We start from the raw sequence: 70,096 nt of genomic DNA, 5'->3' as shown, positions 1-70,096 counted from the left end.
CCGTCCTTCAGAGAAGAGTCGAGTTCCCGGAAGTTCTAACAAGACCGCATGTCGCAGTCTTTGTAGCCCTAAGCTGAAATTCCTCACTCAGGCTCACTGTCTTCCCTTCAGCGAAGCCTCGTGTGCTTGCGTGGTCGCAAGTCTATATGGCTTCGTACGCTATCTGACAGTTTCAGCACTGGCAAATGGTTCAGCTCCTTCTAATCTTTGCTGTTTTCGTCCACAGGCAGTTCATCACCATACCAATCATCGAGGAGGACAGCTATGAGAAGGATGTGCTATTCTATGTTGAGTTGCAGGAGCCTCGCTACCTGTCAGGTCAGAGCACACTTACCTAGCTTTTCTGGATTATGCTATACAAACTGGTGTACGGTGTGTTGTGAAAATCAGTGAAAATTGAACAGGCCATGACGTTCTTACGGAACGGCCTAAGATTTATAGTACAGATATTGCGTTGTTTATCAAGGATGATGGTCTGGGCTTAGAAGGCAGGGTTTTTCGTTTGGTTATCGGCCGAGCGATTATCTCGGAGAGGGATTGTTTATCATGACGTTGCCTGCTCGATGCACAACACCCCTCACAGTCCCCAAACAGCAGAATGATAGGCTGGTAGCGTTGCACACCCACGCCTCGCAGGAACACAGCCGATGCTGAGTATTACTGTCAGCCAGCATCGACGCCCATCGGTCTGAAATTGAAGCCGACTCAAAGTTGATTTAGTGGTCGGCGTTAATCAGGCTGAGCGCCGATGAGAGCGGTCGCTGCCAGCTGCCCACTGGCATGGCCGCTTTGGGCTATTTAGCAGCGCCTCAACCACCCTTCGACAAGGCCGCTTTGGCTCCCTCACCAGCGCCCCCAACCGCCCTCCGGCACGGCCGCTCTGAGCCGCTCAGTAGCGCCCCGAGTGATCTCCGCCATGACTGCTCTGGGTCATTTACCAGCGCCCCAACTGCCCTCCAGCACGTCTGCTCTGGGCCGTTTAGTAGCGCCCAAACAGCCCCCTGGCACGGCCGTACTGGGCCGTTCAGTAGCGCCCCAAATGCCTTCTGGCACGGCCGCTCTGAGTCGTTCAGTAGCGCCCCAACTGCTTAAAATCGCAACCGACACCCTCGGACAGAACGCTCGTCCCTCGAGTCCTCCAAGCACGGCCCGCACCCCACTAGCTGATTTGCAGCTATCGGGTGGAGTCCGCCGAGCCAGGCAGGATTTGTGTAAACAGGACCGGCCGAGGCTGGCGTAACAAGCCCAGCTCGAGGCAAACACACTGTGTTACTCTCGGTCAGGTTGACAGTGACTCACTGATTGCCAAACAAAACCCCGTGCTGCCTGCGAGTCGGGACGGAGTAATAGAAGACTAGATAGTGCATGTAATAGTGACAAGCGATGGGCAGAGGTACTTTTGGTATAACTGGTATAGCCTGTCGGTCCTCCCGAAAGAGTCAACGCTGCTTCAAACTGGTTCAACTGATGCGGTGAACTTACAGCGAACATAAAGTTGCAGTAGAAATGGACTCCCGTTTTGTATATTGTATGACATGCACACTCATGAGCTTTATGTTGCCAATCTTCCCAACATAGTGGATCTAATCGTTCACGGTATGTTTGAAATTTACCTTGTTTGACATAAGTGTGGTTCATGTACGTAGCATCCATGCAGCCTGCTTTACATTTCTGTGTCTCAGTGTTCCCATCTTCCTCACCTAAGGTCCGGACTTATCACACTTGAGTGCGATTCTCGTGCCCGCGTGGCGTGGAATGCACATTTTGCCGTACGTCTCCTTGCGCTTTCACTACTTCTGCCGCAAAGAAAGGCCGCGGAAATGCCCTGAACATTTCTTCACTTCACTGTCATTGAGTCTATCAGTCCATTTCTTGAAACAGTCTATTGATTTGGTGCCAGCGCTTCGGCTTGTTTTTAACCATTGTTATTGAGCCTGTGTCCCGGCGATGGAAGGCAGATCTGACGTACACAACAGCTCTTTATACAGCGGCTCTGTTTACGACCAGACGGCTGATTCAGCAGCATTTTGTGGCTCTCGGACCCGTGCGTTCTATCCACGCTCACATGTACATACCAGCTGTCAATAGAAGCTTCCAGTATGGTCAATGCATGTGTATTGTGTAAGGGAAGATGTTCACTATTTTGTTTCAGACATGTTTGTTGGGAGGCTCGAACTGTTTGAAGTTGCGCTTTGTTTGTAGTTCAGCTGTAACAGCCATTTTCCATTCACACTGAGTGCTCTTTTTGCTCTGGCGTTTGTTGTTTTGATGTCTAATTTTCGTGTGTGTTCTCTTGCTCTGCTGTTGTCGCCGGCTCCTTGTCGTGCCATGGAACAACACTATTCTGTCTCCGTGTAAGTGGATGATTTTCCAACGAGCTGGTAGAGCTGCCTCCCTACACTTATATCTAACAGCATTTCCAATGACCCTTCATGGCTGACATTGCCTGCTTGCGTATGCCTGTGTGCCCAATGTGTGTACTAGGGCGGGCACAAACTCACGTGCTCGAGGTATACACTACTGTCTTATCTCTCACATTCATGTTGCTAGATACTACGGTGTGCTTTAAGCAGCTAACATAAACAACACAGCGCTTGCATGATGAACAATCACGCCGCCAAAACTCGGCGCTTCTTAAACTCCACAAAACATGTGCATACACCACGCATTAAGCTATACCGGCTCACCATAACCGCACACACACATACACATACACGCACACACATATACACACACACACACACACACACACACACACACACACACACACACACACACACACACACACACACACACACACACACACACACACACACATATATATATATATATATATATATATATATATATATATATATATATATATATATCTATATATATACATACGTACATACAGAAACATGCACACCTACGCGTGCAAGAACTCACGTCGCGCATGCTGTTGCCGGGCGGCGCTGGGTGCGCAGGCACCAGTGTCGGCCGCGTGTTGCCGCTTTCAACGCCGCCAGAGGCAGGTGTCCAGCCGGGACACGGCCGGTCCCAGACAGCATGCGACGTGTGCTGGCAGTGCTGTGCCCCTCCCCCGGCCTCAGCTGCGCGCCTGCTGCATGCTGCCCGCCCGCCGAGCCAGCCCCGCACGGCCAGGGGCCGGTCCGGCGCCGGTACGTGCAGGGTTTGCACGTGCCGGCGGCCAGCGCGTGCACGTGTACGGCCCTGCCGGGCGTGCTGGCACGAGTGTTGAGATTGCACGTAACAGCCTTCAGCTGTGCGTGAGTTCGTCAGCTAACACCGCAAAACGGATGTCGTATGCGCGATCGTGTTGTGAAAGTGCAGGGGTCTGGGGTATGTGGCGGTGCTGGTGGTGGTCATGGCAGCGTGTGTTTGTGTGTGTGTGTGTGTGTGTGTGCACGTGTGTGTGTGTGTGTGTGTGTGTGTGTGTGTGTGTGTGTGTGTGTGTGTGTGTGTGTGTGTGTGTGTGTGTGCACGTGTGTGTGTGTGGGGGGGGCGTTTGTGTGTGCGTCTGCGTGTGTGTACCGTGAAGAGCATAATGGCGATTCCCCCTCTGACGCCCCGCTTCTACCGCTATGACTCAGCTGGTCATCCCTCACCTAACTTGTCTACCCGTCACCAGCGCCACGGTCCGTCACCATCCGGCGTCATTTGCCAAATTTCCTGCTGTCAGGCACGGCGGTTATCGTCCGGCACCATCCGTGCTACGCCCATTCCGTCAATTTCTCTGGTTATTGTGAGAAGTCCTTCCGTACCGCATCCTGGAGATGTACTGCGTCTGGTGTTCTTGTCTTCGTTTTCCTGGTAGCCACAGTGCACCACCATTTGATGGGCAACTGAATTTGCACTTATAGCGGGCTGTGGTGGCTGTTAATGATCTCGTTATGCATAAGGTCGATGGGGTATTGCGGTGCTGAATGATGGAATGATGTGTGGAATAAGAGCTTAGGCACCCTTGCCTCATATGTCCATTTTTCAACGAACGGCCAGTGTTATGTCGTCCTTCGGCAGGTGAATTATGTCAGCTTGAGCCGCATGACCTTCCGCCTGTTTCGCCTGCCATCGTTCCGTTCCGCCTGCTGACCTTTGTAAGGCGGCACGAAAGTGGGGGTGGGTTGGTCAGGCGGTCCGGTGGCGGACTTAGTGCTCCCGGTCATGCAGCCTGTAGCCATGACGGACTGCCCACGGACCGTTGAGTTGTGCGCGGGGTGTCTCGGGTGGCCTTCAAGTCGTTCCTCCCACCTCACTTACTGTCGGCGGGAGGGAGGTCCGGCTAGTGACCACCGCCGTAACCGTTTGTGCACGTGACAGCGTGACAGATGAGCAGCGTCAGCACGGCCTCGCGGTCACCAGTTGAAATCAGTCAGGGCTGGAATATGAGCTCGCACAGAAGGCCATGACCCGACACCCTCTCCACCGCTGCGTTTGCCAGAATGCAGCGCTTCCCTGTATTAAGTCATAAGCAGAGTCAGACGGGCACGCGAAGAGCAAGTTTGTGCTGAATAAATGTACCTAATTAAAGCCCCCAGTGATCACAACCAGTGCAAGCGTTGGGGAACGCTGGCTGACCGGTCACGCGCCGTAAAACCATCCGGGAGGGGGGGGGGGGGCGCTAAAATTCAGGGAGCGCCAATCACCATCCAGAGCCGACTAGGGTCGCGACGGGAGACTCTGGGAGTGACGCTCTCCAATCATAGCCTCCGGGACCGCGCGGGAAGACTCTGGGAGCGACACTTGCCGCTCATAGCCGTCAGGGGCCGTGTAGGAAGACTCTGGGAGCGTCACTTGCCTCTCGCATCCTCCGCATTGGGCTGCCCGAGCAGGGAATCTGGCTCGGTGTCAGACCCATTCTTGGCAGCCAATTCAGAAACGCTTTAGAAATTCCGGGAAGAATCTCTGGCCATCTGATAAGAAAACTAATGCCGCTCTGTCATTGGGCGATGCCGAAGCTTTGGCTGGCAAGTGCTTGATTTTAAAGATTATTCAAACCCTTAAACTTTTACTTTCTGTGCCAGCAAAGTCATGGCGACTCTAATTTTTTATATTTTTCGGTGTTATATCTTCATGCGAAGACGGCTGCCTCAAGTACATAATATTTGCTACACAGTTCAGGATAGTCTGGCTGTCGAAGACTGGCACACCGTGACCGTCTGTCCTCGTGCGTTCGTGCGGGTGGGCTTGCCGTTGCTCGCGCAGAAATGAACGTAGGTAAGGTCACATTCGTTCGGGCGTGGTGAAGTGTGGACGGGAAAGGTAGTGCGCTGCATCAAGTAGAATCTCCTTCGTCCATGCACAATGTTTTTGAGATACTAAGCCGACTTCAGCCGACCGCGACGACTTCAGCACATTTGACATTAGGGCTCCCGAGTCATCTCAGATTGTCTGCGTGCAATGCTTAGGTGCTGGGCCCTGGAGGGATGACGGTTTTGCGAGGAAAGTGGCTGCCGTCTGCAAGCTAAGAAAACCTTAATACTCCATGCCATGACGCCATCAATTTCGTATTGGTCTGTGCCATTTGCGAACGCATCCTTCATGTCCATGCCGGAGAGTTGGTGCGTCCGTGCTCGTGAGTCAGTGTTGTATATGACCGCTTTTGTGGTGCCGACGCCGACTTGTCCGTCCTCGCCTGCGCGGCGGTAGGTCGGGACCAGCTCGACTCAGGGTGTCAGGCGGGCGGGATCGACTGAGTGTGCTGCTCGACTCAGAGTGTCGGGTGGGTGGGATCGACTGAGTGTGCTGCTCGACTCAGGGTGTCAGGCGGGCGGAATCGGCTGAGTGTGCTGCTCGACTCAGAGTGTCGGGTGGGTGGGATCGACTGAGTGTGCTGCTCGACTCAGGGTGTCAGGCGGGCGGAATCGGCTGAGTGTGCTGCTCGACTCAGGGTGTCAGGCGGGCGGAATCGGCTGAGTGTGCTGCTCGACTCAGAGCGTCGGGTGGGTGGGATCGGCTGACAGTTTCCGCTGCTCGGCAGTCAACGGCGACTCAGGCGCCACGCTAGACTTCCAAGATAAAAACCTCAACGACCTTTCGGAGGAGGAAAAGATTGCTCTTCTAGGAAAGCCCAAGCTCGGTGACTCCACTCGAGCACAAATTAGAATAAAGGAGAGCAAAGAGTTCAAGGTGGGTACGAACAAGCGCGGCGGCCAGGCTGCTCAATCAGAGGTAGCTGGACACTCCTCCTCGATTGTTCTTGTCAACATGGGCGTGCCTGGTCATTTTGGTTGTGCAAGTTATCTTTTGGTCTAAGTGCGACTGCAACAACTAACAAACTCAGTAATTTAACTTCCGTTGAGTTGTTGATATTATTAATGGTGTATAACAGACTAATAGCTGTTAATTTTGATCACATGCCGGTAAAGATCATCAGACTCGGCGGTTTATTCATGACTCCTGTGATTAATTATATCCACTGTGCTGAGCAATGCTCTTCAGGCGTGCTGCAGCCTCATCAGCAGCAATGCGTCCATTTCAGCGAACCGCGACGGTGCATTGTGCCTTGTGGCAGGAGAACTCTGATTTCCCGCAGCTGCGTGATGTTCTGCGTTGCGTTGTTTGACCTTGATTGTGTGCAGCGCCAGGCGTCATCGCTGGCATCTACCTCGATTCGTGCAGCTCACAGAGGCCACCCTTTGTCTACAGAACACTGTCGACAAATTGGTACAGCGTGCCAACGCTTCGTTTGTGGTCGGCACGTCATCTTGGAAGGAGCAGTTCATTGAGGCCATCACTGTGTCGGCAGGTTGGTTGGTCTTTTGTTTTGTTGGCTGGGCTGTTGGATGGCCAGTATTATTAAGGGGAATGTTGCACGGTTGAAGATAATGAAGCAATCTTGCAAACTTGTCCTTGTAACTTTGCCATTAAGCTTGTAATGTTATTGAAGATGAATGAAGCTCACTTGTAGCCATACCACAGGTAACCATTTGTAACCAGGTAGCGTATGTAATCAAACATAACAATGGGTATGCTTTTAAGTGCAAAAACTGGCTTAGCAGCAAATTTTCATTTGGATTGTAAATGCTTTTCTTGATGCGTTATCCCTTAAATGCGTCATGGAACATTAATATGACGTCGGAGTGGCAGTCAAACTGACCGTGCAGAATTGCCACCGTAGCGGACGACTGACTCACTTGCAGCACCTCGACTTGTCGGAAGGTGTCGTGCTAATCGGTGCGTTGTTTGTATAACACAAATATTCCTGTATGATATAGCACAAAACGTGATGCAACATACGCCCTACTATCCTCTTTCTCACTTAATCCGGCATCTTTGCGACGTCCGCCTTGTCTGAGGTAGGCTGCAGGCACCAGCCACAAGTGAGCCGAAGGCTCCCTCCATACTAGGGACCGCCGCCTGAGCGCCAAGCGCACACTCCGCGGGGGGAGGGGGGTGTCATGGTGCGTGCTTAGTCTCGACGGCTAGGTTCCCAGGTGCATGTTGCTCTGCCCCACCGTTATTCGTTATCCTTCATAGCATAGCCCTGAAATGGCCATTACTGGCCGAAAAGGCTGTAATCCAAATAATCAACTTGTGTTCGAAGGTTGTACTGGACCCATTACACTGGTTGAGGGCCAACTAAAGCCTGCTAATGCCAGAAATTATGTTGACGTAGCCCAGTCACGATTAATCCGATCATCATATTTGTCTTAGCTTAAGCTAAATGGCCAATCAGGTGGCAGAATTCGCGTGACGTTTCAGTGGCGTCATGCATACCTGGGTGATATGCATTCCGCACGAAATAGTCTGTAGCAGTTTGCGGGCGTCAAGCTAAAAAACTAGAGGGTTTTAAATCTTAAAAAGGCAAGGCTGTGAACTGTACTGAACTATCTTTAAAATGGCTATCTCATTTCAAATCCCCATACAAATGTGAAGCACTCCCTTTGGAATGTAGATTACATCCTCCGGCAGGAAAATCATAAGTCCAAGAGGTGAAATGTGATTCCCTCTTGCATTTCGATTAATTATTTTGACACCACGTGCCGCGCATTTAACACACTGTGAAATGTGAACGGTCATGATCTTGCTCAAAGTAGCATGCTAGTATAATTATTGTGCTATTCTCGATGAAATACAATACAATCTAGCATATTTTTAGACCGGTTAACGTGCTATATGTGCGTAACGAAGAACAACAGGAGTCGCCAAGGAAGCCGCGATGACCTTAGATACCACTCGCCTGAATTGAGGTACTAACCACGCCCAGGCGATGATGGTGACGAGGATGACGAGGAGAAGGAGGACGGCGAGGGCAGCGAGGATGAGAAGCTGCCCAGCTGCGGCGACTACCTGATGCACTTCATTACCGTCTTCTGGAAGCTGCTGTTTGCCTTCGTGCCGCCAACAGGTGCGTGCCTAACCGCCATCTGTGCTGTGATACGAGCGCGCCATATGTGGGGCACCGCTGCGTCGGACCGGCCGTGTGTCCACTCGATACCACCTGTGTTGGAGGATGCTTCAGATCTTTCTGACTGTGATATGCTGGCTTTTTACCAATGATGAGTTCAACGTCGATGAGTGCCTTGACCTTTCTAGAAGCGTATGTGGTGACCGTTAGGGGCCATTTTTATATGACCTTTGTCGGCATCATGTCTAGTGACCAGAAAACGAAACAAATGTGTTTTGTTTGATCATTTATATCATCCCAGGCGAGATCCAGAGCCAGTGTAAGCTCATTGACTTCCTCAAGAGCCTGTTTGCTACAAATCCAGTCCCCTGAAAATAGGCCAAAGCCTGGTGAAGCCAGATGGGAAGACTTCCATGTTTAATCTAATGCTTAACATATTTGAGAAAAATAGATATCTTGAGGATTGTCCATTTCTTTTACAACTGATAATGCTGCCAGTGATGAATATGAACGTAGGTCAGCTGACATAATTTTACCTGTCTTATCACGTGTGCCCAAAATACTTCATTGGTTCTCAAACTTTCCACTTGCGAAACCTATCCAAGATGCGGTGAAATAGCCTGAAAGATTCTGAAGCCGACATCTCAGGTTGTTTCGATCTTATTAGGATGCTGAAAGGCATCGTGCAGTGTCAGCACCAGAGGGCAATTAATAAGAATGATGATGAAAGTCGGCATCATAAGACAGAAATTGAGTACACAAGTTGACTTGGACAGAAAAGTTATAAACATGTGCCAATATTGATGGCTGGAGAGCAGAACAGCTCAAACTTGTTCACGCTTACTCACGAGCTGACCTTAGGTATTCAGGCCTTTTTTCCCTCGTCGTTGATGCCCTTAGTTTTATCGTCATTTAGCATCTTTGACCAGAGCATTAAAGGATTTCACGCGGCTAATAAACAAAAAGGCGAATGAAAGTAGTCAGCAGAAACAAGCACAGCAAAAACATTCGAAACGAATAAAAGCCGACAGAGATAGCAGGCAAATCGAATCAGAAAAAATCATAATGCAAAAAGTCAATGGGAATAGAAGTTGACACAGAAATATATTCGGAAAACATGAGTGAGATGAAAGTCAACGGTGGTAAAAGGTAGCAAAAACACTGCAGAAAGCAAACAATCCACAGGGATAAAACCCTAATCGGTAAAAGTTGCAAGGTATATGGATGCAGGTTAGATTGGAAAACGATTTAGGGGACAAAAACTCGGCATGGCTAAACGTGGGTTGGGATAGCAGTAAACAAGCAAGCAGCGAAGAGGATTTAAGACAGGAGGATCTTAACGATTTGACGCCTGTCATGAAAGGAACGCATGCCTGACCTGGCATGGCAAGTGATGACAGCGCTCAGCTGTTCCCGTGGATTCAATGGGTATCACTCTCCTTGGCGTGCCTTGGCTTAATCGACAGTCGCTCCTGGCAGGAAGCCAACCTTGAAGCCTTCACGACCAACTCATACGGAAGGCACCCTGAGGCTATCAGGTGGCCGTTTGGCAATGGATGCTCTGCTGGCCTATTTCTCTTCCGCTGGAAATTTCCTCTAGTTTTGTTGTGGGATGGTCGCGAGCAACAGAGGCTCCCACGGCGGGAGATGGCGCATGGTGACGACACCCCCCGCGAATGCCGGTTTTTCGTTAGCCCTGTTCCTGGACAGACACGTGCCTGGTTCCATAGATTATGTCCCGGCTCCCACTTTCTTTCTGAAGACGAGACCTTCGATCAATGGTTCCGGCTGGTTATTTCATAAAGCTCGAACTTGGGATCCTAGGTCCTGTTGGTTGTTTTGTAGACACGGCATCCTAGTTCCTGGTCATCACTATTTGTTTCGCGAACAACAATATGAATTCCTGGCTTCCATTGGTTGTTTTGCGGACACAAAAGACACAATGAGGGGGGGGGGGGGAATGACTGATGTAATGATCATCCTCCAAAAGCGTCCAACTGCACCTGTACTCTTTGGGTCAATTCGTGACCACGAGGTCAAGCATAATCGTTAGGGTCACGCAAGCTTTGCATTGCTGTAGGTGCAATGCAAATATTTGTGCTACGATCATCGGGTAAACACACTTCGAATATTCTGACATTTTCCCGTTGGGAACCGATTTCGTTGTATGCATTTGAAATTTAGCCAGTCAAGGTCAGACTTGCTTCTAAGCCATATATCACCTTTATCATATTTTGTTCACCCACGCCAACTTGATGACATGAAAGACATCTTACGCAATATGCCAAACTTTTTCAGATGACCGATTTTTTAAAAACATGTCAAAGACCTGTGCGATTTCAAACGAGAGCACAAAGCCTGATGCTATGTCGCAGCAATGATTATAACGTACATGTTACTCAATGCGGGATAGACCTGAACATGCACAATCAAGTTCTATGAGACGCACATTGCAGCTGTAATGATAATTTATGGGCGATGTCACGGCAGCTCAGATGTAGCAAGGGTATACTAATAACTCAACGTCGCTACCTTGCTTCGCATTTCAACGATTAGCACTACTCGTTTGCGAATACCCATGAGCAAAGCTGGTTGAAAAATGAAGGAGCAGCAATAACGCACCTTCACGCCAACCACGGCGCAAACAATGCGCGGCGGTGTTTACCTGCTTTACAATAATATTTCCGAGTGTTACAATGGCCCAAGACGTTCATTACAGTTGATATCACGACATTGAAAAGCTGGCGTTGATGCGGTAGCTCTGCAAATGGCTACTTTTTTAGACGTGACAATGATCTTCCAAAGATCAAGCAAGGTCATGACCTTGACTTGTGCCTTCAGTGTCCGCATGCGGCATGTTAGGTGCCCCGCCATCACCAGTAAATTGTGATTGCAGTTGCAATATGTGTCCAGCACAGCATGGGTCTGCTTGTTCAGCATTGTTCTCAGTGCGAAGCATCTACATTATGATGTATATTAAGACATATTGTAGAAATGTGTGACCTCATTTGACCTGACACAAGTCTTTCACGTGTTAGCAAATATTAGCCACTCTAAAAATTTGTGATATTGCGCCGATTTTCACTCATTGAATCATCGTAACGTGGGCGATCATCATAGGACCATGAATATTTGGCTTTATTAGCAAGTTTGACCTTGACCTGTTAGGGGTTAGCTGCATGCAATCCAAGCTATACCCAAATGAAATAGTTTCAAAACAATTCAAACTGCGTATCTCCGGCGAACGTGGCGCAAACATCCACGTTGTTTAGCAATTCAAAGCATACGCAGCCCGAGCAATTTACATTCAACTCAGAGGTTATACATTTTCCCAAAACGGAAACAAGAACAGCTGCGCAACTGAAATGGCGATCATTCGCTACATCAGTCGTTCTCTCGTCACCTCAACCTGTTGTGTGGCAGCTGCCGGTAGTGGGACCATCCACCACGCACACTAAGGAAATCTCCGGCAGTGGTGATAATTCCGCGAGCTGAGGGGTCCCTCCATGACCCAGACCCGAAGCTAAGAGGTCACTCAATGACCCAGACCCGAAGCTTAGAGGCCACGCAATGACCCAGACCCAGAGTTAAGAGGTCGCGCAATGACCCAAGACCAGAGCTGGCAGGTCACTAAATGTCTCAGACCCAGAGCTGAGAGGTCATCAGTGACACAGACCCAAAATCTGCACATTCCCAGACCGTAAGACAGCAAGGAAGACGCTAGTTTATATCGCACGATTTTTGGTTATGGACAGTTTAGGTAAGTGACTGGCGACGTAAAAGTTTACCCATTGACCTGCAACTAAGAAACAAGTATAGTTAGGTAGTTAAGGTAACGAGCGATACGCCTGTTTTTTTATCCCTATCCTTGGTGTGCCTTAGTTAAAAAAGTTGGTAGTGCGGGTGGGGCGGGGGAGGGGGGGGGGGTGGGCGCCAGGCCTGCGCTTCTTCGGGCGAGGGTGTAGAAATTGCACCGTTGAGCGAGAGTCATTATAGTCTAGTTCAGCTTAAACCACAACAGAGTAAAAGCTTCAATTCGAATCCTGATTCAAATTCTTACATTAGAGAAATATGCCAATCCGAACCGCGTCGGATCCGTAGGATTACCTTGGTTTATCAGATTCGGATTAACCCAGTCCGTATCGTACTCTGTGGTCACTGTTGGTGCAATGCTCTAGACTATCCTAGAGCGTTACGACTCCGTTGATGGGATTTTCGGGTGACGTTTCTCAGCGCTATCTTATCTGTACAGTTTGATGGAAGTGACGAAACCGATCAGCGTGTATTGATTGAGAACCGCTGTACATTGCAGTGTATGCTCATCGCTGGTTAGCCGTTCACCGTTCCATGCAATGTTTAATCTGTGATGTGTTTATACGCCAGGCGATTGTGTGTACCCCACCCACCTGAAGTTTTGCAGGGTCGCCTGAAGACCGCCAGATGACCCCGTCCCTCCAGCAGGTCGCCCAGTTCCTCTCGCTCCCTCCGCCTGCCAGGGCCGTCCATATCTTGATGATTCGTCCCTGCCAGCCTCGCTGCGCAGAACAGTGCGTCGGATTTCAGTGAATTGCAGGTGCCACGAATCTGTTTCTCCATTGCCTTTTTGCATTTCCCATTGCTGCCAATTTACAGAAACCAAAGCCTAAAATACCGTCAGATGGCAATTGTTTAGAGCAACTAAGTAACCCAAGTAAACCAAGTGTTCGGGCATTAAAAGCGCCTTCCTCGCGTGTGTGCGCTTACCACAAGTTGCATTGCGCTTTGAACTAATTCTTTGTAAAAAGTTGTAGGCTGCATGTGTATTTAAATTCAAATGGCCGGGAAAAAAGGCAGTGGAGTTGAATGCTGGTGGAACGCTTTAGCTCATGCGGTATAGGGTGCGCTTGGTGCGAAGCCTCCGTCGAGTTTTAATGAATCTTCGAAGTTTTCCTGTGGAAACTCATTCGTTTCTGCTTAAGGCACATCCACTGTTTTGTTGCTTTGATGCATAACTTCATAGCCTAAGTCGAATGTCCATTTGCTCGGCCCAACCCCAGAGTAGGGTCTCGAAGGTCTTGACGAAAGCTAGCTCCCGTTCCGTCAATAAATTAGCTCAGTTAGCGGCCTCCTGTGAGGCGCTCGGATAATAGGTCCGACCTCGCCTGAAGCCGTTCCGTCGGAAGACCTGGTCGATCCTGAGTCGATGCCGCTCAGTGCGAGTGAGCACGGCTGCTCGCCGGCGCCCGCGGGTGGGGCTCTTCTCCCGGCGCGTGACCGGTTTGTAAATGGCCGCCGAGAGAGCGAAGAGCTGACGACCTTGCAGACGGCCGAGGCGCAACGCTGCCTGTCGGACCGGGCAGGCACGCGAGGTGCTGCAGGCCTCGGATCTGCCCTGCAGCAGACACCGGGCAGGCGTACTTCTGCAGTCAACTATGTTTGATTTGCGGGGTAACGTCACATTTCGCTCGGCTCCCGTGGGCTGGTTTCGTTTGCGTGAGGCGAAATGGGCTGAGGCTGCCTGGGAAAACATCGTTTCGTGGCGCGGCGTGGCTCGCCGCGTTGATTTGCAGATTGCCCGCCAGGTTGTTTTCAGCACGACGCTGGAAGTGTGTGCGAAGGACGATCCATAAATTGGGTGTCGAGCAAAAATGTGCTGACTTCCACCATATGTGACTGTAGCGGTGTGTTCCCCAGTGTGCTGGCGCCATCGCTCCCCTCAGCAACCTGTCTCCTAATTGCGGAGGTTTTCTTGGCAGTGAAGGTGGCGCCGGCTGGCTCCCGACACGCTGACAAGACCAGACCGGATTCCAGCTACCAGACCCCAGTTTCCAGACCGAACCAGATGGACTGGATCGAACCCTGCTGACCAGACTGGGCTGGCCAAGCTGACCAGCTCAGGCCGCCGCTGACCCGCGCCCGTCATCACAGATTTTTACAGCGGCTACCCGTGCTTTGTTGTCTCGATCCTGGGTATCGGCCTGCTGACGGCCGTGATCGGCGACGCCGCCTCACACTTCGGCTGCACGATCCAGCTGCGCGACACGGTCACGGCCATCTCGATCGTGGCGCTGGGCACCAGCGTGCCAGGTACACCGGCCGCCCGAGACGGTCGCGTGCCACCGCCGACGGCCGTGGTTCAGCTCTGGATGCCGCCCGCAGCTCCCGCAGAAAAACCAGTCGATGCGCTTCGCTGTGCCTCCCTCTCGCTCTCTCTCTCTCTCTCTATCCCTCTTCGCCCTCTTCGCCCTCTTCTCTGCGCCTGCCGCTGGCGGCGCCCGGCTCGCGCCCTGACCCTGCGGTCGGCATAGCCTGGTGTGAAGCCTGCCAGTCGCCACCAGCGCCGCCTGGGCATGCGCGCGTGGTGCCGGCCGGCCGTGACCGCGGCCGGCCGACACTGACCTCTCCAACCCCGCAGACGTCTACTCGGGCTACCCCACCTTCGTGTTCGCCATTCTGGGCATCGCGTTGCTGACGGCGTTCATCGGCGACACCGCCTCCCAGTTCGGCTGCACCATAGGGCTGAGAGACACGATCACGGCCATCTCGTTTGTGGCGCTGGGCACCTCGGTGCCAGGTGGGTGGCGGGGCGGGCGCGGCGTCTGGAGCCACCAGATGGCATGCTCCGTCCGAGCCCTGCGCCGACTCGCAGCGCCTGGGGACGCGCCGGCCGACCGGCGCCGTGCGGCGGCTCCGGCTACCCACTAACGGACGGGCGATATTGGAAACATGGGCTCATCATGCTATCGTTATTGGTACAACGAGGGATGAGCGCGCTGATCCATAATGCTTGCGTTTGGTCCCACTGGGAGGTGTTTTGCTAGAGAGCGTTAGAAACGTTGTGTAGAAGTCGTCCAAAAACTAGAGCGTAAGCGTAGTTGCAGAACTAACACCTGCAGTAGCGGTGTAATTGGTCCAATGCCACTTACTAATGCTAACACGGTGCTGTCGAGGCGAGCACACCGACGGCCATCACCACTCGAGACTCACAGACGGCGGGGAACTGCACATGCAGGTCTACTCAAATACGTCCCCACCCTCTCCGTGTACCATCCGGCGGAAAGCTCGTGCCAGCGGCCTGTGGTGCGCTCCGCAGGGTCTCATAGCAGCCCTTGAACCTGGTGATCCATGAAAACCTCCAAGCTTGCAACACGGTGCCGACGTGCATCGGTGTCAGCACCAGATCTTGAACGGTGCTCCGTCGCCGCGGCACTAAAGCTGAAGCTCTGTAGGGCTACCGCGCTAACGCAATGGGTTCCCGCATCCCATAAGCCCTTTTCCTTTCGCTACCAGAGCAGCACTTATCCCACAACCTGCATTATATTTTAACCAAACCTTACTTGACCTCCTCGCCAGCAGTGGCGTGTGTCTTAACAGTAACACTTGGCTGCCTTTTCTCTTTGCAGCGTCTACTCATCCCTTGTTTGAATGCTGACGCTCCTCAGCCAATAGAACCATCGGCATCACCCTTGCGGCCGGCCAGCCTGTGACCCAGACCATCATAACATGCCCGTTCTGTCTAACATGATATGCTGACCGTTCCGCTATGCCATAATACTGTGTTTCCCCCTAACCGACGCCTTGTCCGTTCTGTGCTAACCCGCTGACATGCTCGTCCTGCCCTAACATGGTATGTAGTTACCATAACCGAGGGCAGCCGGGCAGCCGGGCAGCCGGGCAGTCCGCACAGGGCGCCCTGCCCTCAGGCGGCTGCCGGCGTGCTCGCTGCGCCCTTCCCTCGCGGCTCGCCGCCAGCTGCCGCCCTCGGCGCTGACCTGGCGACACCCCTGACCCTGCAGAGCTGCGCAGCGGCTACCCCTGCTTCATTGTGTCGATCGTGTTGATCGGCGTGCTGACGGCCGTGATCGGCGACGCCGCCTCTCACTTCGGCTGCACGATTCAGCTCAAGGACAGTGTCACGGCCATCTCCGTCGTGGCACTGGGCACCAGCGTGCCAGGTGACGGCTGTGGGAGCGCCGGCCGTCCCAGACAGCATGCCGGAGCACGTGCAGAGCATGGCACAGCACGTCCTCCGCCGTCACAGGGCGGAGCTCGCCAGCCGCGCCTTAACCGGTGCTCGAGCGCGGGGGGCTGAGATGTCAGCTGACTCCGGATATAAACCAATGCTGTTTTAGCTGAGCTGCGGGTCATCTGTCCGGGGCGACGTCCCTGCTGTAGTTCTGTCGCTCGCTGAGACCATCCGCGTCCTGTTGGCCCCATTCTTCCTCAGCCTAGTCAAGTTTGCTTGCTTAGCGTTGCACGCCCATCCGGTCTCGGCGCGCCTACTCCGCCCATGGTCGAGCACGAGGCCTGGCCGCCTCCACCCCCCCCCCTTCCCCCCACCCCCTACCCCCTCCCGGACCGCTGGATGCCACTTAATCTGTCTCTTAGCCTATGTCTGCCGGCTCTTCTGCCCCCTGGCCCCAATCTGCCAACTAACTTGCCCGCCATGGCATTCGTCTGCTAGCCAGCCGACCCCCTGAACCCTGGCTGCCGCCTGAATGACCGTTCACCCGACCTGCTAGCCGCCTGACTGATCGTCCGCCTGGCCTGCTAGCTGCCTGGCTTGCTAGCCGCCTGACGGGTCGTCCGCCTGGCCCGCTAGCCGCCTAACTGATCGTTTGCCTGGCCTGCTAGCTATCGCCTGATCCGCCGTGTACTCCCGCCGGCCGCAGACCGGCTGGGCGGCTGGCCCTGCTTCTTCTCCTCGGTGGTGATGGTCGGCGTGCTTACCGCCTTCATCGGCGACGTGTCCTCCCACTTCGGCTGCACCATCGGCCTGCTCGACTCGGTCACGGCCATCTCGATTGTGGCCTTCGGCACCTCTGTGCCAGGTACCGTGCTGCAGGGTCCCTCCGGATCGCACCGCCCCCTGAGGTGTCATCAGGCCGCGTCAGGTCCTGTCCTGCATCCTTCAGCTCGTCTCCGCAGCAGGGGCAGACACGGATGACGAGAGCATTGGCTGGTGATACACGCCTTAGTTTGGTGCCGCAGGCCGATGTCAGGCCGATGTCAAGGCTCGCCTCCCTTGGTGGTATGCTTTACGATTGATAGGCACATTGCACCCAATTTACGGTGATGTTCGTCGCAGATTAAGAGATGGCGAGGACGAAAACGATTTACAGACTCGTGGTGTGATCCTCATGGCTCATTGATCAATACACACGAGTGAAATTAGGAGGTTATTGAATGCACAATGATTTACACCACTCCATCCTGATCGCTGAGATGTGAGAGATCATCAACCACGAGCACTGGACCAATTCTGTTATCTGATGCGCAGAAACGCGTCAGAAACCGTCACACCGACTTTCTATGCGACATCTCAACTTCGAGGCACCCGTTAGCAAACATTGCAAAATTTGTTATACGCCAAACAAATCATAGCAGGATGGTTGTGACACACCTTAAACTTCCTTAACACACTGGGTGAAACGGATGTCACCGTTTACTCAGTACGCACTGCAACATAGAGATATCTGCTTATTTGCGTTATAGAGATATCTTTTCACGGCATATGAGCACATATAAATTTAGCTAGTAGAGAGCTTGAACGACAGCGTAGCTCTCGGTATTGCTGCCAGATTTCCAAGTCATTATATGCTGTATGCTTGGTGGTCATGGGATACCCAAGATACTTATATTTTGGCAAACGTTAGAGTATAGAGATGTCAATTTGGGCGATTCCATCTTGTGCCATTTTACGCATTTTCGAAATCCTATGGATACCAAGAGGAGTAGCAGAAAGAAGGAGGATGTCATCAGCATACGATAAATGATTAGCGCTACCAAATTGATGACACCTTACACCAACGGGCAATGGCGAGCGACAGGCCATCAGTATACACATTAAAAAGGAAGGACGACAAAAGTCCCACTGGAGGACCCCGATAAAAACGGAAAAATCGCTAGTCAGATGATTTCCCCGTTGCACATCAAATACCTGTACGCTGTACCACGATATGTGTAGGCCTACGAGGTAAAGAGCCATCTCTCTGCATAATAACTTGTCAAATGGTTTTCAGTTATTCACTATCAAGCGCTTGGTGAGGAACGAAGGTCTCCACGGTTTAAGATGTTTCGATTTAAGGTTTCCGAACTGAGGAATGTCTGATCATCACAGTGACAACAACCCTTCTCCACGAATGCGTATGCATCTGTACGTAGGACCACTCAGGTTTACCTCCACGGATGAGCACCGGTGATCAAGAAATTTGATAACGTCTTCGCGGACCGTCTCCGAAGAACAGCAATGCGTCCCTTTCCTCTCGCTGCCGCATCTGCACCTGTCAAAAACTGCAGCATGCTTGATCATGTGCATGTCGCTGTTTTACTCAATGCTAACGCAGTTTGCATGACCAACATAGTACATGTTGCATGGTCGGGTATGACATGCGTCAATCGTCTAACGATTGCAACATTTCAAAGTATTTGCGCATTGAAGCAAAGCGCTGTAAAATACGCGTATCGAATCGATCCACAGAAAGAGGCTGGCAAACTGCGACCAATTTATGTGCAACCAGTGTGACATATTTTTGTATATCGTGCTAGATGCGTTTGAACAGTAAACAAACCTTGTGACGTTCGGTTTAGGCAGCAGCGAGCTGTGGTCTTATGAAAAACGGTCGGGCATCCCGGCGCCACGCCGCTCACACCACGCCCCGTGCCCCAGACACGTTCGCCAGCAAGGTGGCCGCCGTGCAGGACCGCTACGCAGACGCCTCGGTCGGCAATGTCACCGGATCCAACGGCGTGAACGTCTTCCTTGGAATCGGCATCGCCTGGAGCATGGCCGCCATTGTGCATTGGTTCAAGGGCTCCAAGTTTTTGGTCGACCCCGGAAAGTGAGCACCTTTCATCTGTGTCAGGACTCTTATCGCACCATGCAAAAATTATCTGCTTTCTTGAACACCGTTTCTGCAGTACTGACCCTATTTTGTGTTTTTTTTGAAACATGGTCTCTTTTGCTTTGTACACAATTTCCAAAACAGCCTGTTGTTCTCTGAGTTGCCATTTCCGATGAAAGGAGCGGTGTGCCGCTCTCTGTGGGACCAGCTCGAACGCGTTTCCACTATTATGTTGTTCTCCGTGTCGCTGTCCCCACTCCTCCGTTCAAAGACTACTGCTCCCTTGGTAATTGTCCTTATTGCTGTGTCCACAGCCTGGCGTTCTCCGTAACGCTGTTCTGCTGCGAGGCCGTGTTAGCCATCGCGCTCATGCTCCTCCGCCGGCACCCAAAAGTGGGCGGCGAGCTTGGTGGGCCACGCGGGGCCAAGATCGCGTCATCGTTCTTCCTGTTCTTCCTCTGGGTGATCTACATCGCCATGTCAGCACTGGAGGCTTACGGTGTCGTGCCCAGCTTCTGAGCGAGGTCGGCAAACGACCGGTTGGCGTCCCCAGAGGCGCGGGACGGCACGGGATTGATGGGCAGTGTCGCCGTTTGGCGGCGCTGCTGTTGCCACACCAGAGCCCGCCTCCGAGCTGCCCGCGCCGTGCGTCCCGCACGCCCTCGAAGGCAACGGCTCTGTGCAACGCTGATGTCATCTGTGAGGGTTCGGACTCGATCAATTGGCCGCTAGGGCTGTCGACTAAAGCAGACAGCAGCGACCGTGCTCTCCACCCCGTCCCACCCCTCCCCACCTCGAAGTCCGTGTATTAGAAAATGTCCCCTCCCCCGCAAATGGTCTCGGAGTGCCCAAACCTGGATGTGATTCGTACTAGTCATGTTTTTGTTTTTCTGTTTGCATGGAGCATTCCTGTAGGAGAGACTGTGAGTTTCCTGTCCAGTGTTGGCGTGGTCGTCAGTGAACAATCATTACTGTACATATTAACACGCACGCGGCTCATTGCGATTACATTGGTCACGGTTGTTAATCACTTAGTTAGGCAATAGGGGTCTGTCTATCTGTACCAATTTTCGGTGATTTGCGGGTTCTGATGTGCACGCGGCACGTTTTTTTTTCCTTTGTACTATTCCGCCCTTGTCGAAGGGCGTCCTCTTCCGCTGCGCCGGAGACCGCCTCTGGTAGCTCTTCACGCGCAGCGGCGCCCGGCTATTCCGCTCGTCTGTATGCCTGCGACGCTCCGTCTCCACTCCCTCCTTTGCGTTTGTTTTCCCGTCGCGTGCTGACATGGCGTGACTGCATGATGCGGCGGTCGCGCCGCGGCCTGAGGCGTGCGCGTGTACAGTGGACTGCCGTCGGCGCCCCGGGCGGTGGGAGGCTGGTGAGGTGCAACGAAGAGCGGCGCCGCGTGTTTGGACGGCGCCGGCTCACCGCGCTCAGTCGCTTGGCCGGATTTACAGCGGCGGCCGGTCGGTGGCAAGTGTCGGCCGGTCGTGACCGCCCCCGTTTCACAGCGGCGGTCGATCGGTGAAAAGTGGCGGCGGGAATTGGTCGCCTTGTTTGGCCAGGCTTGTTTGCGGAGCGGCGGCCGATCGGTGACAGCTGTCGGCTAGTCACGGTCGCCTCCGATTGGCCAGGCCTGCTCACACGCATGTGCTGACCATCAAGAACCTCGCCGTCCCCATTCGCCCGCCACGACAATCAGAGATGCCGCCGGCTGCTGCCACGTCGCCCTGCGCTGGCGCGCCGCGGACGTTGTGTTGATGCGGGTGTGCTCCGCTGGTGCAATAAGCCGTCGGCTCGGCGTCACGCGCCGCGAGCCGATCCTCAGGGGGCGGGGGTCGCGCCGCTTGTTACATGATGACTCGCGCTGCGCCGGCGGGCCGGCCGCCGCGAGTCGGGGCGCCGGCAGGCCGGCCGCTGCGTGTCCGAGCGCCGCGCGCTGCCGTCGGCGCCGGGCAGCGGCCACGGCCAACGGCCGACCGGCCAGCGCCGGGCGCCAGCCGAGATTACCTGTTTTGAAATGTGCAGTTGTCACTTGGGACTACCGGCACCAGGATGTATCATTTCAATATATTTCAAGTGCCAACGCATTGTGTGACTACCGGAAAGCCGGGATGCGTGAGAAATGACTGACATCACTGACATCATCATCAAATGACATCAGTCGAACATCGGCCTGGTTCATGCCTAAGCTGCAGGCCTGCGGGCCGGCAGTCCCGGTAGCTGGTCCCGCGTCACGCCGACAAGCGCCGCTGCCTGCCCGCACTGCATGCGGGTCAGGCAGCTCTGAGCTCGTGCTCCAATAACTGCGCACATCCAGTTCCCGTCAGTGAGGGCAGGACGTGTCCTGCCTTTGTAAGGGCCTGAAACGGTGCCGCCAGGGGCCCATTGACACTTTCGTTCGGCTGGTATCTCCTTATATAAGCGGTCTTTTGCATTATTTGTGATCTGACGTTTATGATGGCTGACAGATGCATAGGCCTCATCACGACAGACATGGAGGTTGAACAGTATTGCCAGCTCATTGAAGCAATGCCCGCGCAAAAAAAAAACTGAACTGACAAAAGCTCTGATGTGCGAGGGCGCACCCTTAAGTTGGAGGTACAGGATACTGCAGCTTGTGCTAGCATTATTAAAAAGGACCTTAGTTGGTATCAAATCTGAACTGTACAAAGCTTGAAAAAAGCAAAACCTGTGGAATATCGTCGGATCTATCAAAATGACTGGTGGATTTTGCTAAAGCGCGCTTTGGTCTCGTTATCATGCACCAAGTTCTCATTACGCGTTTGCGGTGTTTTTGTTTCACTAGTCCTATGTGATCAAATTCACTAACGTGCAATGATGAATTGCGCATGATATAAAACTTTCCGTACGACAAGTTACTAATTATTTTGCTGGACCTGGTGACAGCCGATAAGTTTCGCTGCTTTTTATCCAGCTTTACGTCCATTTTAGATTTAGTACCAAACAATGTCCAGGGACTTAATTCGGTGCTAAATCACCGCTGTCTAAGAAGGGCCATCTACCTAATATTAGCAGACAGAGCTGTCGGATCATGCTAACGTGAGAGGGATTTTTGTGACAGGGGAAGTGAAGTACTCATGTTTCATAAGAGCTCAAAATTTTTGGAATGATGTTAAGCATTATACTCATAAGCCCAATTATGACTCTATTTTTTTCCAACTACCTTTTATAGACATCCAAATTATTTGGTTGGTGCCTTTGGGGAGGACTGTGTTGGGGAAGAAGGGGGGGGGGTTGGGCTCCGGGCCCCAACTTGGGCTCCACCCCCAGTTTTGAAAAAAAAATCAAATTCGGAAAGAGTCTCGTTTTTTGCGTATCTGGGGCTAGGTTTAACCATATGTAACCGTCATTTATTGTCGGTTTTCTGTTGTTCGCCTAACATGATTCTTTTCGAAACTACTCCCCTGGGCTTAGCATCAGCTTACATGCTAAGCATAGCCTGTTGCGTTTACTTAAGATAATAGGGGGGCTCCTGAGTAGCTCACCCGAGGTAGGACAGTGATCGATGATCAAAAATTATTCCATCTGTGAAAAAGTTTTTCGCTGGATGCATAAATCTTGTATTTATGGAACGGTGCACATCCTGAGCGCGTCAGCCCCCTTCTCGCGCTATTCACGGCAAGACACGTTGTTCATTCAGGAAGACATAAATCTAAAGAACAAAAAACAAACCTCAAAAATCGTTGCCGTCGCTGCATTAGTCGGACGTAGCCCCATAAAATTCCTTTGCCGTCACTGCCAAATGCTCGAGATGTTCATAAGGATGTTGTCTTTATCTACATATATATATATATATATATATATATATATATATATATATGTTGTTTTTAATTCGTTTCCAAAATTTGTTGGAAAATGATTTGAAACCACACGTACACCATACGGCATGCAAGTGTGCTCCCTAAACTTGAACCCCGGAAAGAAGCCGACGACGGGAGACGCAGACTCAGACGGGAACCAGACTTTCCTAGCTTTCGATGGTTCACTAATGAGGCACATCTTTGCTTAGAAGCCTAGGCGAATCAAAGAGCAATGTGTGCTCGCGAGAAACTAAGCTCGATACCGTACTTGAACCCGATCCCTGCACTAAGCGAAGTTTATGACATGGATGGCTATGTCCATGCATGGTTTGATCGGACCATTGCGGTTCGAGGAAAACGGCCGTTCGGCTGCGATGAACGCGCCTCGAGTCACTGAGGTTTCGGGGTAGTTCTGGCAGCATTTAGGAAGAGCACTCGCGTGCAGACGTGCAATTCAGTGGTTTCTACAGGACGAAGCCCCGCCCCATTGTTCCCACGAATAATGAGAGTGGCTCCAGCATCTCTTCGGCGATCGAGAGGCATCGGCTCAACGTGGAGCGGGCGGCTCATTTCATGACCTGGCATTTCTCGATGGAGCGGATGGCTCATTCCATGATCTGGCATTCCTGGATGGAGTGGGCGGTTAATTCCACGACCTGGAATTCATCGACTTCATTCTTTGGTAGTACCTATAGTGCATGTCTGTGAAGACAGCCGCGGACATTTGCTAAGGTCAAGGCAGAAACATAATGCAACATTCAAGCGATTAGTTCCATCGCTCAGTGGGTAGACATCGTCAACAATTGGGTCAAGTGCATTCAAGCGTGTTCGAGTCGTCAGGTGAAAACTTTGAGCATCTAATAATACATTCCTAAATCCACGCGAGACGTGTCATCACTATGAATTTTGATAGGCTTCTGTACCACTTTTCGTGCCAAATATCAAAGAAGCATATGATGATGTTTATAATAACGACCCCCTCCCCTAAGCCCTAGATTCACTTCCGGACTTATGTTGTTATAGTTTTATGGTCAAGCAATGCCTCCTCTAATGACCCGATATCATGACCGCGTGAGACGAAGCGATTTAATGCGTGGTGATGCCCAAGATATGCATTCTTATATGACTGCGCCTAGCCCCGTTCAATCATTGTGTTGTCAGCACGATTGACAGCTGGAATGCGTGACGTCATGCGTGCTGATGGAACGTTCGATGCTTGGACTGAGGGGAAAGTACTTTAATTTTACCTTCCTTTTTAATCTAGGCCCCATCAGCACGACTATCATCTGGAATGCGTGACGTTATGCGTGCTGATGGAGCGTTCGATGTGTGGGCTTAGGGGAAAGTACTTTAACTTTATCTTCCTTTTTTATCTAGGCCCCATCAGTATGACCATCAGCTGGAACGCGCGACGTCATGCGTGCTGACGGAGCGTTCGATGTGTGGGCTTAGGGGAAAGTACTTTAACTTTATCTTCCTTTTTTATCTAGGCCCCATCAGCACGACCATCAGCTGGAATGCATGACGTTGTGCGTGCTGACGGAGCATAACGTCACGGACATTCATACGGAGTTCAGTGTGTGGGCCGAGGGCAAGGTTTTTAACTTTATCTCCTTTTTCTCACTTTACCTGTTAACTTCTTCAGACCACTCACTCACTGACTTACCCCCGACCGTGACACAATATAACGCGGTGTTTGAAAGTGAAGATCTCGCTCTGATATTACCATCATCTATCCCGTCCATAAGTTGAGTTATTCTTCCCATTCCCACCTCATTTGAATTTATTTGCTTCTCATTTTAAGTGTTCATTCATTCTTGTGTGGAAAAGGTCTCTCGATCCTTCCACTTCTACTTATGATGGCATAAACTCCATCCGTTCATTGAACTTCCACTTGCACTGACGAAGCCCATGTTCGAGATCCGTGGCGTCTCGTTCCTGCTCACCATCTTTTGCGATTACTCCAACGCTACTAACTTACTGAGGAACGCAACCATACACCACACCAGTCACTGTCAATTGCCTTTTTTATGGCTACTCTTGGCAGTTAAATTCTCTTATTATGTATCCTACGTTGCATTCACCCAAAATGAGTCAACAAAACAAAAAAGCGCCACCACACCGCTAACATTTTCGCCAACGCAAATGCTTCTGAATCAAACTCCCGCTTTTTTCTCAGTCTTTTTAAGATGGTAGCGCTTTCTTTCCATGCTGAACGGCTGACAAAAATCCTGGGCCGCGCTCGATCTGTCGGCAGCACGTTCGTCAGCACCAATCACGGCCCAGCAGTCGCCCTCCGTCTCGTCACGCAACCACGAAGTCACGTGGCCCGTGATGTCACGCTCGGGCTGGCGATGATGCCAGGATTTTCTGTCGGCCTGTCAGCATGGGGGGAAAGTGCTACCAAATTTTTAAAATCACTGACTGAAGCGGGAGTTTGAATTCAAAGCTCTTGCGTTAGCGAGTACGTTAGGTGGGATGGGGCAACTTTATTATTATGAGGGAAAAGTGGCATAAGGTAGATAAGGGGGGAATTGAAATGCCAAGAGTAGCCGTGAAAAGGTCAGTGACAGTGATTTGTGTAATGTGTGGTTGCGTTCCCCAGCAAATTAATAGCGTTCTGAGAAAGCACCTAGAATGAGAAGAGCAAAGTTGAAATGAATGGGAAATGGGAAGAAGCACCCAACATACGGATGGGAAAAATGTTGGTAATATCAGAACAGAAGCGACACTTGCAAACACAACTTTGCACGCATCGTGTCATGGTATGCAGTAAGCCAGACGTGTACGGACTGAAGTGAAAGGCAAAAGAAGAAGGGAAAGTAAAGTGAAAGCTTTTCTGTCAGCCCACACATCAAACGCCCCGTCAGCACGCGTGACGTCACGCATCCCAGCTGACAATCGTGCTGACAACAGATCGAAAGGGGCCCGGGGTTTTTATTTGATAGCTCTTGCGATGGCGAGTATCTAAGATGGAGTGAGGGCACTTGTTTTGAATTTTGGGGAATGCAGCGTAGGATAGACAAGAAGAAAATTGAACTGCCAAGAGCTATAATGAAAAGGTAGGCGACAGTGTTTGCTGTGGTGTATGGTTGCAGTAAATTAATAGCGTCAGAGTAATCAAAAATGAAGGAGAACATAAACTAAGCGCCACTAGTCTCGAACATGGGCTTTGCTAGTACAAGTGGGGGTTCAATGAAAGGGTGGGCTTCATAGCAGCACAAGGAGCACTAAATGATCGACAGACCTTTTTCACACAACAAGGAGTGGAAACTTACAAGTGAGGAGAGAAGAAATTGAAATGAGATGGAACTGGAAAGAATCACTGATCTTACGGATGGGATAGATGAAAAAAGTAATATCAGAGCTTGGATCCATTGTTCCAAACATCACTTTATAGGTAGTGTGTCCTGGTCGGCAGTAGACCAGACTTAATATATGGTCTGAAGTAGTGACAAGGTTAATGAAGAAAGGGACAAAAAAGCTATAAAAAAAAACACTTTCCCGTCAGCCCGCACATCGAACGCTCCGTCAACACGCACGACGGCACGCCTCCAGCTGATAACCGTGCTAACGACAGATCAAACGGGGCACTGGCACCATCGTCAGCTGGCGCGGGACGTCATCGACCATGTGACTTCAGGGTCACGAGACGTGACGTCTGGACGAGTCAGACAAAAATTCCGTACATCTGACGGTGTTAATATAAAACCATATTATCCTGACATGCTCGTACGATGGGGTAACTGGCAAAAATGCCAAGTACTTGGTTTAGGCCAACAAATTTGTTACCTTAAACCAAATCATCTTGAAAAAGCCGTTTATGCTAACAAAATGTTAGCGTAACCGAAACTTGTCAACCCAGCCTGCGTTGCGCGTGACATTGACATTGTAGCCTGCTTCATTTGCCATCCGAACTGAAGTGAGCTAGAGTCGCTCTCCCTTCAGTGGCACATCAGCTTGGAACGGTGTCTCTCAGAAATACAGTTAGCTCGCAATCCGTGTTTGATGAAGTGAGAGGGGAAATGTATCTTAAGGAAGAAGATATGGCTTAAGCATTTTGGGGAGAGGTTAGGAGTCATTTCCAGAAATTATGCGTGTAGTGGTGGAATGCTTATCATTTGTTTTACATTAACTGAAAGGTATATATATTATTGATTAAAAGTTTGGTATATCGAGAGGCTTCAAATAAACGGGATGCACCGCGATATACATTGCAGACAGTTTCTTCTGAATACATGAATATGTTCAACAAACAAGTACGGGACCACAGAACGGTAATTTGTTCACATATTCCACTTTTCAGTACGCAGGAGAGAGGTCCAACTGCACACCTTCAGCTTAGCAGCACAAGGACGCTTATCCAAAGCTGATGCAAACTGACAGGCTTCCATATGTAATAGCCGGTCGATTTGTCGTGGAATTGGCCGCTTGACAAAATTTCAGAATCTCCATTTTATCCCAGACTAGTAAGAGTGAAATGTGAGAGCCAATTGCAACGTTTGATCGAAATGGTAAATGTAATCGGTGATGATATATTCTGTTGGTATATGCCCCTTCTTTCCTTAGTTACCTTACCTTGGGTTTAACCTTTGCCTATCACGTTACTTTGGGTATTCCAGCTGTTGACCGGCACGCTACCTATAACATTGTCAGCCCTTTCCAGCCGTCTTGTTATTGTACTCATACATGATGACTTTTATGCAAAGACGCGTTAGCATGCAAACGGACTGGGTGCTAACCATACAGGTGTATAACGAAAGGGAAGGCGTGCCAGATAGTAGAATGGAGCAGCAACGACTTCAATATCACTCTGGCCCAGCCACCCAGGTAACAAGTTGTGCCGTCCATTTCAACGGATATTTTTGTCTCCTACCTTTCGCCAGAAAAAGAGTAAGTAGCATTTTAGGTGCCGCACGAGGCTACAGCACGGCCGCGCATGCCTTAGTTGACCCTCGTTACCCAGTTGCCAGATGATATTTATATTTCAATCGTGTTAACAAACAAGGCGTCCCATCTGAGACCCGTTCCCGGTGCCTCCCGATTACGAGTGCTGCTTCTTTCACATAGACGACGGATGCGGTCTCAACGGCTTCGGCACCCTTTCTACAGACCATGAAGACGAACTTGAATGGAGCTGAGCAGCTGTGAGCACGTGATGGTGCTTCGAAGGGAGAGTATTGTCCTGTTTGCCTCATTTTGCGACAGATTTTATTTTCCGTACTAATCGTACGCTGACAGTGTTTTAGGGGTGTTGTCAAATCTCCAACATGACTAATATTTACATCGCTCCTTGGCATTGCTTAGTCAGCTGATTGACGCGTCGCGGTCGTTGGTAGGGGTTGGCGCCGGAGGGCGTCGTAGACTTTGATAATAGATCAGGGTGGGGTGGAAAGAAGTGATTGTTATTATTTCAGGGCACATGCAGGTAAACTGATATGCCAGAGGTACCCATCAGTGTTGCACTGTGCTGCACGATATGTTCGGGTCTGCCTGCACGCGCTGGAATTGTCGCAGTTCATGCTGTACACATGCTCTATGTTATTTGCAAATTTGCCCATTTGTTTTTATGCCATGTTGGGTCATGGTGACATGTGTACTTCAGCTCACTGGATCCATGCTTGCTTGTGTAGATGCATTTTTGTCAGCATTTATGTTTGAATTACTGGATGTGATGGCTTATTAAATTTATTTGAACTGACATTCTAATTTGAAAGTAACTGGGGTCTGATACATTTGTCCTTTGACAGGCTGTAGTCAGACCTGTGTCCTCAGGTCATTTATGTTATTTAACCTTCATCCCTGCCACCATCCAGTCACCATTTGTCACCTGTCTGTCCCTGCAACCACCCACCTGTCAACCACTCAGTCACCAGTGATCAGGATGGGATACTTGCCAGCACAGCATCCCAGGTGATCCCAAATGACCAAATGAGCCCTTATCAAATGGAGATTTCATATAGTAAAGAGTAATGTTGAACAAGGGTACTTAGCTGGATTCAGTCACATGTTGCACTTGCAATCAAATGTGATGTCAGGACAGCTCAGATGCTACAAGCAGGCACCATCAGTTCATTGATTTGGCCTGACATTGCTTGACTGTAGAAAGGGATATTTTCAGAAGTGTCCTTACTTGTGTTGTGCAGGTATGATGTTAATGTTGGAGCATCTTTGGGGTCTGCTCAACTGGTACTTGCGGCCATTTTTCAAGTGGCTCCTGCACAAAACAACTCGTCTATGTGAGATGCAGCGGATATGTTATGGTCAGAAACCTGGAGCAGCACGAACAAGACGAGTTGGTAAGCCATTGTATCTTCTCATTGTGTATGCTGTGCCTATTGTTGTGTTCTAGTGTGAGGTGCAGTGACATAAAAACCAAATGTTTATGTAAGATTTTGATGGATTTCCTTCCTATGCAGCAATAAGCAAGATTTTAATTTCTGTACTTTTCTGGGAACATAGACTTGCATCCTTGATGCTGTTCTATCATTGGGATGGTCATTGTGCCTATAATCAGAACTTGTGTTTGTTGGTATGTTTCTGTGTGTTTGTGTGCCACCATGCAGGCAGGAGCATAGGTGTGTTACCACTTTGATGTGATAAGAAAGTGTCAAAGCTGAACACCAGTGCAACAATAATGCTTGCTTAAGGCTGAACACCAATAGGGCCACTTTTGTTTGCTAAGGATGCATAGGTGCTGTGGCCATTTTACATAATGTTCAGTTTCATCCCCATGGTGTGTAAGTATGACTAATTGCTTTCAAATTTAGAAAAATTAACCCTACCACCACTGCCTTTAAAGTGTCTGAAGTATTTCTTATAGTGGAGAAGGCTTCTTGAAGAAGTGCTCTGGTGTTCTGAAAATGAGCATTATTGAAAATATGTATATAAGTGCTATATGTATAATAAGTGCTGTTGAAAGTGAATGATGGAAAGAAGTGGCTCAGTGTTTGTGCCCCTATTTCCTGAAATGAATGAATAATAACATGTTGTAAAAGCAGGGTTCCAATGCCAGCAAATACCAAATGGCTGAAATGTTGCCACTTTCATGATTTGCTTTCAGCCCTAATGCTGTGAATAAAAATTCTGCCCTGAGGACGCACCTAACACTGTCTTCCACTGGTTCTACCTATCGACCCGTGCTTATTGTGCCATGATCTCCTGGACTGTAAGCAATCGCGAAAGTGTGGAAAAGTGGCTCCCAGCTGCTTTGCATCTTGGAAGGGATGCCGATATGCCTTGCTTGCAATGCTTTTGCTTTTCTACAGAGGAATCGATGATGCGATCTCGCACCAAAACCATCATCGATTTAGTCGCCTACCTAGATCAGAAGTCCAGCAAACGACAGTTTCTCGGGCCGTCCAGGGCGATGGTCATCGACTATTCTGTGTTTGCTATCCTCAAGGTCAAACGAATCAAGCCGGATATACATGCCCAGTAAGTACAGGGTGAGGAGAGGAGTGGTCTTCGTCGTCATTCCGTTATTGGTGCTGCATTGTATGTGTACTTTGCGCGTACCGTTGTCCTATGCCTGATCAGGTGCAGGGACCTGGATCAGCTCCTTGGTGCGCGTTGGGGGTGGAGATGGGCTGGCATCCCTGTGGCTTTGTAATTTAATTGGCATAGCGGCCTTTGGGAGGATGAGGCATGTTTGTGGCTTGACTTCCACGTTTTAACCTAATCAACAATCCGAATACATGAGGGTAGCGTCATGCATGTACGGGGTCATATACACATCAGACCGCCAAATAAAATGCAGTACCGGATGCAGGTGGTGGGAAAATGTTTTGTGTAACAGGAACCCCGAATGGTGGCATGTAGTCCAGAAATCCGCACGCTTGGACTGGTCACGAAATGGCGTGATTTGTTAACACAAAACTAGTGTTGGCAGGTTCCGCCACCGCTGGAATTCTTTTTTCGGATAGAGGCCGAAGTCATGGGTTTGGGCTCATGGGATTTTCTGTTATTGTTCTGACGTTATTTCTACACATATTCGTGGTGAGAATGCCATTAGTCATGGTGACGCCACGGCTTGGTGCAATGACTGCAGACTGCGTGAGTAAGGGAAGTTTTCCTCGAGACGTCTTTAAATTTCCAAAGCCTTGCAAACAACTATGCCAGATATTGTCGGCACTGGTGGTAAGAACTTGTATGACAAATTTCAAGGGCGGCATTCAATGTTAAAGGGAACGTTTCAAATTTAAAGATATGGAAGCAAGCATCAGGTGTGATGAAACAAACTCACTTATGACTATTGGTATACTTTTGAAGTGAAAATACTTCTCTAGACAGCACACCTCTCTTCAGCAAAAAAGCTCTTCATTGAGTCATGGTCTGATTGCGTCACCGTACCTTGCATAACATTGATTGAGAGCCAGTTGACGGCCATTGTGTCTGGAAATCGCACTCACGAACGCCAGATGTGAACGCCGTAACACTAAGGTTTTCCTTGATCGCCGATTTCCTTGAATCGGTGATCGCCGCCTGGCTTATGGAATGGGAGGATTTGAATGACGTAATTATGACCTAAATGCCAAGGTGACTTTATATAATCCCTATTTCTCCCCCAACATACCTTTCCCATTTTTGTGGGCGTATAGCTCAGAAACTAGAGGGGAGTAAGTCAAGGAGGACAGGATCATGAACAGCACTGAATGTTCTGCAAGGTTGTTATTTCGGTTTAGAACCCGATAGAAATGTAGAACACTCTTTAATGCCTTATATGACTCACAGTCAAATCTAAGTGTTGACTCATATACATGTGGGCGGCTGGAGGACGCAAAATAACCATCACAGGCCGACACGCCCTAAAACCCAATCATCATTATCATCAGGCAATTTGGCTTTCACCAGTGTTATGTTGCCGCTATAAGTATTTGCAACGGACTGAGGAAACATAGATATGTGTGGCTTTTCAAACGTTTTTTTTTTTTTATTTAACATACGAGCTAAAGAAACTTGCGTTACATTTCGTGTAAAGTAAGGGAGTAACGAGTTAAATAACTATCTTTCTGAAGCATCGGGGCAAAGGAGGCAGAAATTTTAGTAATGGTGCCCACCTATGCACGAAACCAATGACTATGGCTTATGGATGATGTGAGCACGTGCATATCCCATTGTTACTGGTCTTCACCCCGGGCGCAGGCCCAGGTCTGACCACTGCTGTTTTTGGTACGGGCTGCGTTCCTTTGTAAAGTCCGTCGCTCGGGCCTGCTTGCCACCACTGGGCCTGCCTCTGACAGTACTGACGGTCGGCGCGACGGTCGGCAGGTTCGTCAACTCGATGTCGGTCTGCCTGGACCAGATCTGGGGCTACCGGCAGCTGGCGGCTGAGCTGGAGCACCTGCGCCGCACGCCGTACGACGCTGCGCTGCCCGAGCACGAACACAAGCTGCACCAGCTCTGGACGCTCCTTCAGCCAGATGTGAGTCCGCGATGACCGGGCCCGGCCGCCGTGCGCTACCCAAGATGGTTCTGCACTGCGGCCGTGGCGCTTTTTTAACGGCAACTTACGCCGTGTCGTACCGGCCCCGTGGTTTTGTTTGCAACTACGTTCTGAACAGTCAGGCTGCCAAGCCATTCTGAAGCGGGGTGACATGTTGCAAATACGAGTTCGACGTAGTTTATGAAATGCTGACTGGCATGGTCCCTAAACACCTACGGGAAAGTATTTGGAAGGCATGTGAACAGCAGTCGCTAGCTGTTTATGGTAAACGTGTCTTCTATATTGCATGGACTGTAAGCAGCCATGTTTGACGGTGGTCGGTGATGACGTGGCATATTGGCATCGCGGCTGATCGCATTTGGTCGATGCGGGCATGCGAACTGCCACAGGGGCCGACCCAGAAGCAGTAGGAGGGTGATTGCGAGTTCTTGTTGTCCACGTGAGCCGGGCTAGTTGACCTTAATAATGTGGTCTTGTAAGTGGAGTGCACGCAATGATTCCGGTGGTGACGTACGTTCCGGTTCTGTTCCGGGTTCCTGGCAAATAGGCCGCCATATCTTTGCAAATGCATGCGCAGTGGTGACGATAAGTGAGCTGCCGCTGATTTTTTTTAGATGAGCTGTTCAGCCCAATGATTGTGTTTCCCTTTTCTTTTCTGAGCGCTAGCGTGATACACAATGTCCGTGATAATATTTCAGGGATATATATATATATATATATATATATATATATATATATATATATATATATATATAGATGAATGTATTGGTGTGAACAAGGCTGTGGCCTTTAGTATAGATGAAAAGCATATATGTTGATGCGCTGTTTTTACGACTTTTCTGGTCTCCGTTCCTGAATTTCTCCATCGTCACAATATTCTATTGCTGTACACGGTGGAGCATAAACACATGTCCGGATCTCACTTGCCCATACCATAGCAATGTTGATTCGTATTGCTAAATCTAGCGGAGCACAATGTTCACCGTTTAGGGAGACCTGTGTCTTGCATCGTTCACACTTGGTCATCCCTCGGAACTCTTTGTGCCAGGTGCCAAAGATGACTCCCTCTCCGTTCGAAGGAGGCAGAGATCTACACGCTATGCAGCTTCATCGATAGCGCGTGTCTGGTGTGATCAGACGCACCATCTGGCCGATGGCCGATGACCGATGGCCGATGGCCGATGGCCGATGGCCGATGGCCGATGGCCCCATTTAGGTGACCAAGGTTCGACTATTAGGTCTCTTCTCCTCCTGCAGACTTGGCGTTTCAGGGGCCCCAGGAATTTAGCTAAACATCTAGGAGCTTCGATAGGCAGAGTGAGCTGGTCAGGGTTTTTCGTGCTTCGGCTGGTGGTGCGCTCCCCGAAGGCGCCCTCCCGCCAGGTCAGCACCATCCTGGGCTTAGGGAAGGCGCGTCATCAGGGTGCAGTGAGATGCTCTCCATTCTCCCTCGGGCTGTGGCTCCAGCTGTCTCCAGAGGCACTCCAGTATGCCAACGTACCACTCCTTGTTGAAGGTGACCGTGGAACCGTCTGCACGCTGAAAGAAGATGAGGCCGAAGGAGTTCATGGCGCGCCGCTTTGTCACCGTTGGGCGAGGTGCTAGGGTGTGTCATCAGCTGCAGAACGTGGCGAGTTGGTGATAATTGATGTGACATAGTATGCTTTTAGGCTTCTCAAAATATTTTTCGGAATATTAATAATCCAGCGTGCGTCGGCCGATTACTATATCACGCTCTTTCCAGCGCTGACATCTGGTGGTATAACTCACGGTTTTTTGTGACCGTCACAAAGCACGGTTTCTTTTTCTTGCCCCGCTGCATTGACTTCCGAGCCCCGATCACGCAGCAGTCTGACATATCACAATGTGTAGATTTAGCCATAAACTTCGTGGAGTGGTGAGCAAAGAAAATCGTTTAACCCAAATATGAAGTGCAAACTATGTTCTGCCTGATTCTGACAAATTTTTTATCAAAGTCGGGAGGGGCTGGGGTGTCATTCAGCTGAATAAGAAACTACACCCCTGGTGCCAAATTAAACATATCTATGTCAGTGGAAGTGCAGGTGGATGCATCATTGCCCCAGCACTTGTTCCCCAGGCGAGTAAGATTGTGCTTTGGCTGGAAAGAAGCTGCCCTACTTAGTATGTCCCAGATTTTTGTATGCGTGTTTTGGTGGCTTGCATACATTTCAGGACTAAATTTTTGATAAAGTGCTCTGGGGAATAATGCTACAGATACCCAGCATTTCAAGCATTGTTTTTAGTCAGCCTTAATTGAGACCCATACCTCTAGAATATTGTTGTCAATATAAACAGCTTTCTATCGGCTCCATAGCTTCAAATAGTACGGTAAGTGGGAGCGTACAATTAGGAAGGAAGCATTCCTTAGCAAGCTTGAAGATGTAGAAATTACAAACAGCCAATCTTCAATGGTCTTTGGCAATTCAGTGAGACCAGCCAGTGTATGATGCTTATTGTCATTTGCTGCTAAAAATGTCATACAGTACCAGTTTTGTACACAGCGCAAACTCACATGGACCACTTTGTTCTCGCTACAAACCGTCATTTTGTAATTATTTGTTCTCCCTAAGAGCCCAAACCAAGCCTCAGATACTGCACCCTACCTCCTGCAACTGTCACCTTTGGGCTGTGCAGCGAGCTCTTCAGCAAGACTTCTGGAGGGCTGTGCAGTGAGCTCTTTAGCACGATGTGTGGAGAGCTGTGCAGCGAGCTCTTCAGCACGATGTTTGGAGGGCTGTGCAGCGAGGTCTTCAGCACGATGTCTGGAGGGCCGTGCGGTGGGCTCTTCAGCACGATATTTGGAGGGCTGTGCAGCGAGCTCTTCAGCACAAGGCCTGGAGGGCTGTGCAGCGAGCTCTTCGGCACGAGTCTGGAAGGCTGTGCGGCGAGACCTTCAGCACGATGTTCGGAGTTCCGAGACCTAAATCCTGTAATTTATATGTTAGGTGCCCCATTCAGGTGGATGTGGGCCTCCTGGTCATATAGTTTTGGATCATTTAAGGGAATCTGCTGAACGATTCTGCGACTGGTGCGGTGCCGCCTTTGCCCAATTTTTGGTGGACTTAAACAGTCATTATTTATGATGAACCGGGGTTTTGCGAGGTGTTATGCTCTTCTTTATGACTATCTTCCTCTTCGTACAGGCTCTTTCTATAGGCAGAAAACTGTTGTTTCGTCTGATGTCGTGAACCAGTGCAAATTAGCACCTTTTGACTCCGTGTTTGGCAGCACCGCTGTACGAGGTGCATCTGGGGTTACTAAAACTCAGGTTACTTAAACTCCAGGGCACATGTTATCGAACCAATCAAAAAACACGCACCCGTATGATATTACGTTTCTCTATATGCATATAAAATCACGGCATGCTCTTCGAACTAGTACCTCTTATGACGTGATTGGCTGGGGATCTGACCTCCGAGTGTTTTTCGAAATTAATTTCCGAACCGTGCTAGATTTTGTAAAGCTGTGTACAATTGAATAGCCGATTTTTCGGTACAACAAGATGAGATAAACCTTACAAGATCGCTGACCTGTGACAGGTCAAATTCGGGCCATGGATGTCAGCGAAAGTGATTCGTATGGAATTGTTCAATAGGTTGTGGTAAACAAGTAGTACGCGAGGTCATGCATCATTTGAATGGTTTCTTAGACAATTTTTGAGAGTAGGATTATGATTAATTCCATTAACCTTGGGCACAATTTGAAGGCTAGATGAAGGTCAAAACCCAACCGCTCTATTACTGACGAACGCGCTTTATGCGGTGGTTTTTGACGCGGTAACTTCAATTTCCTGGATCGCAGCGATGTTAAAGGATCACGCGGGTCGTTGACTGTGGTCGGTATTGGCTGCGCTTGGTATTTGTTGTCATCACTAGGCAAGAAAAGCTGAGAACCTGAGAGAAGTTTCAACCAGAAGTGAAATGAGGTCGTCTGTACTTTCCTGCACCCCGAACTTACGCAAATGCAGTATGTGCTATTCGTTTGTGGTGTAATGACTGTTGTGCATGCTTTAGTTAATCATTTTGTGAAGCGTTTTGCTTGATGTATCAAAAACACATGACAACCGTCAGTGTTAATCCCACCCCCTCCCCCCCCCATCCCTGAGTGCATCAGCGGTAAAAATTGCGCAGCTTTTGTGATTTTTAAAGAAGAGTCGACGCAAAATTGAACTTCTGATAACAGTTTGAAGTGTAGAATGACGATCGGTGTGTGCTGATGCGCTTAAACACCACATTGAGCACTGAATAATTGTTGTTATTCCTGTTATGTATCAGCCGCAATAGTGTGCCGGTTTGTGACACTGTCGGGCGGTGTTCCCAGACGAAGCTGGCGGCGCGCATATCGCCGCAGTGGAAGGAGATCGGCTTCCAGGGTGACGACCCCAAGACAGACTTCCGCGGCATGGGAATGCTCGGTCTCGACAACCTGCTGTAAGTGTTATCAATGTACCGGCAGTGTGTGCTGGGTCTGGGGGCGTACGGGTATGCGTCTTCGATGGTAGGACCAGGCGTGCAGCTGTTTGCACGTCCCTCTGTGTCTCGCTTTTATGGGTTTGGGTTCATTTGGTTCATCTATTTGGAAAGGCTCCGATTTCCTTTGCTTAAAAGCGCGCAGAATACAAACGTTGTCTTCAGTAATGTTGGCCATTTACTGGTCTGGCTGCCTTGGCTTGCGTGGTCGTCGTATGCCGCAGTAAATATGCTGCATACTGTAATGAAGCGGTCAGGACCATGGATCCAGGTTCTGCGCAGTTCCAAGATGTTGCATGTTTGCTTCCACGTCGCGCATGTGAGCTCAGCTCTGTGTCTTTAGGTCAGAACCTCTCCGTTTGACGCGGACACCTTGTTAGCTGGCCCACTCCCTTGAACACTGGCGTATTAAATATTCCCTTTTTCACTTTGAAAGGAAAGACATGGTCTCTTTCTCCCGCTCTCGCGCGCGCGTGTGAGCATTCTGATGACAAGAACGTTGCTGAACCAAATTACAGATAACGGTGAGCGATGACAATGTGCAGGTATATGATTTTATTCATATAACGGACAGATATTGACATCTGAAAAACACATAATATTGAGCTTCCGGCAAAAATGGAGCCCTGCATTATGGAAGTCTTCGGTGCATGGGCCAAGATAAGCGCTTGTACACAAACACCGTGGTTGGTCATGACGCATGTGGTAACGGCCAACTGTTTCGATCAAATCGCAGCTCCTCAGAATGACGCTCGTGCAACGTGGAAGCGGGTACAAAGAATGCATCACCCAGGTCGCATCGTCCTAAAGTCGCATCCCCGTGCGTTCTGGGGCTTGAACCCAACGTGCGCTCGCCGCCGATACTCAGTCCGTTGACGTTTCCCACCGTGACCGCTTTGTTGACGGTTCTGTTCCCCGAATGGTGGCTGGGTTACCGGTTACACAGCGACGGCGTGGTCGGTCGGGTACCGTGAACGAAATCGATCGCTAGCGTGAAGAGTACCCAGAACTCGCGCCTGCAGTCGGCGGTAGGCGCTGCCTCTCGTTGCCCCGATTATACGATTTCCCCGAGACCCGCTGTTGTTACAGTGGACCCGCGAGGATCGGCTCTCGAATCAGTTCATGGTGCTGTTGGTTATGACGGCAGGATTTCGGCGCTAATGCACACTTCTTCCCTGTGCAAGATTTTTTACGTGTGTATTTTTTCCAGAATATTGACGTCTATACGTCAGTGACCTGGCGAGTGTAGGGTGATTCGGTGACTCCAAAATAAGTATTCAGTTGAATCCATGCATACGTACAATGCTATATATTTACCATAAATAAGATATCCCAGTTTCTCCAGGAACTGGAATGCTACCTGTTGTTAAAAACCTTCATTTCATTTGTCGTCGTTACAGTCATCTCGTTACACGCTTTTGGTTAGCAGCTTGACAGTGCTGATTACGTGCAGTGACCCGGGCAACAAATAGTTTGTTCAGCAAACATCGCGTGATGTTTCGACCGCTGTGAGGACGAGTTGGCTGCCGACCAGTAACTCGTAGTTTTCTTGCGATCGACAGTATTGAAATGGGCCTGAAATCGTTACCCTGATGGCCGTCTTAAACTAGGCACGTAACAATAGCAATTCTCTCACGAACGGCAAACTTCCGAACATTTGCGAACTACTGACAAGTGCAACGAATGAGGTGCAATCGCAGAAAGAAGCGATCTGACCAAGTGTGCGGCAACTCCGCTTGCACCGGTGGCTTTTAACGTGACCAGACGTCTCGGCTCCTCAAATAGCGCAGGATGGGTCACAGCCTTCACGTGTATTAGGCCCGCACATACGCATGGGGGACGATGGGATGCGGTCATCACCTGCGCTTCAGCCGTGCTAGGCCCCTCAGACGCGACGCCTTTCGGCTGCTCCGCCCACGCCTAGTCAGTCTCACCAGTGGGGCTCGCCTTGGACTCACTGACTTGGCAGATAGTAGTATGATGCCAGTATACGCAGGCATGTTTCCAGCCGACGCTCTTCGGGTTGGTGGATGTTTGTTTCCAACGCGAGCAGTTGACGGTGGCGAGCCGTGTCGGCCGCTGACGACACTCCGCAGCTCACGGTCAGTCCTGCCAGCGGCTCGCATCGTTCGGGTCCTTTCTGGTCCGGATGGGATTCCCGTATTGGTCAGCTGCCTGAGGCCTTTATCTTGATTTGCCCAAGCCAGTGTGCGAACATTCCCCCGAATCAGAAGGTAAAGGCTCATTTGCGGGAAACTGTGCGTTATCATACCTCTTTCGGGGAAGAGGACTGTATAAACGGTTGAGACGTTCAGAGAAGTGTTTTTCACAGCGATTGTGCTTGGGCAACACAAATCAAACCACAGAGTTACACTGCCGTTATCTCGCTTTTGCCTGAACAGTCCACGCCAGTGAATACGTTGACCCTGCCATAACAGGTTGTTCGGCTTAGCGCATGCGCTACAAAATACTGCATATAACATCATCATACTGTATTTGCACAATCTCGTACAAGTAAAGGCTGTGCAAGTAATTGCAGTGGATGTGGCGACGCGTGTAAGTTTTTGAAATAAACATCTTGGCGCGTAGCGGTTATGTCGCTGATTCGTGTAAGGCTTGGCAGGAGAAGTAGTGTCGCGTTTGAGTTAAATGTGTGTACGTTTTTGCAGTAGAATTGATGTCGCGTATAAGTGATGTAGCACGCCTTTCGAAAGGAGTTTTTGCCGAAGCACTTATGTCTTGACACCTTGATTTGTTCTTGATATATCACTCATAAAAAGTCTGATTTATTATTGCATCAGAATCCTGACACTGGCCGATACGCGCCATTTCCGTGGCTGCAGTGGAACGGAGCCACGTTTTGAACCCAGCGGTGTTTCGCCTGTCCGTTCAGAAGACAGCGCACACCGTGGCCGCGTTACCGTCCGTCGGTCCGGCAACGATTGATCTTTTTGCAATGGTTACCCTGCGCCCTAGCAACGTATGCCCAATAAACCAGCCAGTGGGACGTGCACTGCCTGACACGGATTTGTGGTCCAGCCGGCGTGTATAACCATGGCTATCGTTGACTGCCGGCACCGGCCCTCATAGTGTTGTGTTTGCCAGAGGGTGTACGGCACCGCTGGTGCCCACGAAACCGGCGAGCACAGGAGCGCGCGAGCGACTCGCCCGGTGCACGTTACTGGCTCCACGGCTGAGACCCTCCCAGGCGCAGCTCGGCTCTATCTGTCAACGTCGGATCTCGTCCTCCGGGCAACATGCGAGAAGTGATCAGCATTCACATCGGCCAGGCGGGCGTGCAGATGGGCAACGCCTGCTGGGAGCTCTACTGTCTCGAGCACGGTATCACGCCCGACGGCCAGATGCCCTCCGACGCCACGCCCGACACGGCGGACGAAAGCTTCAACACCTTCTTCGCCGAGACGGGGGCCGGCAAGCACGTGCCTCGCGCCGTGTTTGTGGACCTGGAGCCGACCGTGGTGGACGAGGTGCGCACGGGCACCTACCGCCAGCTGTTCCGGCCCTCGCAGCTGCAGTCGGGCAAGGAGGACGCGGCCAACAACTACGCGCGTGGCCACTACACCATTGGCCGCGAGATGATCGATGCTACTATCGACTCGATCAGGAAGATGGCCAACGAGAGCTCTGGCCTGCAGGGCTTCCTGGTGTTTCACTCGTTCGGCGGCGGCACCGGCTCCGGCTTCACCTCGCTGCTGATGGAGCGCCTCTCCATCGACTACGGCAAGCTGTCCAAGCTATGCTTCTCCATCTACCCGGCGCCGCAGGTGGCCACGGCCGTGGTGGAGCCTTACAACTCGATCCTCTTCACGCACACCACGCTTGATCACATCGACGTCGAGTTCATGGTCGACAACGAGGCTATCTACCATCTGTCGCAGCAGCACCTGGACATTGAGCGGCCGACCTACACCAACCTGAACCGGCTGATCGGCCAGATCGTCTCATCCATCACCGCCTCGCTCCGCTTCGACGGCGCACTTAACGTCGACCTGAACGAGTTCCAGACCAACCTGGTGCCTTACCCGCGCATTCACTTCCCGCTGGTCACCTACGCGCCGGTCATCTCTGCCGAGAAGGCGCAGCACGAGACCATGTCCGTAGCGCAGATCACGGACGCCTGCTTCGAGCCGGCCAACCAGATGGTCAAGTGCGACCCGCGCAACGGCAAGTACATGGCCTGCTGCCTTCTGTACCGCGGCGACGTCGTGCCCAAGGACGTCAACGCCTCCATCGCTGCCGTCAAGGCCAAGCGCACCATCCAGTTCGTCGACTGGTGTCCGACCGGCTTCAAGGTGGGCATTAATTATCAGCCTCCGACGGTGGTGCCCGGCGGGGACCTGGCCAAGGTGCGACGTGCCGTCTGCATGCTCTCCAACACCACCGCCATCAAGGACGCCTGGGCTCGACTCGACCACAAGTTTGACCTCATGTACAACAAGCGTGCCTTCGTACACTGGTACGTGAGCGAGGGCATGGAGGAGGGCGAGTTCTCCGAGGGACGCGAGGACATCGCAGCCTTGGAGAAGGACTACGAGGAGGTGCAGTCGAGCTCCACCGAGGACTACGACGACAACGAGTACTAGAGGCTGCCGCCATCCGCCGTCTGTCGCAGGCGCGTCAGCGCGTCGCATCACGGAAGACACGGATGCACGAGGCTCAAGAGAACCAAAACGGCACCAACCGGTCCTGAACCCGTACAAGGCGGAACGGTTTGCGCCGGTCACAGTGCTCATAAGTTACAGCGAGAAGCTATAGCTCGGCGGCGGTCGTGTGTGTGGCGGCGCTGTGCAAACAAAATGGAAAAAGGGCTCAAGGATGGAATGCAGGTTTTGGCTTAGCGGCCGTTCTGATATTCTATGCTTGACGTGGAAGGCAAAAACAAAACAAAAAACAAAAAGTTATGATTTCCAGTGTCTTGATGACTCAGTTTGTGCTAGCTTTTCTGTGATACTGCTAAATGCCACTTGGAGCTCAGTGAGGACAGAACAGCTTTCGGAGATGTGTAAATGCGTGCTTGTTAGACGCGAAGCTCATTTTGATCGTGGCTTAGTACTTCAAATATCACTCTGCATACGCCAAGCACTACTCATGAACAGAACGCGACAACCACTAACCCTGTCATGCTCGTGTTTGAACATGGTTGGTAGGTAGGATAGGACGCTTGTGGGCAGTCGTAGACAAGGCTCTAGTCATTTCTAGTCTGACTTGTCGATGACCTCCGGTTTTGTATCTCTTGGAGGGCCATTGGGCAGCTAGAGGGCTGTGCACGAGTATGGAGGTTTAACTGACTGCAAAACGGTGCTTAGCGTCGTGCGATGTGATCAGGGGCATGCGATGAAAGGCACCGTGCACCCTTGTCTAACCTGTTTGACAATGGTTGCGTTTAATTCACATTTTTTCCAGCGGTAGCAAAACGCTTAAGGGTCTAGTATCCGTCAGCATAGATATGGTAGGTCACTTGTGACTAGAAGGGAAACGAACTTGGCAGGTTATGTGAGGCTTCTTATTGCTTATGTTTTTTCTCCCTTTCATTTAGCAAGTGGGATTGATGTAGTTTTGCGTTTGCATTGTTTAATTTTACTGTAATGTTTTGTCCTACGTGATCAAATATATCATTTAAAGGGAGTGTTGCACATTTGTATGCAGTTTTGAACTGAAATGGCCATCTTATAGATCACTGGGTGCAGTTCAGAGCCCTGCCATTCGTAGGACCTAAACCCCCTCTAGTCTCTGAGCTACACGCCTGCGAAGATGTGCAAAATATTTCGCGGATACTATTTCAAGGTCATCTAGGCGTCCGTGACGTCATAATGACGTCATTCATATAATTCCATTCTTTTAGCCGAGCGGCGATCTAAGGACAAGAAAAATGTAATTGTCGAATTGCTCATGTCTGGCATTCTTGAGCACGATCTCCAGATATAACGGCCTTCAATTGGTTCTCTGTGTTGTGCAAGGCACGATGACGCAAACAATGACGTATTGAGGAGCATATTTACTAAAGGGAAGAGCTGGGTTGTTGAGAACAGTCTGTTCCACTTTTAAGTATATCAAATGTTAGAAGTGAACTTATTTCATCATATTTTATGTTTGCTTGAATATCTTTAAAGGAAGTGTGTTTAGTTAACTGAGGATTTTTTACTGCACGTAGAATGGTAGGGAATTACAAATTTTGCTGTCACGTGTTTCTACAAATTCGCGTCCACTGACGAGGTATTGCCACAGCCTCCAAATATTCTTTGTTAGGTATGGAAGAATGAAGTTTTCGGGTAGCTCCCAAACAGTATTCACTACTAAGCACGTCGGGATCGTTGAGAAGGTGTGGTTAGCTCTAGCGAATGGCTTGTCGAGGATGTCGCTTGTCAGCGCTGACAGTAGCTTGCGAACGCGGCGATGGCGGTGGCCACTATGTTGATTATTTTGTGTGTTAACATTCAGCCAAGGGCTGCAAGTATGCGGGTCTACATGTATGGTAAGGCTGGTCAGTTTATACGCACCATTTCATGCCGGCTAACTATATACTGAGATAAGGAACAGGTATTGTGTCGTGCCAATCGGCTGCGCCAGGCTCTAGGGACAATGTGATTGTTCTTCGTTACCTAGCAACCAAAATAATGATCATGTCTAGCGTGCAGCTACTCGCCACATATAAGCCAGTGCATTCGTCCTTTCATGCCCGCTGATTGGGTTATCTTTTGGGTTTGTTTTTGTTCCCGCTCAGCCATCGATGGGATCGGTAGAAAGAAATAGATCAAAGTTGTTGCAAGACCCAAATGTACTAGATAATTTCCAAACTTTCCTTAGGCATGTATTGAGAAAACCGAAAATATTACACATGCTCCCTTTGAATGTGGAACATTCACTTTCAGGGTTGATGCACTCCCGTTTGTAGGGCAATTCGTAATGATTATAACTATCCTTCTATGCAATGTATCCCATAGGCGTTAGTCAGGTTCATCTCAGAACATAGTGTACTTACTTAGAAGGTTGGGTATACCCTGGTTCAGTTTTTCAATGAGTGTCAAAAGGGACGGTCCATCACGAATCGACTTGGATGAATCAGTCTGAGCTGTCCCAGTGTGGGCAAAGTGAATGTAAGCCGGATTGTTTTATTGTCACACGATATAACCTCGTTGTCATCCGAAAAAATCTTCAAAAAGCCCTGTCCTTGTCAGGGTTGGCAGAAGCCGCCTGAAATAGTTTATGCGGGCCGGTTTTGCCGGTTAAAACCAGCTGATGGCATAATTGTCAGAATCTGGCAGAAACACGGAACCGACTGTTTAATGTAATCTTTAGACCTAGTAGAAGACCACATTGTCCTGGGGGTTCTCGATCGGTGTAAGGGGCCCTCTGACCGGCATTTTGGGCCCAGCCTCACGGGCCGGGAGCCTTACTGTGGCCTACAGCGAGGATCTCGGCCCTCTAATCTGGCCCGCGATCGACTGTTTCCAGGGCTCCTCGGGCTCCTCACCCGTCCCTCTCGAACACTGCCCGTAACCGACTTGGGGCCTATTGTCAACGTAATATCCTCGGTTAGTCACTATTGGGGTCTAGTCAACTCGGACCCGACCAATGCGAATGGGGGCCCGGCTTTGCCCATGCTTGGGAAACATATCCTCACACCCAGACCTTCACGAAGCTGACTGTTTAGTGCGGGTGGTGCCTGACCGGCTAGAGGCCTTTGTCGACTCAGGGGCCCTCAGTGGTCGCAAAGGAGCCTCCGACTGGGATTTGAGGACACGGCCCTGCGGGCCAGGGTGCCCTTATAAAGACTTTCAGCCAGGTCTTCGGGCCCTTAATTGTCGGTCCCGAGAGTCCCTTCGTGCCTCTCGGGATCTAGGGGGTGGCACGTGCTCCCTGTTCTCCCCATGCTTGTTGCACTGTGACTGGTGCGCCGGACGTGAACGCTAGGTATCTGTGCATACACCACTCATTCCTGTGCATCTGCTGCTCCTTGTACATACCCGTGTTCTTGGTTTGGTGCCGGCGCTTACTGAGCTTCCAGGTGCCGCGTGTTATGTTGTTGGGTCACTGGGCTTACATCGATCACGGGACGCCCCGCAGATCAATAGCGTCAGGCCATGTAACGGCCGCGACGCGCGACCTGTGCACGACTGCAGCCAGCCGTCCGCTGCTGGGCGAACGGTCGATTTGTGCTGTGACAGCCGCAGGAGGGTTTTATGGCAGTCAAAATGTGCTGTTGACACTGCAGCAGATGTTCTCGCATAGTTGGTCGCTGCGCCTTTGACGAGGTTATATCAGAGTGGTTTACACGAATTGCTGTGGGTCCGAGCGCTTCGTAACTAGAGCTGGATGCGTCGAGCCTCCACTCGACTTTTTCAAAGTAAGTTCCATGAGGCCTTTGTAGCGGGCCATTATTGTCGTACCGCACAATGTGTGCTATGCCGCGGCTGCCAGGTGTTTGATCGTCTCCCGTTAGCCAGCTGTCAGGTAATCTGTCGGTGTATGTTGGCTAAGCAAGGCGCGCGCGGACAGCGTGATAACGCCCGAACCTCACGTAACTAAAATAACGCCGGCAGTCCTGCATTAAGAAGCTGGTGGGCAGCGACCTAACCATTTTTTGGAAATTAGTCGGTGCCAAATGCTTTATTCTCCATGCCGCTAATGTAATGGATGCATGGTCTCAGAAACAAAAATTTCCGCATGCTTCTGTAATCAGGCCAGTTTTGCTCAGTAGATGGTGGCGCTCCGGCCCAACCGTCTCCGTACAAATAGCTCACGCAGTCCAATCGCCGAAATAATCTGAATGATGGTTAAAATGGTCTGCAAGGAACTGAGTCTGGAAGCATTTTTTTTTTATACACACAGAGCGTGATAAATCCGAATAAAGTTCGTTGTCCTTTCCGTGATAAAGGGAAAGATCATAGGCTCGTAATTTGGCGGCACTGAACGCCAGCTCCATAACGTACGGATCATTAGACCCATCTGACGAAAAAGGCCAGCTGCCAATTGGCCAAAAATGGTTAGCGTGGCCCAGAACGGTCGCGCTGTAGTATTGTATGGTGTGTAGAGTCATCTGAAGTCCCCTCTGACATTGTATGCCATGTAGATCTGTCTGGAGTCCCGTCCGACATGACATGGCACGTGAGGTCATCCGGAGTCCCGACTGACATTACATGGCACGTGAGGTCATCCGAAGTCCCGTCTGACATTGTTCCGCATGCTGTGTCATCCGGGTCTGACTAAGGCTGACAAAAAGTCCAGAGCCGAAAGCATCCGTCGAACTGGAAGAGCACAACTTGGGGGATAAGTTGGGGTTCCCGTAATGACCTCTGCCCATCAAGTGCCTAAATCCCAAGGCTACCCACGGAGACAGCCCGAGATGCATGTCTAAAAATTAAAAAGTGATCCAAGGACATTGAATGGAATCGAAATCGGATGATTGCACAGTGGCATTGTGCTGGCATTCTCTGGATGTTAGCCGCGTTGAAGTAAATTTTCCAGCTTGAAGATATTGAAGCGAGCCTCAGATATGATGAAATAGGCTCACTTATAACTATTGGTATACTTTTAAGTGGAAATGACTGCTAGAGACAACGACCTTTTTGTACAAGCAAAAATGCTCTTCAATGCGGCATTGTTTTATTGCCGCATGGAAGGTTTGTATGGCCCTGCAATGCTGCCAAACTAGCCGTGCGACATTGCCACCCTTGCCCTCACATGTAGTACTTCCATTCGCCGAGAGATGGCAGTGGCGGTGATGGAAGTTTCCTTCGTTCCCACCGTTTCCTCATCCCAGCGCGGATTTCCTCCAATGCGTTCCTGCGTCACATACCTTTCATGCTTTCTTGAACAGTGCTGAACGTTATCCCGGAAGGTAACAAGCGATGTAATTTACACCGAGTACTCTGTAGCATTCATTAGTGTCAATCGCGTTCTTCCGCCACATAAGCTTCGCCATTCTTTTTTGCATCACTGACCGCGCGTATGGCTGACTGGAGTCGTACTTAGTAATCGTTCATAACGCGTAGTGCGGAACAGCAAACAGTTTGACTAGATTCCAGTGCGAGCTGGTATCCGGAAAGGCAGCATCCTGGACCGTTACTGTTCGCCCGCTTTCTGGCTGATTTTCCGGGACAAATTTGGAACTAGTGGAGTGCATGATGATGTGAAGATTTATTACCGAATTGACAGCATAGCAGATTGTCTCACACTTCAGGCGAATATTGGACATCCTCATGCGAAGCATGCACATGCTGTCGTGTCCTCGTCAAGCGCGGCCCAATCATAAGGTCTCGCTATGTGCCTTCAACGCTCATATAAGATCATTGATAGAGTACGACAACGTTATTTGGAGCGGTGCTGCCACTGTTCTGTCCCGGTGTCCCGGTGTCCTCCACTGGATTTTGAGTGTATTCTGGCTTATTCTTAAACACCAAGACATGCTTTACTCAGTCTGGCGCATTATTTCTTATGCAACGTATGTCATCAGAGGATTAACGGTCAACACGGCTAAAATAGATATTTCACACGTCGACCCATTTCCTGCAATCGTTTTCTACAACATTCTCTCAACCGACGTTTTCCAACCAATTAAGTCATATCGGTTTCATTTGTTCATGTTCGGCGGCACTCTTGGAGCGCTCTCTTGATGACCAATGTGTCCGAGTGTGTAACGTGTGTGTGTGACTGTGTATAATATGTTTGTGTGTGTTCGTGTGCGTTTAGCTTTTTGTTTGTACGTGTATCGTGTATTCACTGTTTTTTTAACTGGACTGCTTTCCCAGTCGGGTTTTCGCCTGTGGGTTACTTACGCCCTAAATAAACAAATAAAGGTACTCCAGACGCAACTAAGGCAATGATCATGTTTGTCTTGACCTTGGACACAACATGCTCATTGAGAAAGCGGAATTCGCCTGACGTGTCGTTGACAGCATACATCTCAGTGTGATTATAAAAAATACGCGATGGGAAGTCCGCACAAATTTACGTGCGTCTGGCTGAAAAACGAAAGTATTTGAAGTCTTGAAAAAGACATAATTTTAAACTGCAGGGAGTCGTCTGGAGCATAACCTAAAAAGATAAAAAGGGTCTAACTTTGAAGTGCATGGAATCGTCTTGATAATGGGTATATCAAACGCATACAAATGTGGAAGGGTGCCTATAAAGGCTGTGTGCAAATATATTATTTGTGTATGATTGTTTTTGGGAAATGTTATTTGTCGCCTTGTCTAGTCTGATTGAAAACCGTAAATTAAAAGATAACCGTAGATATTTGTGTAAACGTAAAAAACAACTTCTGACTGTTTTGGCGTGCCGCCTAATGTTGGTTAAATGAATAGGTAGAAATCAAGCATGATCCAGATGTGTGTCATGGGACTGGGTTTCACGTCACAAAGCTGTGCACAAACGTCTCAGATATATACCCTGGGACTGAAACTCACGTCTCAAAGCTGTGCACAAACGTCTGAGATGTACAACGTGGGACTGGGCTTCACGTCTCAAAGTTGTGCACAATGTCTGAGATGTATAACCTGAGACTGGGCTTCACGTTTCAAAGCTGTGCACAAACGTCTCAGATATATACCCTGGGACTGAGCCTCACGTCTCAAAGCTGTGCACGAACGTCTCAGATATATACCCTGGGACTGGGCTTCACGTCTCAAAGCTGTGCACAAACGTCTCAGATATATACCCCGGGACTGAGCCTCCCGTCTCAAAGCTGTGCACAACGTCTGAGATGTATAACCTGGGACTGGGCTTCGCGTCTCAAAGCTGTGCACAAACGTCTGAGATATATAACCTGGGACTGGGGCCTCACGTCTCAAAGCTATACACAAAGATATCAGATGTATATCCTGGGAATTGGGGCTCACATTTAGAAAATGCACTTAAAAGGTGCACACTGCGTACCCGTTTCTCAGTCCGATCCTCGTGCGTTAATTTCAAGGACAATAAGCACATATTTGGCATGTCGATGCGTAAATGTTACCAACGCTTCCAGTGAGGAGTGCCGGTAAATGCCCCGTATTATCGGGCGAGGATTGCACGGAAAGCGCTACGGCGTAGCATGTAGCACCGTGCAACACTGTGGCATTGGTGCGGGTCAGAGGCGTCGTAGAAATGTGCTTTTTATATGCGAATGGCCCCTAATTTATGGAATGGTCCCAACAACAAGCAAGCCACCACTAGTTGCCAACAAAGGTGTCGCAGTGAGGGATAACGTTCACACGTATCCCGGCATCAAAATAGCCTCTGGCATCAAACTTGATGAACAACCAAGTGGTCGTTATCTCACACCGAAAGCAAACAATTGGGGAGCAGAGCATAGATCATAAGCTGCGTTGTTGTCGTCCACTGAATATTACAGCTTTTTGAATATTTGCATTCTTTCATGTTTTGCTGCTTAAAAGGGACTGGAAGTGGAATTGTGTTGAGGATTGCAGTCAATCGCTACAGGAAGGCTGAATGGGACTGAAAGTGCATTTTCAAGACAGCACCAGAGCTGCACGTTTATCAGCGTCAAAAGAATTAATCCATGTTTGGCGTGCGGCTGTTCCTATGGTCAGGTTAGCCTGTGGTACGGCTCAGCCCACTGGCTGGGTGCAGTTGTTATCTGTATGCCTGAGAGTGATTCATCATCTGTCACCGGAATCCCCGAGCCTGACCGCGGCAGGGCGTTTTGCAATGGTCGGCTTCTGCGATCTCTTGTCTGTCGGAACAGCAGTTTATCACTGCTGATGTCAGCGCAGCCACATCGTGCAAGTAGAGCGTGACTTGGTCTATCAGAGATCTGCAGGCAGACAGGGACCTCGTTGCATGTCCACTGAACTGGCTGTGCTTAGTCCCATTCAGTATAGTTCTTTGTTTTGAGCGAGGCCGGAGACCGAGCGAGTGCTGGCCCTAGTGCGTGTGCGGCGCCGAAAGGTGCAGTGACATACGGAGGTCAGGTTTTGCCCCCCCCCCCCCCGTCTGATTTCCACAGAAACTGGGCAGATTTTTCTGGTGCACTTCTATCCATTCGACAAGACGTAAAATACAATTACATTTTTACAACTACACTAGCATTTTTGTAGCTAACATTTTACCAAATCGAATGATTTGGAAAGGAGGTTGTATGGGCAAATAGGAGGTTGTACAGTGGTTTTGATCCGAGTCATTGCTGTTGGGAAGATGGCCGATTTGCATATCAGTGCGTAGTTCAATGGGCAATGGGCGCCTGCTGTACATGCCGGGAGCTGTGTTGATGACTGAAGAATGTTGAGCATATCCAAACGGTGCAAACAGGAGGGGTGATTCTGGCAGAGCTTGAATTTGGAATTTGTCATGACTTTTTCTGTTTACTGGCATTAACATAGAATTAATTATTACGATGGCATCATACTAACATGTAAAAGATACCGCGTACACAGTCGTGAGGACTTATATTTTAGATATAGATGATGTGTCGGGTATATCCTAGAATGCATTGACGTTGTGGTAGGTGGATTCAAGTGAGTTTTGTAGTTTTAGCAAGAACATGGGGAAAACCTCCCAATGGGTTTTTCGTGGCGCTGCAGCATGTTTCATTGAAATACCCAATTTATGTTTTGTTCAAACGCACATACCATAGCACACGCGCCCATGGTGTCAAAAGTGGGAAGTGGCGGCGACATGTACAGAAATTGAGAGTGAGGGAAGTCCAGTTATGTATCACAGGCAGTTTTCCCCCCTTCCGTACCCTGAAACCATCTCTTCAAAACACAAAATAGTGCTTTCTTCAGTACGCGTTCTGTAAGTGTGCGTTCCACGTTTTGTCAGGCTGACACCATCGTTGTCATGCGATTGTGGTATTTGACTTGACATTGCGCCGCATCTGACGGATATTTCCTAGGCGCACTACGGCTAGGTGAGATGAACGCCGACCTTTTAAGATACATCCTGCAATGACGGATGTCACGTACCAGCGGGGTCGGGTTCTCATGAAATTTATTGGGGGGGGGGGGGGCTTTTGTCGATCTGTTGGTGGCTTAGGGCCAATGTCTGGCAAATTGGGGCGGCCCAGACCACTTTAAAGGGATACAAAGCAGCGGCACAGCAGCATCGTGCTGCAGCCCTCTGACGGTGGCGGGGCAGCGGTTGTCCGCCTGTGAGGCGGTGCTTCCCTGGCCGTGAATCAGCAGAGTCCCGTGACCGGTCGTCCCCCCCCCCCCTCCCCCCTGTTGTGTCGGGTAGCCGTCACCTGACCCTCCCCTCTCTTCCCGCGCCGGGGCTCATCAGCGTGACTGGGCGGAAACCGGCGGAGGCGACCGTGCGGATGCCGCAGCCATCTGGCGTCGCCGCGCACCGCAGCGCCATGTGACGCTTCTAGCCCCCCCCCCCCCCCTCCCCCCTCCTACACACTTGCTCCGACTTGTCCCTTGCAGACTGGTGTGCTCAGATCCAATCCTGATATGTGCGATATGTGGCGTGACTTCGTGATTGCAGAACTCGTTTGTTAAATAAACAACAGATTCAGACCAATATTCGCGACTTATGGTCTGCTTCGGGTCTGTAATAGGCCACGCTGAGTTCAGCGCTTGTGCTTGTCGTGTTGAGGTCATTATATATGCTAACGCAAGTTTGCGCGAAAGTCGAAGGAGTGAACTTTTAGCGACATGACCTGAGGACTGCTAAAACCCGTTGCTGTGTAACAGGAATGCGACCTATAAGAAGTTGCGCGCCGGTCCCAATTTCGGCTCCCATTGCTGTCAGGCCACGCTACCTGTGGGTGTATATTTTCCGGCCAATCAAAAGTTCACTGTCGGGCGAACAACGATAAGCACATGAATGCGCATGCTGCCAACTTCGAGTCTGGAAAAGCCAAAACACCGTTCCGGTTGTGAGAATATTGACCATGAGTGAGAGCTGTCAGATGTCAGTGTGTTTAGCAGTCGGCTATTGCCTCCCCGTACCTCCCCCGCGGCTAGTGGCTACATACTGCGGTCGATTTGACATCAACGGTCTCCACAACCATCCCTTTTTAAATTGTCGTGAAGTTCTTGCAGGGGGGGGGGGAGGACATGTATTTGGTTTCGTGGAGGTTCTCGGATACCGAGACCGGAGACAGGCACAGAAACAGAGGCCGGACGAGACCGAGACGCGCAATCTCGGAGGGCGCAATCTGTACAGATAGTTCCTTAAAATAAGCGCTATGGCCGCTGAGTTGAAAGGCACAGCTCTTTTGGACCACGAAGACAAGGAAATCAGCCGATGGTGTGGACATCGGTGCAAGGGAATCAGTCTGTGACCTGTACAACGGTACAAGGGAATCATTCCGTGACTCGGACGTCGGTGCGAGGGAACCAGTCGTGCAATCTGTCGGTGGCTATGGGTCTGGGAGAATATATGGAGAAATGTGTAAATGCTGCTTCTATAATCCGCTTTGATGGTGAAAACATCACTGCTGGCGATAATGGCCACCACCACGTGTGCAAGCTTCATACGTGACATCACTGAGTGTCCTACGACCGCTCTTGCCTCCTATTCTCAAAGGCAGTCGAAGTGACATTTTGTCGGCAGCCTGGCTTAGCGTCCCCATCCAGTCCCCGCGCTGGTGTAAAGGTGCCCTGTAGATGCTGACGTGCGTGTAAACCCCGAGCAACAACCTATGCGCTGGCCCCGTTGCTGGCTGAGCGGCGAGCTGAGTTGACGCCTTTACCGCTGCCTCTGCCGCAGGTTCTTCAGCCAGCGTTACACGACGGTGGCGCGACACGTGCTGTTGCACTCACATCACCCGACCTTCGGCTACTCTTTTGCCATCGTAGGCATCAATCTGACGCACCTGGCGCTGGAGCTGGTGCGCAGCGGGCAGGCGCGTGCCCATTTCTACAACGTTTGCCAGCGGCACGTCACCGTCGAGACGTTCCACAGGTTCTACTGCTACCTCTTCTACAAGTTCGACGCCTTCTGGCTGGCGGCCAAGCCGCGGGACATTATGGAGTTTGGGAGGATTCGAGACAGGTTTGCGGACACGATGCGCCAGGCTTTGAAAGATGACAACGTCAAACTGAATATGAAACTGGTGGTGCAGAACGTTTGAGCAGTTCTGTTTGTGCGTTTGGGGGAGAGGGTCGATATGTCCCCATGCCACCGTCTTACTGTTCGCTTGGTCTCTGTGCTGCTACGTAGCGCGGTGCCGTCGTGTGGTCTATCCCAAAATGCCCAGTTTAGGGCCTCCAGTTTTGTTCAGTCACTAGCGCTCTGTGATGGTCATCAGCAAGGTTTAGCCCAATGGGATGGAACGAGCGTAGAGCTCTCGGGAACGTGCACTGGCGTGACCTCGTTGGAACCCACTGCCATGATGGCTTTGAAGGCAGCCTTGTCTGAACGGTCGCGGCTCGACGCCGCTCGGCCCGTATCAGTGGTGTGATCGGCCCGTATCAGCGGTGTGTGCGGACGCGGCCGACCGTGGACTCTGCTCTTCGAACGGTCTTTTATCAGCTCGAGTGTCTATTTGTTCTTTGGTTTGGTCGGCGATGCCCGTTTCCGTGGAGCTCGAGTCCGATCGCTGTCTTCACCCGCTGTAGCCACGGCCGGCGTGGTCTCCAGCTCTGGCGTCCTCAAACCGGGAGCGCGCAGGTCATTTAGGCACGCGCAAAATGCGGTTTTTACCCCAACAAGATCACTTTATCTCTTAGTAATGATGATGGCTCTGGCACATTGAAACGAGGCGTAGTGATAATTGGGTAGAATCTCCGCCGAACCGTTGCGTCATTTTGTGAGTATGTTTGTGTGCCCTGTCTAGTCAACTGTGTTACGTTAGGCGATGCCAGTCAACTCTTGTGATACACACTGTGCACATATCAAGGATGTCACGGACGCTGCGAACGCCGTTCAGTTTCCCGTTTTGTGGCGACCTCAGGTGCTGTTTGTCACTAGGGAGGGGCACCGACCGCGCTAGTTCCATTATTTGAGGGTACATTATTTGTCCATGATTTGCTCGCTGGCGTGGGTGAGTGGAAGTAGCGATAAAAATTGTGAATCAAACGAAATAAAACAACATGCTTCGGCTCCTTTCGTGTGACGGGCTTGAGTCCGGCGCTTTTATTTACGCTCTTCATCGTACCTCGTGACCCTCAGCCACGACCTTTGGGCGTGTGTGGCACGGCGCTGTATCGCAGACTGACCTTGCTCTGTATTAAGCACTCGTGGTCGTCTTTGACACGACGCCGTATTGCGGCCTGACCTCGGTCTCGAGTGAACACTCGTGATGGGCAGGATAAAATTGCGATAATCTTTCGTCGAGAATTTGGAGGCCGCCGACGAAACGCGAGGTTTTGATGCCTTAAAGTTGAGCTTTCTCAATGCATTATGTTCAGACTTGCACTGTGCTTTGTGACTTCCCCTCAGCATTGCGAAAAAAAATGGGCCATATCCGGCAAAAACATATTTGCTGGCGTATGTTGGGGGTAAATTGACGCATTTTCACTGTTCAGCGCCTCCCCTTCACTCCATACACAATTATTTTGCGAAATTACGCCCCTGAGGTTGGCCACTGTACGGTGTCGTATCGTATCGGCCGCTGTTCTCCAATTCGTACCAGCGTTCCATCCATGATTACAATCCGTGGGATTAGGGGCGACCGGTCTGTGTATAGGTCATCATTTATTCAACATGACCTTTGGGCTCTGTTATATTTAATGTTCGAAAGGCATGCGCCACGCTTATTCTCCCAGTTTTCTGTGATGTTTTGCTAAACCTGTCGGGAATGCGTTTGGCGACCCTCTGCGTTAAGTTACGGAAATTGTCCTGTTTCCGTATTCTGGTTAATGTTGCAACGCCATCGTTGTTTAGAGTTCCGGTAAAATCCTTTAAAAGCCCGGTACAGGCGATGACCTGTCATGCATTATACCATCCAGAGATTTTTCTGTCGCCGCTTGTGACTATCGTAATCCCGTCGATCGCCGTGTTAGCCTGATCGATTGTGTTTGCAGCACATCTGTCTGCTTAATACTCTTGCTGTTACATCAAGTAAAGACGTCTTTCGACGTGTCAGCCACCGTGCCCTAAAAAATCATGCCTGTTTACCGTTGTCGTCCCCAATGTCTTTAACACTACTTTTTTGTCTCAGAACATGCGGTAACCTCGTCGTCCGGAATATCAGACATGTTTGCCTCGGATTTCTGTACCGGCGACATTGGATAAGTTCGTTATTCCCTCCTCGGGATTCGCAGTTGCCTCATTTTTTATCGATAGCAGGCCCGCTAAGGCTATCAGTGTTGAACCGTATATTCTTGACTGCAATCTCAAATCCCAATGAAATACAAATATGCCGGGAACTCATGTGTCGGATACATGGCGTTCAGGCGAGTTTCGGAATTTGTACTATAATTTTTTTCCTTCTAATTTTTATATTTGGTGTGTAATTTGTCATCTCATCTGATATCCTAAGTTAAGAGGGTGTAGGTGTCTGTCTGCATATGTGCCCGTTTCTTTGGCCAGATGCGTTGCACGGGTGAACGCACGGGTTACCTGAAATAAGCACACGACGAGTGTAATCTTCTCGGCGATTTCCGATATAAATTCATACGGGTCCAATACCGGTGTCGGTTAGAGGTCGTGAGAGAGTGGAGCGTGTTTTGGCAAACAGTGGGGAGACGTTTTTCGTCTGTGTAAGTGAAACAAGAAATTCGAAGTCCAAGCCGTCGAAAACTGCTGCAAGGCTCGATTTCCGTGAAATTCGGTCGCGTGGCAGGTTTTTCTATAGTAATGATCTATGACACAAATACACGCGTATCTGGCGCCAAGTTCGGCTACAGTGCGCGCAAGAACGGCGTATTTTGGGGCTACCTCGGGGGACAGTTCCATAGATGAAGGGCGAAACAAGTTGTGCAAAGGCTAAACGAAGGCCCTACAACAACGGCTAAGCCATAGAGAACATGCCGCAAAGCTCGAGTAGTGCTGAATATAGCGTCTCCACTCCCAGGAGAATGTTGCTTGACGCAAGCGTGGAAAGCTTAGCAAAAACTGTTCGCGGCACGCCGTGCATCACTGGCTTGCGAACCAGTGGTATGTGGATTGAGGTAGTGCTACACCGGTGCGAACGGTAATGCGAACTATCCACGGAGTGGGAGCCATACCGAAATTATAACCATTAAGTGATCTGAGCGCATGGAATGGCATCACACTAACAGTGTGTCTTAGTGATTCATGGGTGTTAAATAGTTCAAAAATGTTAGCTGAGACCCACTTCATATTATTGAGACATGAGCCACTGTCATGTTGGTGTGAGCGCTGCGGGCACCGATTACATGGCCTCTTCGGGCATCGATACGTCCGGGAACCATTTGTTCTTTCCAATATGCTAAATTAAGGGCCCGTGTCGGTGTGTCTGTCTGTTTTCATGTGCGCATTTTTTCGCCAGATGCACGACACAGACAGGTCCACGGATTATCGTGGAGTTTGCAAAGGCGACGGGCCCAACCCTTGCCACAGCCCACGACATAAATTCATGCAGGTCTGTCACGGGTTTCGAATACAGCGCCCGCGGGGAGTGGGCTTATTTTACATTGTGCATTTATCAGGAATATGCTTCGCATGTGTGGTAGAAACAGACTGCACAAAGGCCAAGCTGTCGAAAACACAGTTTGTTCATGCAGCTGCGAGGAACATGACACACGGAGGAGCCGTACTAGTGTCTTTATTCCGGACGGCATTTAATAACTAGGAGAAAAGAGTGATGTTTCGATATTTCGGCTACAAACCTCTGTTGAAACAAATATGAGCAGTAGATTCAAAACTGCCTGCCAATTCCACTTGACTTTTAATTGTATTTTTGTAGGATTCCGCTGAGGAGGTCCAACAGGTAGCCCCCACCCAACCTCCCCCCCCCCCCCCTACATTTCAGCATGAAGCTTGTCAACGTCTTCCATAGCCTCCCAATAGTTTACGTCTCATAGTTTAGTTTACATACCCAATAGTTTACGTCAGACCCTCGAATCACCCGTACGCAAAGAATATCCACGTACTACTTGTGCAAAGGTTTACACCCCAAGCATTAAAGAACATTCGCCAAAAAAGTTAACCGCCTCAAACTTAATAGGCGGGATTTTGACAGATTTTTACCATTCCCTTCGTTGTTTTTGATGAGAACGAAGCCCGTAATCCGTCAACAAAGAATTGGATCTGTTTTTAAACGGATTAAGTACTGAACGGGTTCGTGCCCGCCTTGGTGCAAGTGCAGCCAAACGAATTGTGCCTGGCAGCCTTGCTCTTGACAAGCCACCTGCCAATGTGGCAGGTGTCCTTGGGAGAGGACGCCAGCCATCTGTAATGCACAGACGAGCTTTTCACGGCTCATCAAGTCCGTCAGGGACTTCAGGACTTGTCAAAGTCCGGCCTGGAACCCTCCACGTCTTCTTGGACTTCGCCTACCTTCACGTGAACCAAGACCGATTATTGGCAATGCTCCTTGTTGACAGGGCGGAGGGGCATGCGGGACTCGCATTTCAGCGCGTTGAGAGCCGGTGAGGTGTCAGGTGGCCAGGCTTCCAGTCCTGCCCCCATGCCGAGTGCGACACAAGTCATTCATGCCAGTTGCATGTCATTCATGCTAATTACAAAGCGCCAAGCGTCCATGCCAGTTGTGTTAACCCTCTGCAATAAAACAGGGTCATATCTTGGTATACGGTCCCAGGACATCCCCAGTACCTAAGTAGATTATGTGCCACCACCAGCCAAGCGAATCTCGGAGAGGGTCTCACCAGTTTCCGAAAACTGCATTTGATGCGTTTATATTTATGTCAATATTTTCATTAGAGCGGGGCTCAGACACAAATCATCAATATCAACTGGATGCTTAACCCCTGCAGAAGAACAGGGCCATCTCTCCGCGTGGCATCGAAGAGATCTGTAAAATATTTTTTTTTTTAAAGTCACGAATGATGCACAGGCCAGACCAAATGGTAGCCAAATCGAAACCATTGAGCCTTCCACAAAGAACAGCAAATATAGTTTACCTTCCTTTCACGCACAACATTCTTGTGTAAGACAGACTTTGGATCAGCTTCAGCTAGCCAACAACCGATCAACACATTGGGGAATCTTATAGCCAACGCTGATAAACAGTGAAGTAAGATTTCACCAGCTGCAAGAAGCTCGTTGAGATTCGTGCTCGAACCATCAGCTGCGGAGCCGTCAAACGATTCGTGATTTACCGTTACGATTGATGTATGTGTGCGATAGGAAAAAGCACGGAAAGACCTTGTGTGTTGTACGGGCTGAAGAGTAATGCAGGAGGACCGGAAACGTTATTCACTCAAATGCGTTTTTATTCATTGCTTTTCACGCATTTCCGCTAGGGGTTAGTCGGATCACAATCGTTCTCTACAAACTCAGACACCAATGAAAGAATGCATTGTGGTGAACATTTATCATGTTTGTGCCAAAACAAAACGCATATTTTTATATTTAAAGGGGAATCGGGGTCCCCTTTGCGAGCGCCAGTCCCAAAATAACCACCCATGCGAAGTCCACGCGTAAAGAAGCCTAAGGTTTGGTTGACGAGTCGTGCTAAACGTGGCGTTTGCGGATTTTGATCGGGCTTCCTTGGTTTGCGAAAACCGTGATAGTGTCCGATGTTGGTAAGGCCCCATGTATATGCTGCCCCCTCCCGCCGTGTCAATGCGACCCCTGCCTCTTCCAAACTAAGAAGCATAGAGCCTAGGAGTAAGCATCAATGGATCGGTCTCAATAGGATCGCGCGATGGTTAAAAGGTTTTGTTCTCAGCTCAGAAATAGATCCCATTATGTTAGGTCAAAGGTCAAATGTTCTGGAAAATCGTTCTTTTTCAGCTTCATACACTCACATGTGCGATGTCATGCTTCACAGTGACACGACACAGGCGTCTTCCTTGTTCAATTCTGAGGACGGTGGTGCGTAGTTGTATGCGTTAGCGCACATAGTTTTGATACATGACTCTACTATCGCAACAGTGCCGGCCCGCCGCCCGCGGTCCTTGAAATCGTCTTGTTGCCGCACGCCGCCCTCGCCGGCCGTAGATCGCCGTGCAGTGTTCTCAAAAACCTCCGCTGCTCCGAAACCAGGAATGCCAGGGATACGTTTTTTTGTGTCAAAACACGCGCAATGATGCCGCCTTTCGTAACTGACAATTTGGGCGCGATTTCACGACATGCCGAGGAGGTATCCTTAGGACAACTCGTGGGGAGCGGGTCGCACTGACAAACCTCCCCCCCCCCCCCCCCGCTATCAGGGCGAGGGTTAAGACGAACGCATTCTTGTGGTTCCTGATTGTCACCTGAGCTGCATAACACGTCCTCAGCGGTATATTCTCACAAAATGAGTTGAGGGGGGATGAACAGTGAAAAATGACCCAACCTTTCTCCAAAAAGCCAAAAAGGCGGATTCTCTTCGAATTTGGGCCACTTTCTTTCCCAATTTGTGGGGTGGGGGCGCTGGAGTTGAGGCGGTGACACGGGTTTTGAGTTGGGGGCATAACTTTCCTGGGGGTTTCCTGGACAAAATGGGGCCTCCTAATCTAGAGCAGTATGGTTATATATATATATATATATATATATATATATATATATATATATATATATATATATATGGATCAAAGGCTTTCTGGGCCCAATATATATATATACGGATCTCTTGATGCGGCGAAGGCGGTCCTAATTTTCGTGCCATACGTTTAGCTGCAATGTTTGTATATATCATATACAGGGCCTCCTGAGGCAGCAAAGGGGCTTCCCTTACACAGCATTGGTCTTCGTGATGTAGAGCATTACCTTCTTTTATTATAGAGTTGGCCTGAAGACCTAGGAAACGGATCTTTTGATGGATCAAAGGCTTTCTGGGCCCAATTTAATACTCGCTAGCTCGTTTTAGGGGCCACTTTGATCTTAATCTTCGTACCCTACGTTTAGCCGCGGTTCTTGTGGCTGGGAAAATGAGCTTCCACATTTTTTTACAGGGAGCAAAAAACATACTCCAATGTTTACTACAAAGTTTGTTACAAGGTTTGTTACTACCAGGTTTACTACAAAGTTTGTTACAAGGTTTGTTACTACCAGGTTTACTACAAAGTTTGTTACAAGGTTTGTTACTACCAGGTTTACTACATGCTCAAAAAAACATTCTTGAGGACAACTGTCCCTCTGCTCCCCCCCCCCTCCCTCCTGCTGAGGCCGCCTTTGGGCTGAAGCCCTTCCCTCAGTTGAGCAGAAAACTACGACTCTGCACGTCCTCAATCAGCACTTACCCGACACGTGTACACACGGCCGAAGTGCCCCGCACTCGACCCGGCCGGCTCGTCCAATCGCCTGCGGGCAGATTGCGACAGCCAATGGGAGTCGAGGTGATTACGTAAGTCTGGGCACCATAAATACGGCGCCCGGCCTCTGGCGCCCCAGTCTGTTCCGCGTCGTCAGTGTACGTCCGAACAGCTGGTCCGTGTTCGTTTTCAGCTGTTCAGCCTGCTCGTAGCCCGTCTACTCAAGATTCATCATGGCGAACATCAGTCAGTGCCGTCAGAACTTCCATGAGGAGTCCGAGGCTGGGATCAACAAGCAGATCAACATGGAGCTGTTTGCCAGCTACACGTACTTGTCCATGGTGAGACTGCTCCCGTACTTTTTGCCGAGTGCTATACTGTCCTACAATCTGGCCCCACCCGCCAGCGTGATTGACACGTTCAAGCGGCCGAAATTGCTATTCAAAGGTGGGGATGTATTACTCAATTTATCCTGCTCCCTACTAGTGTGATAAAGCTGCCGGTTCCGCTCGTGTCGAGCGATAGTTATGGGCGTTCACATTCAATATTGCTTACGTCACTGCCCCACGGCTTTTCTTGGCAGCCAAAACTTGTTTGGCCGCGTCGCTGGTGGCGCCGCCTGGCCATGCGGCAGCAATGGCGGTGGATCGATGCACACAGACGCGTCGACCTTGGCCGGCTTCTCCGCAGTTGCCGCACGTGGCCGGGGCTGCGTAATTCTGTCAAAGATGGGGAAGGCTGATGGCCATGGGTCGTGTTCAAGGCCCCATGCCTGCTGCCGGAAGTAGTTCCGGCAGGTTCTGCCGCGTTGAAGGTGCGCCAAGGCGTCGGCTGGATAAAGGGCCGGAATCAAAAGCTTATATGCCATGCATACGTAGTAGTATTGCCAACCTCGGGCGCTGGTCTGCTCATGAAAAGGGGTTGGCGGCGACAAGGTGATGATTTATGGGCGAGTTTCCACTTTACTGGGAATATACGAATGGCACATCGCATGCGTTGACGCTCCCGGTGGCCACTGTAAACTGCTACTGACGCTCGCCCCGGCGGTTCGTCCGTCCGCAGGCCTACTACTTCGACCGGGACGACGTGGCCTTCCCGGGCTTCTATGCCTACTTCAAGAAGCAGTCTGATGAGGAGCGCGAGCACGCGCAGAAGCTGATGAAGTTTCAGAACCAGCGCGGCGGCCGGGTGGTGCTGCAGGACGTCATGAAACCGGCCCAGGACGCCTGGGGCAGCCCACTGGAGGCCGTGCAGGCGGCGCTCGAGCTGGAGAAGACTGTGAATCAGTCGCTGCTCAACCTGCACAAGGTCGCCGACTCGCACACTGACCCGCAGATGTGCGACTTCATTGAGACCGAGTTCCTCACCGAACAGGTACGATAACTCCCTCCGCACGCTGGATAACCTCCCCAAGAGATATCGCGTTCTGGGTCGTGGTGTTTATCCGCGGCGCCTTGGCCCTGACTAATAACGATTGGCTATCTCTAAGACAGATGTCCGGTGTGAACTCTTTAGTTTGTTTTAGATGAGGTTAAGACGTTTCTGTGTATATTTAACAAGCGGTTTTTTTATTCCCCGACTTTTTCGGGGGATATTTCTACCAAAAAAGCTCTTCTTGTGTTATCCAATGACTGCTGCTATTTTACGTCACTTCCAGGTGATCTTGCTCACCGTAGCATTTCTCGTAGCAGAAATGCCGCCAGGTTTGCGAGAACACTCTATGTCGCCTCGTGCCCACATTGCACTTTTCCACTCACCATGAGAAGCACGGTTGTAGTTTCCTATCCGTTCAGAAAGAGGAAAATTATCAAGTCGTGCGAGAGTCATCAATATTGTCACCATCACGGGTTGTCACCCTCGCGACCCCGCGCGCTGCCTGCGCGGGGTCATCCACTGCCACCCTGACTCACACGCTGTCTCGCCCCAGGTGGAGGCCATCAAGGAGCTGGGCGACATGATCACTCGCATGCAGCGTGCCGGGCCCAACCTGGGCGAGTACATCTTCGACCGCGACATGAAGTAGGCGTGCGGCCCGTGCTGGCGGCAGGCGGCGACCATGTCCGGCGCGGCCGGGGGACCGCGGGCAGCGGTCCCGGCCGTCCGTCCGGCCCAACCCACCCGACCCAGACGAATGTTCCGCCAGTCGCAGGAATATACTGGGCTAGCTGACGGGCTTGTTTGTGCGCTTTGGAGAGGGGATAGAATGACAGAAATGCGAGATACCACAGAGATTCTGCGGCCAGCTTGGGACAGCAGACTACGGTCTGTCAAAGTGGGCACCACTGCGATTTGAAGCCCCGCACTCGACAGGAGCTCCAATGAATCAACGTAATCAACGGTCTGGTCTGCGGAAAGAACAACGCTGGTTGCGTGCGGAAAAGAAAATGAACCTGGCGGATGAGCCGCTGCCCGTCAGCTTGGATACTTATGGATCAGTATTGGCTTGTGAAGTGCGGCGCCGAACAGTAATCTCAAATATGGCAGCATAATGGCAGCGATATGGTAGTGGGGTCGTCTGAGCGAGAATCCGCAAACGTGGCACACACGTCTTCTGCGAGGTTGAGGGAGAGAAGGCACATTTCAGAACGCGGAGGCTTTTCTTCTTCCGTAAGATATTAACGCGACATCCGATTTTTATTTAAAGGGATCCGGTGGACGTACAGGGTGGAGTTGGATATAACGTTCCAACTTGAAGGGATCCGATGGACGTACAGGGTGGAGTTGGATATAACGTTCTAACTTGAAAGGTATTCAGATTCAGACATTCGCGGGCCAACCGGATGCGCCGAAAAATGCTCTAAAGCAACACAGGTTATCAGGAAGAAGAAAAAAATGTACTAACCCACCAACATTGAAACGTGCTGGGGGATCAATTTCCCCCACCCCCGGAGCTTTTCCAGAATTTTTTCCAATGGCGGCGTAGCCGCGCGAAACTTTGCACAGCTGTCGGCAATCGATTAGCATGGTTTGTGTTGCACACAATTTTCATGCACCGTGCGAGGTCCCCGAGTTATGGCAAGTCGAGGTCAGGCGGTGGCCGTCAGCGAAGACATTTTCTACAAAATCGTCAATCTGATATGGCCACCGGCTCTTGGACGGAGACGCGCGTCCCGACGGCAGTTTTTAGGTGGCAAAATAAACGAATTTGGGGTCGAGACCAATCTTAAACAGTCATCCCAACAAATCTCAACTAATCTGCTTTTTTACCGGACAGCTTGCGGTGTGGGGGTGTTTCTGGTGTACATCTCGAAGTGATGGATAACTGAGACCTGGTCAGACACCCCCCACGGACTGAGTATATGGGGGGGAGGGGGCAGGAAGGTCGAGAGCCCTCTCATAAGGGGCTTTCTTGATCGGAATTTCGGTAATGTACGGGAGGTGTAGGGCCTTCGAGTAAGGAAAAAAGAACACAAAGACTCGGGCACTGATCGTGCCTCGGTGGGAAAAACTGCGCCAGCACTGCTGCTGGTCACCAGCACGCAAACGTTTCCACACCGTCTTGAGCTGATGGAACCACCATCAGCAGCAGACCACCGGGGTCGCAACGGCAGCGGAAGCAACAACCCTCGACCAGTGCCGCACGCACAGCTGGCCGGTGGCGGTGATCCCGCGGCTCTGGCGTGGTACGACTTCGACCGGATTTGTACCGCTGCCTCAAAAAGGCATAAAATTACCCTTGCTCCAACACTGCTGGAGAAAGTCGTTGTTTGTGTGCATTATTGGCCGACACGTCGCAGTTATTACATAACTCGCTATGGAAAATCAAGCCGGAAGTAAAACTATACCACGCTGTGTGGTTTACACCACACTTGTTGGCCCTGGGCAATTCCATCATTTCGCATCCGAGGTCAAGTTAAGTTTGAGTAAAAAAAACTCACGATGAGAATGGAGCCGATTAGAACCCGCGCAAACATGCAAGCAAGCAAGCAAACCAAACAGGTGCGCCAACCTCTCGATTACAGGCTTGCGGTGCATCATTATCACGTCTCCCAGGCAGCGCACACTTCCTCGGATGCTAAGTATGAGCGAATTACCCAGCGTCACGGCCACGTAATGCTGCCAGTCAGCTCAGTATTGTCAGCAGCGCGTCTGAATGTCCCTCACAAGATCGCCACCAGAGCAGAGCATTTCCGCCACGCGTCTACACGGGAGAATAATACACGACGGAACAAGTGAAGCGAGGAATCGTCCTCGAAGCACGCAGCGCAGCAAACGCCATTGAGAGGTACATCTGCATCAATGTCGACCACTCCCGCGAAAGACTCGAGGCAACAAGACAGCATTTAAGTCACATTCCGCGACGAAGGGTACAGCATCCCCACACAACCAGCCAACGACAGACGGAAAGACGCGTCAAAGATCACAGACTCCCAAGCGGGGCCGTCGCTGCACGGCTCCAGACGCGTCCGACTCGCCGCAGCCGGGCGCCGAAGTCATCCACTGCCATCTGTCGGGAACCGAGCCAACTACAGGTGGTCCGCCGCTGGGGGCGTAGTCAGACGTCTACAGGGTGTCGCCAGCAGCGGTGGTGGTAGGCGCGTGCGAGAGATCCTCAAAGGAGGAGCCCGAGGAGCCGCTGCCGGTTGGCGCAGGCTGCTCTCCGCTGCCCGATTGGGCAGCCGTGCCGCCTCCTGCCGGCAACGAGGGCGCGTGTCACCGAGCGCCCGGACGTGCGGGCCATCTGCGCTACCTCGGAACGCCGTCCCGAGCACAGCTGGCCGGTAGGGTGACGCGCGGCAGTTCTGACCTTCGAACTACTCGGCAATGCCGACATCGACCAGCCGCTGCCAACAGCAGCCTAAGCTACTGCATGTTTCACATCCGTGAATAATTACTGGCTCGGACGAATGTCACGGACACGAAGCTAAAGAAAACATGCGAAACTCGAACATGTCTTATCAGGGATCCCAGGCAGGAAGGCATGGCAAAGCTCACTACATATACGCGACCAAACAAAAATAGACGGCGTCAACGCAATCAATCCTCCGTCAAGGAGCCCCTGTGCCACTTTCCAGATACTTTCATGTCTCCGGGACACATTTGAAGTCTTCCAGGAATATCAGCGGCCGTACCGTCGGCCGAGAGGTCCTCATCGTCCTCGGTCAGCCGCTGGTCTGACTCGGCCGGTTCCTCGGTCGCCTCAGGCACCAGGAAATCCTCCTGCTGCGTCAGCGGTGCCACAAACCGGATCTCGTCCGCGTCGTACAGCTCAATCATGGGCCAGGCACAGAGGCTGGACCGCTGCCAGCAGAGCGAGACCGTCATCAAGCGCAAAGAGCAGGCCAATGTTGACGCGGCGTGGTGTTAGTAAACGTGACGACAGATCCAGCGCACGGAAAGAGGCGAGGAATTAGCGTCATCGAGCTTGAATATACAGACTCATTTGGACACCCAATACGAGTGATGCATCCAAGATCCCAAATACCCGTCAACCAGAAAGATCGAGCAACACGCCACTCCCACTCACCTTGATGTACTCCTTGAGGGCGGGGTACACCTTCCAGATGGCCAGGACGATCGATAGGGTGGCCTTGTAGGGGAAGGACGCCAGGACGGCGTGCTCGATGGCCGGGAAGGTGGCCACCTTGAAGCCGTAGCGCGCCACCCGCTGGCGCACGCCCTCCGGCTCCGGCTTGATGCCATCACTGAGGATGGCGCCCACCGCATACCGCAACTCGTATGCGTTCACCTGCCGGAGGTACAGCGAGACCCGCTGGAACGGCGCCCACGCAAGCACGCACAGACGGGAGCCAGCGCGCGCGGCAGCAGGGCGACGCACTGGCGTTTCGTGGACCAGCTGGCACGGATGGGAAGGACAGCTTTAACTGGCGACGCAGGGTGCTGCAAGAACATCAGCTGATACTTATACCAAACAGTGGTCTTCAGGAACTGCATAGCAAATGGCGACATATATTTCAATGTGTTTCTATCTATACTGAGTTTCCTTACCCTCTCTGGGTCATCATAGTAGAACCCAATGGTTTTCAGCTCAGGAGCAATGCTGTAGATTTCTGTGAAAAAGTGTCCACAGCCTTTGTAGGGGCCACGGTTGAATTTATAACAAATTGTCAACTCCCGGAAAGGGGGAGTACCTGATTTAACATCTACCTCACTGAATAGGCCCAGGTGCCCCAAGAAAACAAGAAGAGTAAGCAGAATCAGGACTGCCAGGACTATGCACACTAGGATCATAGTGCTGATTTCCATTTTCTATCACTTGCCAGGTCACCTCTTCTGGAACAGATAAGAGCATGTTATGCACCATCAAGTCAGCAATATGTTACCAAAGAGAAAAAATATCCACCAATGGAACAAAAAGGCAACTTTCTGAAAACAGCTTGACTTAAACAGCAAGGCACTCAGTAAGTTATCAGCTGACATCTGGGACTAGCTCAACCAAAAACAGACCTTTAAAATGACTTGGTGATAATTGATGTGCTGTGTGATATGTGTAGAATGTTTCTAGTGCAGTGCAATTGCACCTATACTCTGAAGAGGGCCAACCCAGGAAGGGTAAGAAATCATGGCCACTTATCCCAAGCTCCCTTACTCAAGAAATATGCAGTACTGGTGGAAAGCTGAATACTGGATGCCAGTGACTAGAACATTATTACAACTGCACCAGTGCCATTTATTCCAGCCAGGATCCCAACCAGGACTTGAAAGCCACACTACCAGTGGGCAGTCAATGTTGAGGGACCCATCCCTTCCTCTCTCACACTTTTGTTTTGCATCACAGATGGCTCTGAACATATTTGCCAAGCTCCCCCTCCCTACCTGACTGTGAAAATAAATGACACTAAACATGCATGACACATGTCTGACACTGAATGACACACATGTCTGACCTTGCATGACACATGTATGACATTGCATGGCAGATGTCTGAAATTGCATGACACATGTGTCTGACTTTTGAGCATTGTCACATCAATGCTCAAAAGTCTGATACATGGTGGCCATCAATGTCTGCACAAAGCTAGCATTTCAAGAAAGTGTGGCATTGTACAGGTTAATTTCAGGCAAGTAGCTTTAAAAATATGTTCCCTAAAAATCATTGCAAAATCAGACGCAATTTGTCTGGATGTGATTTCAGTGAATGTTAATTTTAGGCAAATACACTTTGAAATATTTTTACAGATATAATTAAAAGCTTAGCATAATTTGAGACAGCCTGAATTTGGCACACATAAGATTAAGGTTACAGACCTTGTGTAGGCATCCACACAGTGGATTTGTGTAAACTGAAACTCCTCCCACACATGGCCCCCACTGTCTTAATTAAAATGCCACCTGCCCCTTAATCAAGTCACCTTAGTTAATAATCCTATACAAGTTGAAAAAGCTGTAACTCCCCAGTCCTGGCACATCACACTGAAAACAATGCTTGCCCAGTGTATTATTGTTGTTTTGCTTGCACTTGCAGCTTTGATACAAAATGGAGGAAACTATTTTGGACCCATCCTGCTAATTCAGTAGACTGCTCAGAATAGCCCAAAACTTTGCAAACAGATGCAGTGTAATCTCCTGAGCACATTGAGCACAAAACCTCTGACCAGTATGCCTTATTATCTGATATATACCATTAAAAACATATAAATACAAAGGCTGACTTTTAACTCTTGAAAATTGGGTGTTGGTAGATAGTGGCCTCCTGACTACAGTCAACACAAATCTTGGGTGGTAGTGCAAGATGAAATTTGGTTTTGGCTGTTTGGGAAAGAACAAAAATTATAAATCACAACTTGTAATCAGAACAAACCATCACAGGTGGATTTACACTGCATCTTCAACTGGTACTTTGGGACATTGTTTAGCAGTGGTTAATAGTAAGTGCTTGAGTGTGTGCATCCTTCCTACATGTAGCCTCACATCTACTGTACCTTCTAAAGCTATGGAGGTCATCAAAAATGGTTTATACTGATAACCAGGCTCTAAAAGTCAGTCTCAACTAATGCTAATAGAAACCAATATTTAAGATTTTGTCTACCTGTCACATCATTCCCAGAGCACATCAACACACATCTCTGATTAAAAGGTCATGAAAGCCAGAATAATAGGAAAGGGAGCATCTCAGACATAGTAACTAGCTGAGCTACCTTCCAGCCAAGTCTCGGTTTGCACTGGTGTTGATATTACCTTGGCTGCAAGGTACCTTTCTGACTTAAGGGGCAGATGCCGGGGCAATGATACCCATCTAGGTTTCTACTGACCTAGACATATTTTCATTGAGAGCAGGGGTGTGGTTTTCTATTCATTCAGTTGGATGGGACTCCCGCTACTCCCCTCCAACCTTGGGAATAAATTTGGTCAAATCCAGTGCCAACACAGCTTACACCATTTACTTAGGTTCAACAATTGTCTCTGCTCAACAGTCCACAGTTATGTCCAAAAATGTACCACCTAGGACGTCAGACTACTGCGTGACAGGGAATCCGAGGTCAATGTGGCTATGGCGGAGGAATTATCTCCTCACAGATCAAGTAGCCCGACAAGTACGCCCCACGTGGTAAGCACTACCACATCTACTCACCGACGTTGAGTCTTTAAAAAAAAAATATTAGGGTACGACGCTGAGCTGATTCGATATGTCAGCCTTATCTGTATTAACGACTAACCCGAACCCCGATGTACCGCTCCCACGCTGCTCTCCTCAACACCACGCCGGAAAGCCACAGAAATGGCGCGCTGAGAGTGGCGGTCTTCAACGACGGGCCCTTGGACAGGCCCCTGTCAGTTGTAAATCAGTTTTGATATTGCTTTTCTACGATCTTTTCGGTGTTGTGAAAATAATTTTCATCGGCAAAACCCAGCATGGATGAAATTAAACTCATACAAAATGCAGATTAATATCTAAATACAACACTATAAGTTCTGTCCAACGGAAAACAAGAAACTGTACTTTAGCTTTACACTCGCATCATGACTTGTTGGCGGCGCTATCAAAATACAAAAAGTATGCTTTTAGTCAATGCAATCTTAGTACGCTTACATTCTGCATTTTGGCCGGGTTTTTTTTCTCTCCAATGCTAAATCCTACCCAAGATGGCATGATCTTCAGTGGCGGTAGGCTCAGAGTGGGAGATTGCCTGCAGCTAATTTTGGTGGTTTTGGGAGTTTTCGGTGACCTTCGACCTGGATCAAGGTGACCATGCAATGTAAAGGTTAGAATATCGATTACGGCATATCGGTTGGTGAAGGTTTGATGCTGAAAGGCGCTCTAGACTCGGAGCATGGGTTGTCTGCAAACTAATTGCAGATGGATTGGGCCGTTTTTGGTGACCTTCGACCTGACCCGAGACCACTGTATTAGGAGGGAGAAGATATCGACCATGGCGTATCGACTGGTGAGGGTTTCATACTGATCGGTGCCATGGGCTCGGAACATACGGTTGTCTGCAGTCACCTGGTGGTTTGGGGAGTTTTGGGCGACCTTCAACCTGATCCAGGGTCACCATATTCTGGAGGAAATACGATGCCATCTGTGGTACATCGGTTGGTGAGGGTTTGGTGCCGATCCGTCCCATAGACTCGGAGCGTGGGATTATCTGCAAACTAATTTCATGCGGTTTGGCCGATTTTGCTGACCTTCGACTTGACCCAAAGTCACCATGTTTCGGACATAATAGGGTGTCGACTATGGCACATTGATTGGTTAAGAAAAGGCAAGACACCGGAAGGTCACGATGTGGCGTTGTGCCAGGTTCTGCGCCGGCGAAGTGATGCAGGTCTCAAGGAAGACAGAGCAAATGTTTACTTTCGGACGGAAAGCGTGACTTGCTTGGGTCACGAAGTCAGTGGGAAAGGTGTGGAGACCACGGATGATAAGATCGCGGCCATAACGGGTGCTCCAGAGCCGCAAGATGTCTCCGAGCTTTAATGCTGGTTAGGACTAAGCAACTATTATGGCAAAATGCTGCACGTTGG

At 50.2% G+C, this 70,096-nt stretch overlaps 5 protein-coding genes across 14 annotated transcripts in view; 4 read left to right on the top strand and 1 right to left on the bottom strand.

Annotated features, from left to right (window-relative positions):
* LOC119091279 (sodium/calcium exchanger 3) overlaps nt 1-21,092 on the top strand; it is a 23,711-nt gene extending 2,619 nt beyond the window's left edge. Inside the window, exons 2-8 of one of the 5 annotated variants that reach the window (XM_037213969.1) lie at nt 227-318; nt 5,981-6,129; nt 6,649-6,748; nt 8,210-8,350; nt 16,126-16,284; nt 18,999-19,170; nt 19,488-21,092. In XM_037213969.1, the coding sequence (XP_037069864.1) occupies nt 227-318; nt 5,981-6,129; nt 6,649-6,748; nt 8,210-8,350; nt 16,126-16,284; nt 18,999-19,170; nt 19,488-19,692 (1,018 nt within the window). In that variant the 3' untranslated portion in view covers nt 19,693-21,092. Of the gene's footprint in view, nt 1-226; nt 319-5,980; nt 6,130-6,648; nt 6,749-8,209; nt 8,351-14,257; nt 14,417-14,744; nt 14,904-16,125; nt 16,285-17,001; nt 17,161-18,998; nt 19,171-19,487 lie in introns of all 5 variants that reach the window. The other 4 variants (XM_037213971.1, XM_037213972.1, XM_037213970.1 and 1 more) reach the window with 4 other exon arrangements.
* Nucleotides 21,093-28,306: 7,214 nt separating this feature from the next.
* LOC119091951 (ELMO domain-containing protein 2) lies at nt 28,307-53,933 on the top strand. Its single transcript, XM_037214885.1, has 6 exons — nt 28,307-28,425; nt 29,144-29,296; nt 30,266-30,434; nt 32,268-32,421; nt 36,784-36,893; nt 52,611-53,933. The coding sequence occupies exons 2-6, from the start codon at nt 29,146-29,148 to the stop codon at nt 52,972-52,974; spliced, it is 948 nt and encodes a 315-aa protein (XP_037070780.1). The 5' UTR covers nt 28,307-28,425; nt 29,144-29,145; the 3' UTR covers nt 52,975-53,933.
* On the top strand, nt 40,068-43,080 carry LOC119091950 (tubulin alpha-1C chain). The gene has a single exon (XM_037214884.1). The coding sequence runs from the start codon at nt 40,190-40,192 to the stop codon at nt 41,534-41,536; it is 1,347 nt and encodes a 448-aa protein (XP_037070779.1). The 5' UTR covers nt 40,068-40,189; the 3' UTR covers nt 41,537-43,080.
* A 6,390-nt stretch (nt 53,934-60,323) lies between the features above and the next one.
* Nucleotides 60,324-62,338, top strand: LOC119091949 (soma ferritin). The gene is made up of 3 exons (XM_037214883.1): nt 60,324-60,510; nt 61,232-61,543; nt 62,097-62,338. The coding sequence occupies exons 1-3, from the start codon at nt 60,403-60,405 to the stop codon at nt 62,190-62,192; spliced, it is 516 nt and encodes a 171-aa protein (XP_037070778.1). The 5' UTR covers nt 60,324-60,402; the 3' UTR covers nt 62,193-62,338.
* Nucleotides 62,339-63,864: 1,526 nt separating this feature from the next.
* Nucleotides 63,865-68,878, bottom strand: LOC119091947 (testis-expressed protein 264). 6 transcript variants are annotated; one of them, XM_037214878.1, is made up of 5 exons: nt 68,788-68,878; nt 66,119-66,400; nt 65,637-65,858; nt 65,242-65,410; nt 63,865-64,800 (listed from the first exon to the last, which is right to left on the bottom strand). In XM_037214878.1, the coding sequence occupies exons 2-5, from the start codon at nt 66,374-66,376 to the stop codon at nt 64,673-64,675; spliced, it is 777 nt and encodes a 258-aa protein (XP_037070773.1). In that variant the 5' UTR covers nt 66,377-66,400; nt 68,788-68,878; the 3' UTR covers nt 63,865-64,672. The 6 variants fall into 6 exon arrangements, with proteins under 6 accessions (XP_037070773.1, XP_037070772.1, XP_037070775.1 ...); XM_037214877.1 differs by having other exon boundaries at nt 66,119-66,403; nt 68,788-68,855; XM_037214880.1 differs by having other exon boundaries at nt 66,119-66,403; nt 68,804-68,851.
* Nucleotides 68,879-70,096: the final 1,218 nt, after the last annotated feature.

The sequence above is a fragment of the Pollicipes pollicipes genome, unplaced genomic scaffold, assembly GCF_011947565.3.
Source record: "Pollicipes pollicipes isolate AB1234 unplaced genomic scaffold, Ppol_2.1 Scaffold_3447;HRSCAF=4054_pilon_pilon_pilon, whole genome shotgun sequence".
NCBI classification, from domain to species: Eukaryota; Metazoa; Arthropoda; class Thecostraca; order Pollicipedomorpha; family Pollicipedidae; genus Pollicipes; species Pollicipes pollicipes.
This window is presented reverse-complemented; position numbering and strand designations above follow the sequence as displayed.

Excerpts from the sequence above, each read along its gene's own strand:
- LOC119091947 (XM_037214878.1), bottom strand. The coding sequence starts at position 66,376 with ATGGAAATCAGCACTATGATCCTAGTGTGCATAGTCCTGGCAGTCCTG. Across the intron at positions 65,859-66,118 it reads ACTATGATGACCCAGAGAGG|GTGAACGCATACGAGTTGCG; the intron begins GTAAGGAAACTC and ends TACCTCCGGCAG. Across the intron at positions 65,411-65,636 it reads CCCTCAAGGAGTACATCAAG|CGGTCCAGCCTCTGTGCCTG; the intron begins GTGAGTGGGAGT and ends CTCTGCTGGCAG.
- LOC119091951 (XM_037214885.1), top strand. The coding sequence starts at position 29,146 with ATGATGTTAATGTTGGAGCATCTTTGGGGTCTGCTCAACTGGTACTTG. Across the intron at positions 29,297-30,265 it reads AGCACGAACAAGACGAGTTG|AGGAATCGATGATGCGATCT; the intron begins GTAAGCCATTGT and ends GCTTTTCTACAG. Across the intron at positions 30,435-32,267 it reads AAGCCGGATATACATGCCCA|GTTCGTCAACTCGATGTCGG; the intron begins GTAAGTACAGGG and ends GACGGTCGGCAG.
- LOC119091950 (XM_037214884.1), top strand. The coding sequence starts at position 40,190 with ATGCGAGAAGTGATCAGCATTCACATCGGCCAGGCGGGCGTGCAGATG.
- LOC119091949 (XM_037214883.1), top strand. The coding sequence starts at position 60,403 with ATGGCGAACATCAGTCAGTGCCGTCAGAACTTCCATGAGGAGTCCGAG. Across the intron at positions 60,511-61,231 it reads GCTACACGTACTTGTCCATG|GCCTACTACTTCGACCGGGA; the intron begins GTGAGACTGCTC and ends GTCCGTCCGCAG. Across the intron at positions 61,544-62,096 it reads CCGAGTTCCTCACCGAACAG|GTGGAGGCCATCAAGGAGCT; the intron begins GTACGATAACTC and ends GTCTCGCCCCAG.